The 69598-nt window shown below is 34.2% G+C and overlaps 1 long non-coding RNA gene across 1 annotated transcript; it reads right to left on the reverse strand.

Moving 5' to 3' along the window:
• Positions 1 to 45998: 45998 nt before the first annotated feature.
• LOC125613000 lies at positions 45999 to 57213 on the reverse strand. Its single transcript, XR_007343513.1, has 3 exons — positions 57102 to 57213; positions 50412 to 50449; positions 45999 to 46251 (listed from the first exon to the last, which is right to left on the reverse strand). It is a non-coding gene; the product is annotated as an uncharacterized LOC125613000 (long non-coding RNA).
• Between the last annotated feature and the right edge of the window lie 12385 nt (positions 57214 to 69598).

The raw sequence follows: 69598 nt of genomic DNA on the forward strand, positions 1-69598 counted from the left end.
CTGAAGTAATGAATCAAGCAGTAGAACTATAAATACATTGTTTTGTTTTATGATTATGATGAGGGAGGAATGTAAAAAGTGACTTTAAGGATGTGGAGCTGAGATCAGAGGAAATAGTAGTGGTAAGATCTACTCTTCACTCAATCCCATTCTGAAATGCTTGTACTGTTTTTATATGCATCTATGTATCACTTTTGTGTGTGTATGTCTATGGGGTGCTGGGGATTGAATCAGGGCCTTGTGCACGTGAGGCAAGCACTCTACCAACTGAGCTACATCCCCAGCCCAATGTATCACTTTTAATATGAAAAAAGCTGCAAATTAGTAGATAACTATAACACAAAAGGTAGGTATCGTTCCTTAGGTAAGTACCACAAGAAACTGCCCTAGTTTTCAACCCTTTCTTGTATCTGGTCTCTATAGATGGGCCTTCCACTGATCCCCTGGCAGTCTCCTCCCCATGAGTCTGACTTGGCCCTGGGCCTTAACCCTCTTACAGTCTTAACAAAAATGATGCTATATGACTTTCAAGTCTGAGTCCTAAAAAGTCTTGTAGCTTTTTTGTCTCTAGAAATCCTTTCTCTGGGAATTCAGCAGGCATGTGAAATGTCTGATTTCACTGATTGCCATGGTATAAGGAAACCCAAATCAAGCTTTGTGGAAAACTTATGAGGAAATAGAGATTCTCAACCAGCTCCCCAGCCAAGTGCTAGGCCTGTGAGTGAATCATGTTTGAATCATGTTTCTGGTCTAGAGAATGTTAGGTATCTGAAGTAACCTAATAATGCCCATGTAAATTTTTACCTTCATACATCATATGTTAATTTATACCTTATCATCAGAGTTTAAGAGCTCACTTGGTTTCTTTTTTTGGTCTCCTAATCCTCAAGGGCAAAACAAATCAAAACAAACAAAAATGCAGTAAAATATTAATAAATGTCATATCCACAAGCAGTATCATGGAATATAAATTCAGATAAATTAAACAAAGAAGTTCCAAATACAAATTTGTTAAGAAACAAATTTTATGAAGTCAAAAATAAATTCCATTAAAATTGTTGATTCTCAAAGATATTTTATGTATCCCTAGTGTGAAACAAACCATTAAAGCAAGTAGTAGAGAATCTGTGCTAAAATATTTTTATTTCAATTTTCAGGGAAATGCACTTATTTGAAACAAGGGAATTTGGATATAAAATGAGTAAAATATCACATGATATTTATAATTCAGTATCTAATAACCTTAAAATCAATTTTTGCAAAACATATGAATTATTTGGCATATAAAAACATGATTGTATATTTCTTTCTGACTTATTCATAATCACCCAAGTATATCTCTCCATAAAAATAAGTAACCATGGGCCACACACCCTCCCTATATATTGACTAGGTCCATAGTGCACCGCACAATGGCCAGTACAAGGCTGAGCCAATGCTCCATTGGGTAATGAAAGGAAGCACAGAATTCAGGGGAAGGCTGTGAATAGAGGCAGACTCTAGAGAGAATTTTCAGGGTACTGTGATAGCTTCCAGGATAGAGAGGTCGAGGCTGGGGGATCCTATCAATTATCTTCTGGAGAGTTAGGCTGAAGAGTTGTCCTTCCTCACTTCCCTCACCTCACTTCATCCTCCCTGTTTTACTGGGGAAAACCAGTAATCATCACAAAATGGTGAACTATAGAGTACCAGATTCCTGACTGTTTTGTACTTGCTTGGTTTACTTTGCTTTCCAACTATGATATTTCAGATTTGACAATTTACTATGTTGTGTTAAATCAGAGAGCTGATCCACATTCTGAACCTGGAAGATCTTCTAAGTGCTCAGGACTTAGGAAAACCCTTTCCTCTTCCATTCCAGAAAAAAATGGAACAGAGAAGGAACTCCTACAGAATTCTTTGTTCAGACAAGTCTATAAAGGACAAGTCAGAAAGTCATTCAAGTCTTTCTAAAGAGGGTTAGCCCCTCAGAACACAGCACATAGAAAAAGTCAGACATAATTTCAGGAAGGTAACTTAGCTCAAGGTATTCAGAAATTTGATTGACTGCTACATATTCCTAAGAAATCCTTGAGATCCAAAAGTTTCCCCTAGTTAGATGCTGATTTGTTCATTTATTCATGTATTATTTCAGTAAAGATTTGTCAAGTATCTACTATAAAAGTCAGGCACTGACTTACTAGATGAGGATAAAATAATGAAGCTGGGGATAAAACAGAGCATTTGCCTTTAAAGAGTAAGCAGATTACGAAGGGTTACAGGCAAGTGAGCAATCACAGCTCAGTGAGGGCTAAGGAAGCAGACAGGATGCAGTTGATGAGGGTAAAGAACAGATGCTTGGAGAGTTGCTTCAATGTTGCTAAGGAGATAAAGCTAGATATTCATATTTTATTGTATATATTTAAGGTATAAAACATGATATTTTGATACACATATACATTGTGTAATGATTACTACAGACAAATTAGCATATCCGACTCTTCACATAGTTACTTTTTTTAAAAAACATCAGAATGGATTTAGAAATTATTTGAAGAAATCCATATGAAGAAATCCATCTGGCCTCTCATATTTTTGTCCCTTGCCTGATGAAAGCTTCCCCCTGCCTAGAATACTTTTAAAATTCTATTTCTTCTCTTCTTTCCCACATACAGAGTTCAACATCTCTTGCCTTGAATATCACAATCACTTCCTATGTAATTGCCCTGCCTATATTTTCTTCTCACTCCAGGCAATTCTACATACCACTGTGAAACATATTCTGAAAATGCAAACTTGATCACATTATTTCCCTGCTTTAAAATTTTCTGATATCTCAACTAGCCAAGGAGCAATACCAAAACTAGCAGTTATATATATATATATCCTTACTTTAACCAAATGCATTCAACATCTGTCTATCTATCCATCTATCCATTTACCCATCCATCACTCATCCCCCTGTCTATTTCAAAGGCATGGAATTAAGTGTGTTGACTTCTTTACAGGCACTGTAATATTATCAAGCTTCCATCCTCAACAGAAACCTGGTTCAGTGACCTCAATCTATTTTTTAGCCTCCTCTATCACCACCAACACTTACTGATATAATAGTCATAAACATACCCACATTCTGTGCCCCATTCACACTTATTTTTTAATCTTTTCTCTAAAATTCCATACTCTTTCATTCTGTTATCATTTGTATGTGGTTATTCTCCTCCAAAATCCATATCCATTTCCACCTCTTAAGGAATACCTTAAAAGGCTAGATTATATGTAATCTCCAAAAATCCAGCTCACATATCACCTCTGTAGAGCCTCCCAGAGCAATCCCATATATTGGATATTGTACACTATTTTACAGATTGAGAACTAGCAATCCAGTGATCAAAGACTGTTGCAAGGTTATACAAATAAGCACAGCCAGAATTTGAGCACCATTCCTGATTTCATATTTGGTGCCCTGTCTTATACAATGTTTTTCAACCCAATCTTTATATTCTCATATCTGAGTCATTTGTCTAAAGTGCCCATGGATTTCTGGTTTTCTCAAGTTTCATATGTAGTTTTGAAGAATATCTCTGGATTTCTCCCACTTATTAGGGAAAATCAGCTTCACTGGGATGATCATTGGTTCACATTTAAAGATGTGTGTTCTGTTTACTCTCTGATTATGACTCTCCACAAAAGCATGAGCATGTTTCCTCTCTGCTTTTGTTCCCCATCTCCAAAATTTTCCTGATGATAACTATGTCCTAAGGCACCATACTGAAGTATATGCAGCTATGCATATGTTTCTTCTCATTTCCACTTCTTTGCTCAAATTATGACCTGTACTCATAATGCACTATCCTACCCCATGCCTCCTTCTTCCAGCTAATGTTTACCCCCAACCACCTCTGCCCTTGAGAATCCAAACAACTCAGCATAAAGTACAGTTTCTATACACATGTATCTTATGAATGATTGAACTTCCTCATAAATGTTCATGTGAAGCTTCAACTTAATCCTATGAGAAACACCTACTGCTTTGCCTTTAAATGTCATCCAGCGACAAGAGGGGAAAGGGCCCCTTCTAGGAAGAAACAGGAGTAAAAGGGATAGAGGATTATCTGTGCAACACAATTGAGCACCCTAAATGCTAAACAAGAACATAACTTTTCAGACAAATATTTGAAAAAACTTTTATTCCAATTATTAGAACTGTATTCTGCAACTTAAGGCAGTTTTTAATTTTGTTATTTGATTTACATTGTAGAAGAAAATCAGTAAATTTTCGCATGCCTATAAATAGAATTCTCTGAGGAGAAAGGGACTTCAGAAAAGGTATGACTGCATTTTATAAGCCAGCATAAACTGCTTAAGGGAAATTCATTAAAATTTCCTTTTAGCTCCCTAAGAGTTCTTGCTTTGAAAGCAATTAATTTTACCTCACAAATCCTTCATTTTTTTTTCTTTGTGGAAGCTTTCAAAAGGAATGTTGTCCAACAGCATGTTCTGGGAAGATGCAAATGTTCTGTGTCCGCACGGTTTGATATGCAGATACTAGCCATAGCTGGCTATTTATTACTTAAAATGTGGCTAATATTACTGAGAATTCACATTTCATTTAATTTTAATTGTATTAACCCATTTTTCATGACTACAGTAAATGATATACCTGAGGCAGGTACTTGATAAAGAAGTTTGTATTTACTCATGGTTCTGGAGGTCAAGGTCAAGGCCTCATCTGGCGATGGCCTTGATGGCAGAATCCTAAGGTATTGCAAAGTATCACATGGGAAGAGACATGTGTGTGGTCTCTCTCCCTCTTGATATAATACCAACAGGATTCAATTCTGGGGGCTCCACCTGATGCCCTTATCTAATCCTAATCACCTCCCAAAGGCCTAGACTCTAAACACCAGAGATGAATTAGATTTTAACCCTTTTAACACTTCACATAAGCACATGAAATTGTGGGGACACAAACCATACCCAAATAACATTAATGAACTTAATTTTAAATATAAATAACCACATTTTCTAAGGACTGCTGTATTGAACAACATTTATCTAGCTTATATTCTATTTCTCCAAATTTCTCAACCTTAGTCTCATGTTATCTTTGAATACTGTTTTGCAAACTGATAAGGAAACCAGGATTCCTGCAAATGAGAAGAAAACACTATGTTTCTCACTCTGGAACTGTTTGTTTTTAAGCTTATCATTTAAAAATGATATGTTAACCACATTTTATATATAATTTGCATGTTGATGTATAGAATATAAAGCAGACACAACTGACTTATCAACAAGTTTCTCATGAATTCAGGAGACACACAAATTTTATTATTACATGTCTTATGTAAATTCTTTTCCTCCACCCACTGGACATTTGATTTGGAATGGAATCTCATACCTAACCTGAATGTGCCTGACTCCTCCAACCCTATGTACTGGCACTATTATCAATCCAGCTTTTCTGATCATGCTAGAGTGTGGGAAATCTCTTTTACACATGATCTTATGTCTCTTAAATTCTCTTTTTACTACACATGGCCTCCAGCCAAAGAACACCAAGAACCCTGCAGTCAGATAAAGCTTGGTTTATTGACTTGTTACGACAAAGGAGATTGACATATTATGGGTTACTGGGGATAATTCAGTGAGTAGGAGTTAGAAGGGGCTTGTTTGGAGATATGGGTTTGTGTTACATAATTTTATGGAGTGATTAAGGAGTAAGGTTTTGCTCTAGTTTGAGAGCTATCAAATCTATGACTGGATATCTCACTATTTTTTTCTTGAAAAAAGAAAGAGAGAGAGAGAGAGAGAGAGAGAGAGAGAGAGAGAGAGAGAAATATAAATAACTAATACCTTACTCTATAAAGCAGAAGAAATCACACCCATAAGACTGGAAAGGGGTGGATTTTGGTTAATTTAAAAAAAAATGGTTAGTGTTCTTATTTTTGACTGTGCGTTGGCATTGTCATAAGTGACCTTGTCTGATATTGATGTTACATTCAATAATTTATGTGGATAAAGAGAACACATGGTCTAGTGGTAAGATTCAGACCAGCTTAGCTAACAGTAATCAGAGGAAGCTTTTTCTAGCTTCACAACTACCCTGCCACCCACATTCATTCATGTATACTAAAGTTCCAGATCACACAAGGGATTCCTTACAATGCTTTACTTATGTTTTCTTCTCAAGAGTTACTTCCTTTTCTGTGATGCTATGTCATTGTGTGCCTATTTACGTATATAATACTTCTATGTATTCAACACTCACTGAGTTATAAATACTGAAGATCTCTTATGTATAATCACTGTATTAATCAGTACAAAAGAGAGGGAGTACAGAGGGAAAAAAAGACATAATTCCCAGTCCCATGTACCCTGAAATCTAGTGAAATAGTAAATTAATACATATTAACTTTGCAACCATAAAAAGTATCATAACAAAAATCAACACAATAACCCAAAATAGAGAATTTTTACTGTTCAGGAGAAACGTGATGCATAAGAAAGATCTATATTCGGCAGAGAAAAACATAAGTTAAAAAATATTCTAGGCAGAGGAAATAGCATATGGAAATGTCCTGTGGTGGGCAGGATAACAATGCATACAAGGAAAGTGAGGGAGACCATGTTCCTGTAAAAGCCTAGGCAGTGAAGGATCTTGTGGACCATTTTAAGGAGACTTCTGCCCTCATCATTAAAAGTACTATAAAACCATTTAAATTGCTTTAACAATAAAAAGATCACTGTGGCTTTCATGGATTGAAATGGGATATCAGAGCTTATTTATTTTTGGGATATCAGAACTTATTATTATTTTTGGGAAAGTGACTAGGTTATTTCAGAAGCATAAGAGACATCTGAGGGGTTCTCTGAGCTTGGGTAGGGATGAAGCAAAAAGGATGTAGATTCAAGACCATTCCAGAAGTGGATGTAGGGAAAGCTATGAAGGACTGGCTAGCACCAAGGATACCTTTTTAATTATCTGGCTAAGAAAATGGATGAATAATCAACTATAAGAGAATCTTGACTTCACTTTATTTCTTTCATGAATATGGGTTAGAAATAATGAATGAATTGTTGAAGTTCCATGATGAGATTTCTGGGAAGTGGTTGAGCATGCTATCCATACACTGAGAAGAAAGCACTGAATGAGAAATAATTGTAAATCAGCTGTGTATCAGTAGAAATTAAGGCTTTGGATTGGATAAGACAAAACTCCCTGTAGAGTAGGAAATGGATTATGTCCAGTCTGGTGAAAATCGACATTTAAGGAATAAGGACTACTAGGAAGATGAGTTCACAGAAAAATCCAGAGAAGTCATGAGAAGATACAAGGAAAACTAGGAGTCTATGTCATAAGAAGCCATGGGGGGAATTGTGTGCATTTTCTACTTCTTACATAGAATCTGAGGTGCTTAAAATAAAAATAAGTTAATCCAGAAGAACATCTGGAGGGAAAAAATCTAAGAAAGAGTAATTTTTCATTTCACAGAGTACTATGTAGTTGTTAAAATGTAGGCATAAATTTGGTTCTCAGCTCCTTTAGTTTCCATAGAATTTTCTCCCATGTAAAACAGGGACAAAGTGGAATTTTTCAGTATTATTACAAGGATCCAATGAGTTAGTGCATGTCTAGCATGTTCAGCCTCAGTAGTAGGCCCAGGGTGATCACAGTTGCTGGAAATGGCTGTGTTGAAGCAGTCATGGTGCTAGAGGACACATTGTCTAAACCTTACTAAAATGTGTGGATTGTGTGTTAGCTTCCCTCTAGAAAACATAATGTGTTGTGCTTCTCCTTATATTCCCAGGGCCTGATACACTGTCTGGCACAGAATAGATGTTGAATGATGCTGTTTAATTAATGCTATTCAAATTTTCCTTTGTATTGGATTCTCAATAGTAATTTAAATTATCTGCTCAGAAATTAAGAAAGGAGTTGCTATAGATGCTTGAGCTCACTGTTTGGTTTGGAAGTATGCTCATAAATAGTGTGCTTTTCTGTTTTTGTTTGTTTGTTTTGCTTTGTTATTTGAGACAGGATCTCACTGTATTGCCCAGGCTGTCCTCAAATTTATGATCTTCCTGCCTCATCCTCCCTCATAGTCAGGATTATAGGCTCATGCTGCCACCATAAATTTGTTTTTCTAATTTATAATCCACTGATGACAGCGAAGCCTATCCTATTAGGCCAGCACTTCACAATCACTAATTAGTAATTCCTCATGGGTCCTGGCCAAGGGAGGGGGAGTCTTCCTACTGGAGAAAAATCCTGAATATTATCCTGAGTTATTTCCTAAAGGGTAGCCAATTAGATATTCTGATTAAGGCAGAATCATGATTTAGATTAGTGGTCCAAGTTTATGTCCATGTAACTGACTTTTCCAGATAATTAGAAACAGGATACTCAGTAGTTCTGTATCCTCTAGTGCATACCCATGAGTCTTAACACATTTTCTACATTTCCATTTCTTTCTGCCACTGAAGAATTGGCAGATTAATGAGAAGAAACCTGTAATTATCATTAAAACTATCTTACTTTTAACTTTCACAATCGATACGAGAACCAACCATCACAAATCCAGCCAATTGCCTTCTGTACTTTTGTTAAAATATATGAAAATAGCCAACCTAAGATTATAACCAGTCAATTAGTCAATGAGTATTGAAAATTCAGTGCATCTTAGCAGAAAATTAACCTAAAACTTGAAACTAAAAGTGTATATTAACAAGTCACTATTAATTATTTATACTATTTAAGTACTTTACAGATGTTATGAAATTTAATCTTTAATAACAAGTCGAAAGCTAGGTACTGAGGTGTAAAGAAATTGACATAACTTTATCAGGGTTAAAAGTAAGCTGTGGATTTAAGATGTACCCCTAGAATTCTAACCCTACCTGTACTCTTAACCACTGTCTCCCTCATGTCTGAGTAACTGATCACATTTTACCCTCAAAAGGCATGTTGTACCTTTTATTACCTGGTGGAGATCAGAAAATTCCCATGATACTTTTAACAGGCTTTGAAAGGGCAATTTTTCTGTCTCTTGAATATATTTAAAATTGGATCACCTTCAGTTTGTTTGCCTGCTTTTTTAAAGCTATAAATCTTCAAAGGAGGAAGTATTTCCCTCATATTTAACTCTGAAAACTCATATTCAAATTATATCAATAATGAAAAATAGCAAACTCCACCTGTGGCCTAAACTGGAGTTATATGCATGAATTTTCCAGCCTTGCGTCCACCTATTTTAAGTTGCATAATGTATTTCTTTGGGCCACACTTAATGAATGCTGTTTGGGTATAAAGATAGTAAACATCAATTATAATTTGATTTTTTTCTATTGAACATCTTTTACAGGCACCATAGCGTGACTTTACCTGTTATAGGATACTTAATGGCATTGAAAATTACACAACACACTATAAATTCTGCTTGAAATGCAACATATTTTTAGATTAAGTTAAATGTACAAAGAATGTATAACCTTTGTAGCAGTATCCTTCCTATATCTGGAAATATCATCTGATGATGCTTCATAAATACAATAGGCAGCATGACCTATAGACTATTTATGGCTGTTGTGTCATTAGGAAAATCTCTGTAGGATCAATTCAGTTTTAAATGAATGTTACCTATATTCTGATAAGACCCTATAAATAAAACAGTAAAGCTCTTTAGCATTTGTGGACATTCAACACTAAAGATAACTCAAACCTCTGGCATCAGAAAAATTGCTTGTCCACCTAGAATTTAATGTAACATAGTCTTTTCCTCTAAAATAATAAAAGTTCCAAGTAGTTTTTATTTGAATTCCACAGAGATTCTATTTCTTCAGAATAATTCCCTGGAAAAAATGTGTTGCAAAACTTAAAATGAATGAACTCAGTAAAAATTCATACTGGCAAATAAGCACATATTACTTAAAGCACTTTTTATAAGATATTAAGAGTTATTCTATAAATATGCTTTAAACATGACTTAAAAGTAACTCATAAAACAACTGAAATAGAATAATATAACATACATGTATATGTACACCTGAAAAGAAATATGGTAGTGTGCTATTATTTTCTATTTTGCTGAAATTTTCCCCTAACATTGTTCATTCTTCTTATGCTCAATGATAGCCATATATCTATGATTTTTATGACATGCTTCTAGTATTATAATTAGATTTTTTAAATATTAAACTTTAACAAAAACCCAGGCCTCGATATTCATTTCAGATATCAACAAAGGAAGAATGTGGTTTTGCTACACTTCTAGCTGAGAATGACTGATAAAAACAATTCACACTATAAATATAAAACTTTGACATTCTCCCAGATACTATTGTGTATATATATGTATCAATGCATATGAACACATGTATAAATATATACACTTTTATTCATTCAAATTCATTTATTTAAGTAAGAACTAAGTTTTTTAATTAAATATTAATACAGCTGTTCATAATTATGTCAGAGAATTGTAATGAATGGCAAGACATTCCTAAAGTTTGCAAAGAATCACTTTATATCATATCATACTGAATTCAGCTTACTTCTGTTATGAACTAGAGTGGCAAGTTTACTATGTAAAATATCTTACTTAATTTTTATTAAAAAATGTGTCTAATACTCTCTAATAATAAATAGTACAGAATTATTGAAGACACCGGCCCTTGTTTCAAGTATAATACTTACTTCTCATATATCTAATATTTCTGTGTTGTCTGTTTATTGTACTCTACTTTCTTTTTCTTTTCTTTTGCTATAATGGTCAAAAGTGCATACCTTGGGTAGAGCTTTGCTTAAAAAAGAAACAAAGAATAATATAATAATGATATAAAAATAATATATAATATTATAATCATTCTGTCACTGGCATAACATATGAATTATATGGTATATTACAAATGCAACCATTTTTCTGGGAGCTAATGACCTAATATAGATTTGTACAATCTTGAGACACTTTCATTTTCAGGCTAAGGATATAATGATCTATCAGTAGTTTAGTATTATATTGTTGAATTTTTTTTTCAGTTTCCTGAGGTCTTCTATTCATGAAAGAAAGATAATGACTGCTTTGTTTGCCTGGTGACTTTTGTAACCACAGCAATGGTTACTTTAATCCAAGGGACTATTTTCCTAACTCATATCATCTTCATATACTGACAGTGGTTCAGTTGAAGGATAAAACAACTATGATACTATTTAAGAATGAAGAATAAAGAGAATAAATAATAATATCTGACATTTAAACAATATAACAGGTCATAGTGCTAAGATCTGGAGAATTTTTAAATATTCTTTCAGGGTCTGGGTTTGTAGCTCAGTGGTGGAGTGCTGGCCCAGCAAGGGCAACCCTTCAGGTTCAATCCCAAGCACCACTTAAAAAAAAGTGACATACTAAAGGTATCTACCACCTAGTAGCTACTCTCCAAGACTGAATCAAACAGCAGTTCTGGATACACGATGAGGTAAGAAGGCTGTAGGAAAGCACTGGAACAGCACTCAGAGAGTGGGCAACCTGGCGAAACCTAGAAATACTGCATTTTCAAATGGTGAAAGAATCAACATAGAAATAACTGCACCAGTTCCAAGTGTATGGTAATTCACTGGGGGAAATGAAGATCCCTTCCAAAGAACTGAAAGTTTTCCAGAGAGCTTAGAAACAGAAGTTTCTGCAGGCTGGGGATGTAGTTCAGTGTTGGAGTGCTTGTCTGGTGTCCTCAAGGCTTGGGTTCATTTCTCCACTTCAGTTGACAGCAAGGAAAAAACTGAATCTTGTTATGATGTTGTTGCATTCACTTATTTTCACAAAGGATTTTGTTGCCTTCTCTCATTATTTTTTTTCTAGTTATATCTAGTTTGATGTATTTTTTTCAGTTAATCAGATCTTTTTCTCCATAGCTCTTTTCTTGTTTCTCATCTCTATTGCTTTTTCTTTCTTCTTTCTCTACATACTTTTTATTCTATCTCCATTTCCTCCCCCACCTTTGTTCTCTTTTCTTTTTCTCTTCTTATCATTTAATATTAAGTCATTATTGCATAACTTTCCAGTCTATTCTATATAATTTCTCACCCACTTTTCTCATTGATTTGTAGAGTTGTAGAGATCATTAATAATGAGTTTCTAAATGTCTTGATGGTTTGCTCTTCAGTTACCACTGTTCCTAGCAGTTACTTTCTCCTTTCCAAAGTAGTGCTGTTGGTTGGACCCAGCACTGTGGTTATGCTGATTGCATGTTTTAGCACGAACATTCCCCCAGCCCAGGAAATATTATAAGGAAATATTGCTTAACAAAAAGGCTCTCACATAATAGAGGAAGAAGAATCCATCACCACACATTGAACAAACATCAAAGAATCTCAGAAAACATGAGGAAACAGTCTAATAAGACACCTCCAAAAGTTTATAAGCCATCATTAACTTATCACCATGATCAAGTTGTTTTAATCAAGGCATTCATGGAAATTTCAACATATACAAATCATTAACCATAATGTACATCATAATAGAACCAAGGACCAAAGTTACATAATCTTCTCAATAGATGCAGAAAAAGCCTTTGACAAAATTCAACGGTCTTTCATGATAAAATCCTTGAAAAAAATAAGGACAAAGTAAACATACGTAAACATTGTATAGTGTATATATGAAAAACCCAAACCCATTGTCATACTGAGTGGGGCAAAGGTGGAAAGTATTCTTTTCTAAAATCAGGAATGAAATAAAGATGTCTACTCTCAATATACTTATTCAATACAGTACTTAAAATTTCAGTCAGAGCAATTAGGCAAGAGAAGGAAATAAGGAATAAATGTCAAGTAAGGAAAAAATGTCAAATTAAGCCTATTTGCAATTGATATAATCCTATACTTAGAAGATTCTAAAAGTTTAACCAGAAGACTTCTAGAAATGATAAGCAAATTCACCAAAGTAGCCGGATACAACATCAGCATACAAACATCAAGTTTTGCTAGAAACCAGTAATGAATCCACTGAGAAAGAAATCAAGAAAACAATACCATTCACATTGTTTTCAAAAGATAAATAAATAAACAGAATACTTAGGAATAAATATAATCAATGAAGTGAAAGAACTCTAAAAGGAAAATTATAGAACGCTGTAAAAGGAAATTAAAGGATACACCAGAAGATAGAAAGATTTCTCATTTTATGAATAGCTTACCTCAGCATTCCAAACATCAGAATTAAACTCTCAGATTATTTTTTTCAATTCTGGAAAATGTTTATTATTTATTTTTTTAATCAAATGAGTCATGTTGTAATTTTGTAAATTTAGCTTTTTGTTGTTTTTTTAAAGATAAATTTGTTATTTTATGAAATGATAGACAAGCCTAAACCATAATGTATATTATAAATCTGATTTGTTTGATTGTATTTCTGCTGTTTTGTTTCTAACAATTATTTTTACTTTTTAAAGACCTTGCATGTGACAGTAATCATTCCTATTGTTTTGTCTTAGTTCTGTAATTAAATGTATTTCATAGTCTCTATAAGCCCTTCTAACAAAGAAATCACACTTTTTAAGAAACCACAAACATTTTAAGTAGCTTTTAGAAATTGTTTCTTCTTGCTTGATAATATTATTTGACAAATTGACAGGAAGTTTTTGGATATACATTGTCAGTTTTCTGTCTTTAGTGGAATCAGAAGAGTGTTATAAATCTAAGAACTTCTTCCTCTCTCAACATCCCCTCATTACACTTAGTCTATAGTCTTGAATGCTTTAGACACAACATTTGTATTTGATTGAAATATTCCAAATGATTGTAATTATTTTTCCTAATAAAATGTCTTCTATATTCTATAAAATACATTTTATAATTTCTATGTCATATTTTTATTGGAAAGGAATTCCTTTACTAGTTGATAATAACTTATTGTAGAAAGCATTATGATGCCTCCTTTCTCTTATTAATATTACCATCATCTGATCTTCCATGATCTGCCCAAATTTTGTACAGAATACTTTCATGATGATCTGTGGTCATGATATTTGTAAAGTAAATTATCATTTTCTAAACATGAGTAAACATTGACATTCTTCAAAAATTCTGCTTGCAAATTTCAGCTGTTGAAATTGCTTTTCCTATTTTATCTAAAGTGTGTTTCACAGCCCACTTTTATGCTTATCATTGACATTTCTCTTCTCTAACTCATGCTCACCTTTTTGCTCTTTTCTCCTATATTCCTTAAAACACTCTTAAATTGGATTTTTAAAGTAAAAATGTCTTCATCCTTCAAAAACTTTAACTTTCATAGCTTCCACTGAGCTTATCAGTTTGTTTGACTTTCTTAATTCTCATCACATCAACTGCCAGAGCGATTTTATATTTTATTATGACCACCTGAGTTTCTTCTAGAAAAATTCAACTCCCAGATCAAATCCAAATTCCTGAGCTTCCCTTAGCTTTCTCACTAATGGATATGAATCTTGATTAATTAGTATGAGTTTTTCGGGTCATGTATTAATTAGTAACTGTATGCCACCATTAGTAACAGAGTCTTGATTAATTTTTAGTGGTTTATTTTTTAATGTGAAATAGAAACTTTTGCATTCTGGTCCTGGCATATCAGCTCTACAAAGCCATTAGGGAATCAAGTTTCTGTACCTATCTTTCCACAATCTTAAGTCTATGTCTTTTACTTTCAAGATCATATAATGGTTGCTGGATTTTAAACTATCACATCCATTGTCCAGAAAAGTAAAAGATAAGAAAAAGGGGCACAAAAATCCTTCCAGCCAAGCCACAGAGCTTTAAAGAGCTATTATGGCAACTCCACCCAATGATTTTTCATTTGTTAACTCATTAGCCAACCCTCAGGCCAACTGAGGCTAGAAAATATAATCTTTTACTAGACACATTGCTTTTCTAAATAAAATCAGAGATCTGTTATTGCATTTGGGGTAGGCAATTTGTACACAGATGGGCAGTTCTGTTTCCAAACTGTCATGTTAGGCTTGTGTCAGTTTGATCTCTGCATTTATAATAGTCCAACTGCTTATTTTCCAAACTATTTTTTACTAACCTTAATTACAGTTTGTTTTTCTTTAAATAAAATAACATATGCCATGTTTGCTTATAAACTTATTTAAAATTTGCTATTTGAGTACCCATTTGTACTGTGACTATTTGTTACATAGTAGTCTCCTTTTGGAAAGGGTAAAATACTTGTGTTTGAGCAAATGGGATATTTTAATGAACTTGAAATAATTTTGTTAAATGTGAAGACTGGAGTTTTATTTTGAAAATCAAAAGATATTAAAGTAATAATATTTTGTTGATATTGAACAAACTCTAGGTTACAATTACAATTATGTACTTATTTAAAAGGAAAAGAAACAATATCCGAGATCTACTCTTTTTTCATACAGACATTTTTTCAATACAATTATATGAGCAGATGTGTGATACATATCTTTCATATAATATTCACTTCCATAGCATAAAAAGAAGTGTTTATGGAACAAGTATTGAAGATTTCATTAATTTCCTCATAGGTGTACTGTCTCTGTCTCCCTGTCTCTCTCTCTCTCTATATATATATATATATATATATATATACATCAGAATATATATATATATATATATATATATATATATATATATCTTCTTAAAATATATATAACATTTTAAAAAATAAAAGAGTAACAATGAAGAGATTTTAAAAAGAGTCATGAATCACATTTCACACTTCACAAATATTAAGATTTTTGTTATAACTTCTTCAGATACTTCCTAAAATGAATACAGCACTATAGACAAAATCAAAATCTTCTTTGTTTTGTGGACATTTTATATGTATGGATTCATAGAATACATATTATGTCATCATTCTTTTCAAATCTTTGCATACATGTTTAATATTGTGTGTACAATTCAATAACTTTTTAACTGAACCTCATTTTGAAATTTATCCTTATTAACATATAAATTTATTTCATTTATTTTAACAATTAATGAGCAGTTTGTTAAATAAATATTCCATAATTTATTTATTGGTGTGCTGCTCATGTTGAAATTAACATTATTTATATAAGTTTCTTTAAGGCACACAATCAGATATAGGATGGCTAGTCATAAAATATTTATTTCTTTGACTTTGATACTGCCAGTTTTCCATGATGGCAGCACCTGTGTATAGTTCTACCATCAGTGTAAGATAACTCCCACCCCCTCCACCACATTCTCCAAATCTTGGTATTGCCATCTCATCACTCTTTTAAATGTTTGCCAATCTGGTTAATTTGAAATTATATCTCACTTTAATTTGCATATATCTGAGCAATTATTTTTACTTAATGTTAATATAATACCTATATTACCATTTGCAGTTGCATTGTTATATTTTGTTATTGACTTATAAAAGCATTGATTGATTAGGATACTATTAGTGACCTACAATATGAATACCTAGTATACCACAGATTGTTCTTCTATTCTTCAAGTTTACTGTTTTAAATCTCCCTTTTACATTAATATACACCTAACATTACGTTTAGCATGTATGTTGGTTTGTGTATTTCCCACTACAGCATTATCAATTCCTATGTCCTCTTCCCTTATCCCATGGCTCATCCTCCTCTCCAAAGATAACAACTCTCATTTTTGTTATTAACACTTTCTTGCTTTTAAAATACTATTTGATAACATGTAACTTGTTCCCTCTGTGTTTGATTATCTTAGACTAGGCACTGTAATTGTATTTGAAAACAGTATCTGCAGAAATAGGGGGCATTTCTGACCTTCATTTGGAAGTGCCCCTAATTCAGAGCTGCATCACTTCATTATTAATTTGAGGATCCTTGCATAGGCTCATGATGAGAAACTAGACTTCAAGCTCTTCTGAAAGCAGGTAAAGCTGCTTGTTTATCATATGAAAATGAATCCATGGGAAGTCCCAGCTCAATGTGCGTGGGTCAGGGTGGGGATGAAGGTAAAGCAAGATGCCTGTGGTGTCAAAGTCAGGAAGGAACTTATTCCCAGGGTGATGCAAGTAATTTCAGAAGACCACAAGCTACAAAAATACCAAGACCTGCAAGACACCGACATGAAGTCTGCAGGTTATAACTTATTATTTTCAAATAATTAATTTACCTTTTGTTATTTATGAAGTTTGTAAGTTTTACTGCTATATTTTAGTGCTATATTGTCATGTATTAAGTCATTAAGAATATGTCAACTTATTTTTTAATCTTATTTTCTTCCATGTGTTTCTTTTGATTACTATGGGGAAATCATGAACTTTTAAATGTATCATAATCTTGTGCTTATTTATGTCTAGCCATCCTATTATTTTACAGTGTTCCAATGAGATACCACTGTACATGCTCTAAAATGACCACACTGAGAAAACACTATATTCACTAAAATCGCATTATGACTAGACATCCTATATCTGATTGTGTGCCTTAAAGAAAGATCTTCAAAACTGCCTTCAAAAATATTTTTGGCTATAGCTTTCCATGTGTTTGTATTGTTGGGATTTTGTTGGGAACTGCTCTAAAATTCTAGATTAATATGAATGGAATTGACATAGTCTCAATTTTTAGTACTCAACCTCATAAATTTGGTACTTATTTCCATTTATTCAAACTTATTATTTTTATTCTTTTTCTTCTAGATATTGAGAGATAAATAAGGTAGAACTAACTGAATATAATTAAGGTGAATGTGTACAATATGTGTGAGTTCTGACATACACATAAACCTATGAAACCATCACCACATTCAGAATAATGAACATTTAATCACCACCCAAGTCCTCCTTCTGCCACTCTGTAAAGCATCACTCCCTCCAGCCCCTTCCACAGGCAAATGCAAATATGCTTTTTGGTTCTAAATATCAGGCTGCATTTTCTAGAATTTTATAGAAATTAAACCAGTCAGTATGTATACATTTTTGGTTTGGGGTCAAATTTCTTTCATTTGGCATACTGATTCATTGATATCGTTACATTTGTTATTTTATTGATGAATGATACTGAATTTTATAGCTATGCTACAATTTGTTATCCATTCATCTGTTGGTGACCATGTGCATTGTTTCTGGTTTGGGGATATTGACAGTAAGTTTGCTATTACATTTGTTGGATATAATTCAATTTTTCCCTTAATAAATTTTAAGGAACTATTGGACTTTTCAAAAAGAGGTTTTAATATTTTATATTCCAACAAGTAGTATGTAAAAGTTATAATCATCCCACACTTTGCCAATACTTGGTATGCTCTTTGTAATTTTACCTATTTTAGTGAATATAGTGTTTTCTCAATGTGGTCATTTTAGAGCATGTACAGTGGTACCTGTATGTCCCTAATGATGAACAATATTGAACATTTTTTTTTAGAGAGAGAGAGAGAGAATTTTAATATTTATTTTTTAGTTTTTGGCGGACACAACATCTTTGTTTGAATGTGGTGCTGAGGATAGAACCCGGGCCACACGCATGCCAGGCCAGCGCGCTACCGCTTGAGCCACATCCCCAGCCCGATATTGAACATTTTTAAGTGTGTTTCTCTGCTGTCTATATATAGGTTTTTAAATTTTTTTCTTTTAATATTCTTTTAGTTGTCAATGGACCTTTATTTATTTATTTATATGCACTGCTGAGTGCTGAAAATTGAACCCAGGTGGGGGGGAAATATATATATATTTAAGTGTTCAGTGTTTGTCAAACTATTTCATCTTTTTATTGGATTGTTTATCTTATTATTAGTTAGTTTAAAAGTTCTTTTTTATTCTAGTTACAAATCCTTTGTTGTATATGTGTTTTGCCAGTATTTTTTCCCAGTCTGTTTCTTGCATTTTCTATTTTCCAAATGTTATCTTTCGGAAAATAAATATTTTTAACTTTAATGAATTATAATATTGATTATTTTGGTTTTCTTTCTTTTCTTTTTTTTTAAGTAAAGATTTGGCCTGTCTTATAGGTTGACATGAATGGAAGCACTTTATACAAGGATAAAATTCCGGTGCATTAAGGTTTGTACAGTTTAGAGGCCACTGCTTTAACTTTGCCCCTTCCACTCCCTGAGCCTACAATTCTACAGGACCAGTGGCCACATCACCTCCTCTGAGAAACCCTTCCCCATTACCCAGTGTAATTTGTTCCCTATCTCCATAGCATCCTCTGGTCTCAACATGATCTATTTCATTTAAAATACTTATGCAGATATAAAATTATTATTTTTGGTTTTGTTGTTATGTTTCTTTCTTCCTACATAAAATCAGCTCCGTGAAGTCAGGGACGATGCACAGGTTGGAGAAGTCTTCCCACTTGCCTACTGAATGACTGGGGCTGTGCCTGCCCTTGTAGGGTTCTTGCTGGGATTGCTGGACTTCTGTTCAACAGACTTATGCTATGTGATATAGATGACAAGTTTTTCACTTTAAGAAAAAAACACGTCCTCTTTGCCCATCTTCACTGCAGAGCCATTTTCTCTCAGTTTTGCTTCCATTCATTCCTCTGGGGATAAGTTGAGTACTGCTGTCTAATAGGACTATGAGGGGCTCAGAGACAAGGAAATGCATAGTGTAGCAGTTCTGCCTTTGAGGGGTTCCCAGCGGAGTGGTGGGGAAATGGAGAAGGGAACACAGACATCAGAGGTCAATAGGCCATATGCACAGACTCAAGATGTAGTCTTAGATGATCATCTGGGCTACTGGTCTGTGGGTTATAAATAGTCTTGATTCAAGTTTTATATCTAAGAAGTGTTTGCATGTACTAGGTCACTGTGATTTTCTTCATTTTCCTTTGGGAGCTTTCTAATATTGTCCTTCTTATGTGGATCTAAGATTCACTTTCAAATTGACCCTTGTATGGTGTGAAGCAAGGGTCAAAGTGCTCATTCAAATATATGGACATTCAGTTGTTTCAGCATCATTTGTTGAAGAAACATTCTCTTCCCAGGTTGAATTTCTTTGTTGAAAAATTCAATTTACTTATATATAAAACCAATATAGGTGGTCTATTTTTGCACTCTTCATTTCCATGTATCTGCAACAAATTTATATGAACACTACACTGTCTTAATGCCTGTAGCTTTATAATAGCTGTTCAGATACTGTATCTGTCATCTTTGCATTCACTCACCTTTTTATTCAATTTTTTGCAGATATTCTTGGCCCTTCACATTACCATATGAATCTTACAGTACCCTTGTCAGCTCCTATCAAAAATATTCTGTATTTAATTGGAATAGTTGCAAATCTATAGATCACTTTAGGGGAAATTAATACTTTAATAATATTAAAATTTCAAATCCATGAGCATAGTATAACTTTTTTTCATTCATGAAGTTGTCAAGTTCTACCACCAAGTCTTACAAGTTTCAGTACGCAGGGCTAGCACATCTTTTGACAGATTTATCCCTAATGACTTCATATTTTTATGCCATTGTAAGTATAATTTAAAAATTCAATTCAACTCTTTATTGTAAAAATACAGAAACATAATTGTTTTTCTATATATTGACCTGTATCTTGAAAGCTTATTGAACTTATTACTTCTTAGAGCATTTTTGTCAATTTCTTAGAATTTTTATATAATTGATTATGTTGTCTGCGTATAATCACAGTTTGATATCTTCTTTTCAATCTCTGCCTTTTATTTACCTTTTCTACATGATTGCACCAACTAGTTCTTCAAGAACCATACTGAATAGAAATCTGAAGATTTCAGTAGGATCTTAGAATTTCACCATTAAATATGATGTTAGCAGATTTTTTTCTGTCCTTCATTTGATTGAATAAGATTTCTTTCATTCAAAGAAAGATGACATAGTTTTTTTATCATATGTATATTAAATTTTGCCAAATGCTCTTTAAAAAATTAATGAGATGTTCATAGAGCTTTTTTCCATGTAGTTTCTAACATTTGAGATGTACATTGATTGATTTTCAAATTTTAAATCAACCTTACATTCTGGTACAATATCATTTGGAAATAATGTACATTTTTTGTATATTTTGGAAACTATAATGCACTGGGTTTATATACCCCTCAGCCCCTAGAACAGTGTATACTTAATCCATTGTCTTATCAATTTATCAGGTTCCATTTTATCAGATTCTAAGATTTCATATGTAAACTGAAACTGTTCAACACACTTGAGTTTTCTTATTTAGGGGAATATTTACAGGATATGGAATATCGGCAAAATTTAAACAGGTTGACATGAGTAAAAAACTCCTTGATCTGCTCGTTTATTGCTACAGGGAGTGAAAAACATGGAAGAAAGATAAAACAGAACTGAAGCAAAGCAGGGAGGCTAACCAGAGGGAAGCAGAAACGTGGTTAAGCAGGGCAAGTAAGAAAAAAGCAGCAAATAGCAGGCCTCATCAAATTTTTATGCTTTCTTTCCCCCTATTCATTTTTTTATCCTTTTCTGCTCTGTACCTTTGGTAAATCTAATATATTAAACTCTTATCATTCAAATCACTTCATAAATTAAAACCCACCCTCCTACTTCATACCAGACACTTTAGAATTAACATATTATCTAAGAGTACTGCCATGGATGGAAAGAATAGGATAGGAGAATAAGACAAAAGAAGGAAAATAAAAAAACAGCCCTCACGACTCTAAGACAGATCCACCTTTTCATCTAATGTTTATGTTTTCCTTTTGATTGGACAGGCACAGCATATTTCTAACCAGCACCTCACAGCCTGTCAACGCACTAATACTTCATAATATATAAAACAGCTTTCTTCTCCCAAAAGCTCAATATGCTTTACAGATATATCATTGATGCTCACAATATTCCTTCAGGGAACTTAGGTGACAAGAATTATTATGTGTTTTACTAGGGGGAGAAAAGACTGAAGCAACAAAAATCCATTATCACTAGTGAGCTATAGAGAACCAGGAACTTCAAATCTCATGTTGTTACCTTCCTGACTACATAGTGTATAAAGAAGAGATGAAAATGACTGTGTCCTATTACTTAGGGTTAAAATTACACAGGGAATAAAGGTAGGTTCACCAGTAGCTACAAAATGCCTACTTATCCTCTCCACTTGGATATTGAGCTAGTAATCAATTCCAACAGAACGTAATATCCAACACAAAATCCTAAACCACTCCTAAAATGACTTGATTTTCCAGTATTTCCATCTCAGGAATAGGACTGTGATCTACCTAGTTGATCAGGTACTCAAACTCAAAGGCACTCATTACTTTTTCTGTTCCCACTCCCCCCATCTGCAAATTCTATTGGCTTTACCTCCAAGATTGCTTCTTAACAGATATACTTTCTCTCCCCCTACTTCTCGCTCTCTCCCTCCCTTTCCTCTTGAACACAAATCATTATTCTCATGATTTTCAAGAAACTTCCTGTTCATTCAAACAGCCTGGTAATCAGAGGCAATGAATAATTCTCTGACATCTACTATTATGATGCTCTTTTATTTTTAGGATTAATGGCATTATCTTTGCCCTGCTGACCATGATACATTTCCTTTTTCCAGTCTTACTATCTCTGCATCACAATCCATACTTAACAAAACTGGAACACTAAGTGTAGGAAAAAATTAATTGTAATCTTTACTGGCACAATTTTTACTGGTTATACATGTAAATGATTTAAAGATAAAGCAATTCAACCAGTTCCACCACAGAAGTCCCCTTGTTTATATTTATATCATGTCGCTCAGAAGGTAATCACTTTCATTCAAATTCATTAATGTAAATATACCAATATGTGTGTATTCATAATATATGCTATATTTACATAGCATACTACTTGATCTTTCATTTTGATGCATTATTTATTCACTTCCATCTATAACAGATGAGAATTTGGCTCTTTTACCATTGCCCTTCAGAAACCACATACATCTTATGTACTCATCTTTCCAACATAGTTTTATTGTAATTTTGTTTATGTAAGTATGTAGTATTTACACTGTTATGATTGCATAAATGCTTCTTATAAATGAGTCACACATGTTTAGTTATTCTAGATACTTATAATAAATTTAATCTCCACTCTCCCTGTCAATCTTCCTTTAATATATCCAAATGCATTACACAGTTTCTCAATTTCATCTTGTTAAAGAAATTTCTACCACAGTCTTCTAAACTATTTTTTTAAACAGGTTTAAACCTGACACACAGATTTCATTCCAGCATCTTTCTTTACCTCATCTAAAGATTCTTTCAACTTCTTTTTAGTATTTGTGCTTGTTTTACAGACTGGACCCGTCCTTTCTTCTTTCATGATTTAGTCCTCATTTTTGTGGAGTGCACCCACTAATACTTTTCTGAGAAAGAGGTACTGAAGGGCATTTGTTTTGTACATAAGTACATATCTGAAAATGTCTACCTAATCATATTCTTAATTAGTAAGTCTGTCAAGTACAATATTGTGTATTGAAAAATATTTTCACTTGAAATTTTTAGGGCACAGCTTCATTGCCTTCTAGCTTCCAATATTTCTGTTAAAAAGTTTGAAGCCATTGTGATTCTGATAATTTTCAAGAAACTTCCTGTTCATTCTGGAAGACTTTTCTGGAATGTTCTGGAAAACATAAATTTTACAACATTATGCCTTGACATGGAACATTTTCACTTATTGTGTTGGTTACTGTTTAATCTGGCAATTCATTATATTTAGTTCTAAAAAGTTTATTTCCTTGACAGTTCCATCTTACTCCTCCATTTTCTCTTTTCTCTTCAGTTATTCCTATTATTTGATGGGCAGACCTGTTAAAGTAGTCTTATTGTTTGGGGATTTTTGTTTTTTTTATTTTTGTCTTTTATCTCCTATCTTTAACCCCTTTATCTTCTCCCCTATCTTCTGGGGAATTTCCTCAAATTGATCATCCAATCCTTTTATTGGGTTTTTTCCCCTATCATTATATTTTTCTATCCTAAGATCTATGTTTTATTCATTTTATGTGTTCATATTCTTTTGTTATTAGCATAGTACTTTCTATTACCTACCTAAACATATTAATGACTTCTTAAGGTATTTTTCTTCCTTATATAATGTCAGTTTCTACCATTCCCAATCTTTAAATGCTGCAGTGATTTGTTGTTGTTGTTGTTGAGGGGAATTTGGGGTACTGGGAATTGAACTCAGGAGCACTCAAACCTTGAACCACATCCCTAGCCCTATTTTGTATTTTATTTAGAGATAGGATCTCACTGAGTTACTTAGCACCTGGATTTTGTTGAGGCTGCCTTTGAACTCATGATGCTCCTGCCTTAGCCTCCCAAGTCACTGATATTATAGGCATGGACCATGGCTCCTGGCTACAGATATTTTTAAAAGAATAAATAATGTGTTTTTTTTTTCTGGTTAAGACCTTCAAATATCATCCTAGTATATTTAAAATAAGGCCATTAACTACCTCTCTATCTTAGTCTGTTGGGCTGCTATTAAAGAAAATCACAGACTAAGTGAATTATAAATGACAAAGATTTATTTCTCACAATTGTAGAAGCTAGGAAGCCCAAGATCATGACTCCAGCAGAATGGTGCCTGGTAAGAGCCCACTTCCTCATTGATAGCCATCATCTCACTCTAGGCAAGTAGGGTGAAGGGATAGAGGGACTCTGTGAGACCCCTTTCTAAGGCACTAGTCCCATTCATGAAGGTCCCATCTTACGACCTAATTACCTACCAAAAGCCCCTTCAAATTCCTTCACATAGGAGCTTATGTTTCAACACATAAGTTTTAGGGAGACACAAACCTTCACATTATAAAACTGTCCAAATTCACCTAATCTCATTATTGTGAGATAGCTAATAAACACTCAGATATCTCTTAAATTAGTGATTCTGGCAAGGTTCAAACACAAATTTATGTAATGACTTCATGGTTTCTCTAGTCCACACACTCTTTGTACTGTAGACTTTTATCTATATCCCATTCCAAACCATATCATCTACCAAATAAGTGTTTCTGAAGCTCAGGCTAATCATGTGTTTTACTTGAAAAGCAGACTAACAGATTTTTTTAAATTTTTTATTGTTTATTTATTTATTCATTTATATTTATATATGATAGCAGAATGCATTACAATTTTTATTACACATATAGAGCACAGTTTTTCATATTTCTGGTTGTATACATAATATATTCACACCAATTCAAGTCTTCATACCTGTACTTTGGATAATAATGATCATCACATTCCACCATCATTAAATGAAGTTAGCCATTCCCACAAAACCAAATGCTGAATATTTTCTTTGATATTACAGAGGCTGATTCATAGTGGGATAGGGAGCAGGAGCATGGGAAGAATAGATGAACTCTAGATAGGGAAGAAGGGTTGGAGGGGAAGGGAAGGGGCAGACTAACAAAGTATTAAGAATGAAGTATCAGTCTGGTAACCAATACTTCTTTCAATATAACTCAACACGACTCTCTAGTCTTGCCCATAAAATTGATTCCTGGTAGAAATGAGTAGAATAGCCTCATCTGCTTATTCAATCAGTGAATAGGAACAGATTAATTGAGCTATATCTATCAGATGTTCTTTTATTTAAAATGTCATTTTTTTAGTGTTAAGAATCAGAATGTGTGATCATTCAAAAATTTTAGTCTGTAAGAAGATATACTTAAGATAATTGGAGAATCTTCTTGATTAGCAAAATGGTGATTATAAAAGTGTCTCAGGCACTGGCAATATCTGGAGGTTTAAGATCAAGTTTAGAATCAAAAATATAGGAGGAGACCATAGTGAAATTTGTTTGGAACCTAGATGCAGGTATAGCCCACTGATAAACAGAGTTGAGGATTAGTAGCTACGCTAGATTATTGTTTTAGTGGCAAGTAGGAAGAAGGAAGAACTTTTAAAAAGACTAGACACAAGATGCAATTGATCTTCCATTATTTTGCCTGGTCCTAGATGTTTCTTGAATCTGTTAGGAAGAATCTCCTTTGCTCCTGTCACCACCCTTGTTTCAGGCACCTTTATCTCTCATGGGGCTGCTGAAATAGCCTCCTACTTGATCTCTGCACATTCAGTCTTGTCTAGCTCTAATCCATTCTTTACACAGCACTCTTAGTAATCTGAAAATTCAAATCTGATCATGTCACTCTCCTGCTTAAATCCCTTAAATATCTCCCCCATTGCTCAAGTCCTTAAGTTGGGCTGGGAGGCCCTGGATCTTCCAGCTGTGGACTAAATCCATATTACCTTTGTCCCTTAGCTCTCCACTCTGTTAATTCTTGTTCACCATTCAGAAAACAGCTTAACTATTACTTCCACACCAAAAATATATTTTCTAGGAATATGGTTCAAATATTCTGGTGTGCTACCTCTAGTTTTCAATCCTTGAGATTTTATACACATCAGTTCCCAGTAGCTTGAGTGGTACCTACTTAGGAATAAAATGGAAGTACTGTTTAAAATGTACATGTTGTGACTATTGGTGTTCAGCATGTGTCTTATATACAGAGTGGAACCCTGAACCATTTTGCAGGAAATCTGAGCTCTCCTAATGAACTGAGCATTTCACAACACCTGGAGTCAATGCATTAAACAAAGCGGTACTTACCAGCTCTAAGGTGGGGGGTAATATAATTTAGTATTTTAGCATCCCATGGGCATGAGGTATTTCCTTCCTCACATATTCCTCATGTGTTAGATAGTCAGCAATTTAACAGAATTTTTAGAGGAGTATTAACCCATATTAAGTTTCTGACTTTGTTTTTTTTAGAGAAAATCTTCATATATGACTCTCTATATTAATCTGATTAGATTAAAATAACAAACAGTTAATATCATGGCTATTTACTAAGTGTAAACCATAACACACAACTATGTGGGGAGTTCCACCTTGTTTCTGCTTGTGAAAATATAATAGCAGAGTTTGGAGTACCCTGGAGTATGCCTGGACATTACACCAATTCTGAAATACTGATGAGTAGAAAACAATCCTGCCTGACTCCTGAAGAGTTTATTATCTGCTCCATTAGTGTCATGCCCACTCAACAAATAAAACTACTTCTCAGGGTCTTTTACAGCAGCTCTTCGATTTCTTTTTATCTTCAGTGTATTATTATATTTCTATTTTGAGAAGTGTCCACTTGAGACTTACAATCTACTTAGGCGAAACTTAGCAGCAATTGTTACAGGGCCAAAGTCAAGTTAGAAGTAGTTGTAGATGCCAATGCAGTAGTGGGTCTAGATTAGGGTCTTCTCATTGATTAATTTGATTGAATATAGAAGTGATTATTTCAAAGGTACCACCAGCATCAGGTCTATATACAAGTTTGCAAAGACTATCAATCTATAAAACAGGTTGGGGTCTTTATAATTAAAATGCAAATGCTTCAGGAACTTCTTCACCATTTACCCCATAGCAAGAAATGACTGCCTAAGGATTTGGGGTGTATACTACAGGTTATAAGTGATAGTATGCAATGTGAAAATGAAGTGTGAAGAATTTTTCCCCTAAATTACATCCCACATATGCCCCATGAATTTTAATATGCCTACTCTGGAACTCAAATTAAGAATCATAGCCTATTGAGCTATTATTACAGATAAAAGTATATTTTACAATATGTATGTCAAAGCAGAGAAACAAATGTTGAATCTGAATGGTTCGAGACAAACTCAGAGTGCCCTAAGAGAATCATATATCAGAAAGGTAAAAAAATTTTGCTTACCAAGAAAGAAAAATCTATGGGAAAAACATGGTGCAGAGTGAGGTAGCATGACGGTGATGGCCAGGAAGCAAGCTGCACATTCAATTCAATATGACAGCTAAATGAGCCAGGGGAAGAAGGTCAGAATACCAAGTCAAGGTACTATTCAAAATCTTGCAATCTGTCTTCCAGCTGACTCTGACAGTTAAATCTTAATAGCAAATGAGGTCCAATAAAGGGTACAAGAAAATTAACTTTCTACATTTTTAAAAAGCTGAAATTACTTTCTAGCTGGAAGCCCCATTCCATCTAAAAGTATGAAATATGGCCTTTCTCATTAAGGCTGAACTCATACCCCTTGGTGTAAACTGAGTGTGTTTAGGTGTCATGCCTCTTTCTCATTCTCTCCTCTCCCCTGTGCAGCCTATCTTAAGTGCTTCTGGAATATCATGCCTGAAGGAAGAACTCTGCTTGACAACTGTGAGAAAGGAATTCTCAGTCTTTCTGGCATCTTCTACCCAGAGATCTTGTTCTTTGTCTTACTTTTCTATTCCTTTGCAATTCTCCTGCCCCCTGAATTCAGAGGATCTTGATGCCTCCTGAAGGGAAAGGTACTTGATTGCACAGTTTCAGTCTTTCTTACACCTACACCACAGTTTTAGAACATAAAAGCCAAACATTTGATAACTTTGTTCATTCGACATACAGTGATCAGTTTCCCTAAAACCAAGTGTTGCTCATGTGTACCATCCGAAATGGAGAAAGGTCAAGGGACAAAATGGAATGGGTGAGGGGGAACCTCCAAGTAAGCCACAAAACAGTTTGCATTATTATCTAGCGACATTCTGCCACCTACCTTAAATCTTGGTATCTTGATAAAGAAATTGCATTTTTTTTTCCATAGGGATGTCCCCTTCTCCACCACAGAGTCCTTCTCACACATCTATTGTTTCAGAAAAACTATTTATACATACAAACTAATACATAGTAGTGTGACTATTTACATTTCTTTCTCAGAGGCGAGGCACTCCTGAAGCACTTAAAATGGAGGTGCAGCACTAGGGAGAAGAAAAGGATGGACCTGAAGGCTAAATACATTGAGTATATTTTGAAGGATTCCTGTTCAGTCTTAATTAGAAAGACAATATTTTACACTTTTACATGGAATGGGCTTCTAGCTACCAAGTAATTTCAGCTTTTTAAAAATGCAGAAAGTTAATTTTCTTGCACCCTTTATTGGGCTTCACTGGCTATTAAGATTTGACTTTAAAGACAAATTACAAGGTTAGTCATCAAAATTCCCCTTCCCTTGAGTAACACATAACTTCTGATCCCAAATCATGTGAATAGTCCTGGATTCCTAGTAAAGTACAGACTTCGCTCCAAACGTGTCATTCCAGGAATAGTAGAAATAGCAATTTGATTTACCCTTTACGATAGACATGCATGTGCTATAATATGCCATGTTGTCATTACATAATTCAATGATTATTATACATAGTACATAATACAAGTATGTATTATATACCTGGTACTTTTCATTTTAAAATGTGATTGTATTTTGAGTAAAATTTGACGCATTTTTGCCTACCCTTATAAAATAGCCACAGTGATGACATTTAAAAGATGGAAAAATTACGGTAGAAAAATTGAATGACTTGGCTAGAGAACAGTGCTAAAAGAATAAATTCAAAATCAGTGACTGTTAATACCCCAGGAACATTTGTATTAATCATTTGGCTATTCCTGAGGTATGAGATGTAGAAGCTCTAAAACAAACCTGCATAATGCCCATATCCAACATGAAGCAAATGAAAGATGGTAATAAAGCTTCCAACCTTTTATCTTTTTTGCTCTTTCAGTTTGTAAAATGACTATAGTATGGAAGTGTAGGTAATTTGATATGAATGAATACAAATGAATAGATTTTGGCAAAAACATTTTTAACTTCCACAATGCTCTCTTATGTTGTCGTTTTACTTATTCAAGTAGCAATAAACTAGTCTATGAAATGTTTTTTAGATACCTATCCAAAAATACCATAATGGTTTGTTCAAAAGATTCTCTTAATTTTGTAAAATTGGTAACTTTATATAATAATGTGGTGCCATTTTAAGAGATACTTTTTGAATAGAGATGACAAATAAAATAAACTCAGAATTTCAACCATTTACTAAAAGGTATTCAATTACCATCCTCACAAGCAATTTTAGTTCTTTTATGCAAGACTCTGAGCATAAAACCATCCTAACCAGAACTACAGATAACTAAAACTTGAGAGAACTCCACACAGGAAATTATACCCTGTCTCACAGAGTACTCCAGCAAAGTTTACTTTTCCATTTCCATTAACAGCTCAAAGTCCACTGAAAGTAGATAGTCATATTATTGCTTATACATATCATGTCATGTCATAGCAAGCCACTCTGTTGATCAGTATAAATGACTTTCTGATTCAGGCCACTTTACATAAATGCATTCTCTTATCTCAAAAACTCTTCAACATTCAAGACTTTCCCTTATAGATCCCAAATTAAAAATAAATGAGTAGATAACAACTGAGAATATTCTTTAGCAGACTAAAATTTTCATTGCAAATGAAGTGTATAATTTTTTTTGTTGTTTTTAGATAAAAATGAGAGTAAAGTGTATTTTGATCTATTACGCACCCATTGGGCACAACCCATTACAATTTTGGTTCCATTCTTGTGGTTAAACATGATGTGGAGTTACGCTGGTCATGTATTCATATATGAGCGTAGGAAAGTTATGTCCAGTTCATTCCATCGCCTTTCCTATTCCCATCCTCTCTCCCTTCCATTCATTCCCCTTTGTCTAATCCAATGACTTCTATACTTCTCTTCCCTACACTCCCTTGTTATGAGTTAGCATCAGTATATAGGAAAGAACATTTGGCCTTTGGTTTTATGGAACTGGCTTATTTCACTTAGCATGGTATCCTCCAGTTCCATCCATTTACCAGCAAATGCCATAATTCCATTCTTCTTTATAGCTGAGAAATATTCAATTGTGTATATGTACCACATTTTCTGTATCCATTATCTATTGAAGGGTACCTTGGTTGGTTCCATAGCTTGGTATTGTGCCATAAACATTGATGTGGCTGCCTCACTGTAGTGTACTGATTTTAAGTCCTTTAGGTATAAGCAGAGTAGTGGAATAACTGGGTCAAATAGTGGTTCCATTGCAAGTTTTTCATGGAATACCCATACTGCTTCATGAACAGAGAGCCTACACAATGGGAGAAAATCTTTACCACCTGCACCTCAGATATAGCATTAATCTCCAGGATATACAAAGAATTCAAAAACTTAACACGAAATAAACAAATAACCCAATCAATAAATGGGCAAAGAAACTAAATAGACACATCACAGAAGAAGGAATACAAATGGTCAAAAATATATGAAAAAAACTGTTTGATATCTCTAGCAACTAGAGAAATGCAAATTAAAACTACATGAGATTCCATCTCACTCCAGTCAGAATGGCAATTATTAAGAATACAAGTAACAATAAATGTTGACTTGGATGTGGGAATAAAGGTTCATTCATACCTCACTCTTGGGGCTGCAAATTGGTGCAGTATAAAGTATATAATTTAAAACCTCCTTGCACAATGCAAAGTTGCTTTTTCTGGAAATAAATGAAGACAAGGAATCAAGATTTTACATAGAAAAAGACACATGAGCAGTCACTTTTATGACTTAAGCTTAAATTTATTAAATGTATATAAAGCTTAGAATTCTACATTTTTCTAATAACTAATTTTCATGAAACCTACTAAGTGCCAGCATTAGAGTGAATATAAAACACTCAAGATATCATTGCTGCCTTCAAATGTAAAATATAGAAATACAAACACAAATAACTATATGGTAAATTGAAACATGACTTTCATACATTTAGGGCAGTAATAGGTATTATGGGAGAAAAGGAGAATGTAAAAGTAATACCACAGCATAAGTGAAATTTGAGTTGAGTCTTAAATCACAGGTAGGATTTAACCAGCATAAACAAGAGTGACCAGTGTAATTTAGTCCAAGGAAATGTTCTGAGCAAATGCATGAAGAATACAAAATGAAAGATATGCTCTGGGAATTGTAGCAACATTTATATTTCTTTTTTTCTGAATCATTGGACTGATACAGAATTTAACTGTGAATGCTTCTGCAGGTCTAACATACTTTGTTTCCAACCCAAATGTCTCAGATGAGATAGCACAGTGTTTAGATGAGAAAGCATAATTTTTGTGTTTTTAAAAATTTCGATTTAGTTATACAATGGTAAGCTGATGAGTCATATCAAAAGCCCCACACTTATTCAAGAATCATAAAATTAAGAGAGCATTAATCTCTCACATTGAGTTTCTATGTATAGAATAACAGTATGTTAAAAATCAGACTTTTACTTTCTCAATTTAACTGAGGCCCCAGTAACAGGCCAAGAACAATACAATAGATGCCAACTGCATGGGTCAATATATATGTGTGTGTGTGTGTGTGTGTGTGTGTGTGTTGTACTTGGATACAATACCTTTATTTTGTTTATTTATTTATTTATTATGGGGTGCTGAGGATCAAGCCCAGTGCCCCACATATACTAGGCATGGGCTCTATCACTAAGCCACAACCCCAGCCCCTCAGCAAACATTTTTTAAAGGAACAGATAGTAAACATTTTAGAGTTCGCAGCTCACCAGGTTTCAATGATTCAAATTTGTTATTGCATGGGGAAAGAAACCATTGACAGTAAGCGAATGATAGGCATAGCTGTGTTCAAATGGCTATTTATAGACCATGAAATAGGAATCTCATATCATTTCACATGTTGCAAAATATTATTTTTCTTTTGATTTTTCCAATCATTAAATAACAATATGACAATCATTTTTAAAACATGAGTCATTCCAAAATAAGCAGCAAGCTACATTTGGGCAGCACACCAATCCCTGTTCTATGGTGAGGTGCTAGACCACCTATATAGGACAGGCTAGGAAATTATAAAATAAGTTTTAATAGCATGTGTGTTTTTCTACTACCATAATATATAAGTTGGAGATATTTCACAGGGTAGAGAAAGTATATATTTCTTTGGGAAGAAATATGAGGAAGTTCTATGGCATTTATCTTGTTTTCCATATCATAAGGCAAGAAAATGTTTAGAAATAAAGAGGCTGAAAAAAAAATAACTTCTTATTAAGAGTTCTCAGTATGCTGTGGTATTTCCCTACTGCCCCCAACACTGGTGGGCAGGGTGGGGTATTTCCTAATACCTGGAGACAAGGTGCTTACCATGAAGTTTTGGTTTGAGATGGTAGGGTAGGTCATTTCATCTTTATCTATGGTCAAACAAGGATATCTTGAGTTTTGGCCTTTGCCAAGACAGCATGATGGCTTAAATTGATTTAAAGAGGACTCTATCCAAGAGGACTACCCAATGATGTATAGCAGCCCCCAAAAGAAAATCCAGTTTCGAAGTCATTGGATTGGGCATGAAGACCCAATAGAAGACCATAGAAGACCACTATAGAAGACCACACCAGATTTATCACTGCTCCAGGAAGCTACTGTCAGAGTTCCATAGCAGGGATAGTATGATAAATCCAGAAGTCTCCCATTAGAGTCAGTAAGAGTATACCTTCCAGGTTAAAAGAAAACCAATGACAGATTATAATTGTGACTGCCACTTAAGCCTGCACCTCTTGCCTCTAACTCATTCTCCCTACAGAGAAGCTAGAGAAAGTAACAGCAAGAAAGAAATAGACAAAATGGCACTGTCCCTCTCTCTTCCCAGGTTCCTGACCTGAAGTCCACCCAAGCCTGGAATTGTCTGATTCTTTCACTGCAGAGATATCTTAATGAGACTGTTTTTAAATCTGAAGGGAACTGGAGGACTTTTACCTAAGAAGAACCATAATTTTTTTTCACCCTGTGGCAAGGAAAAAATTATCTGGCCTAGAAAGTTTATTTGGTTAGGCTTAGGTTTTTTACAGACTGGCAGAAAAGAATAAATCTGCTTTTGCTCATAATCTATCAGTTCCATTTTGTTCAACAAAAGAGAGGAATAATGAGCAAACTTCTTACAATAAAATCATTTTTATTATACTTTCCTAATCCCTTGGAATTGGCATGATAATGACTAAATTTCTTAAAAGCAAAGAAACAATTATTAAATTATGTACACAGTCCTATACCTTAATTGCACTTTGGTTTCATATTGATATGAAATATTCCCCTTGCCTTTGGTAGTACACATTGATTACTTCAGAAGCAACCTCAATATTCTCTAAGTAAAAATGATAAAAGAATCTAATGAATTTCTCAAAAGAAATTGAGCTGATTTTTCAAAGGTGACTGTAATATCATCAAATATTTATTTTTCTGAACTTTACAAGTAGAAATGAATCATTCCTCATTTAGCATTACTTATGGAAAGAAATATGTACCATTTTCAAGATCTGCTTTTGATGTTTCCAAGTATTACATTTAAACAAAATACAAATATAGCAGTGAGTTACAAATAGCACAATTTTAGTGACATTCACATTTTTCTATATTTTGAGAGATTGCATAGATATAGGCATTCTTAACATGTCTAAGAGAGCAAGGGTTTGCATCAACTTTCCCTTAGAGGAAAATTAAATTGATGGGTTATTTAAATTCACAAGTTGGGTTTATTTTGTCACTGGCGATCCTACAACAAATATAATGGTCACTTTTGTATATCTATAATGAACATAGAATTCATCTTCTATTGAAATATGAATCTTATATTCCAAGATAGAAGGAAAGAAATGCACTATTAATCAGAGATCATGTATAACCTGAGACTGTCTGGAACAATTTGCAAATGAGCACTTTGACTGTGATTAACGGGCCGTAAGTAAGTTTCCAAATTGTCTTCTCAGCAATTCACAATCTTTCAATCATGTACTCAACAATGTTTTCAGAGCTTAGCAAAAAGAAACTCTGTTCCTGACACATGCATTTCCAAAAAATAAAATGGAAGTGCCAACGTTGGAAGTGTTTTCCTTATATTTCATTTCACCATAAGACTATTTCACTTCAACCAACTTTGTGTTTTGGGTTGGTTCTCCTTCCCAACTTTCCAACTCTGAGCTCCAGACAAATAACAAGGACCTCAAAATGTGGGATACTGCTGCTTTTTAATTTCCATAATGGCTGTCGGTAAATATCAAGGAGATGGTGGGGGTGGGGGGAATGTGCACTTTAGGCAAAGGTAGGGGAGCTGTGCTGCTTTTGCAGTCTTTTCATTTTATTAGATGACTTGGGATTTGGGAAATTAAACATTTCAAAGATTAAAAAGACTTGGGAAAATGATTTAATAATCATTACAATAATTTCCACAGCCTACTTCACAGCAAGATGTAGGTCTCATTAAATTGAGCCACAGATGACTGAGCTGGAAAGATGTGGCTGAGCACCCAGAACAAAGGTGACTTGCCGAAGTCAGAAGCAAACAGAATAAAAACACTTTTCATCAGTTCCAAGTGAGCAAAGACACTAAGACAAATTTCTTGCATTGAAATTGTATCTAATTAGTTAATGGATATGTTAGAGGGCAATGCTACCAATTTGTTGATATAAATGCTTTTCCCATTTCCTCCCTTGTTGAAGGCCTTTTATTACTTATGAACTTTTCAAATTGTACCCAGGCTGAAACATGTTTGAACTCAACAGAAAATCATCATCCCAAATGTACTGCTGGCATTGATCTATGTGTCATATGAGAGATTCAGGATTCCATAAACTGGGTGACTAGGAACTCCGACCTTTGAAGTGCATGATCTGAATATGACAGATGAGAGTTTCACTCATCAGTATTTAACACCAAAGGGCTCCTAACCTTTATTTTGTTCTCTTTATCACCTCCCTGAATTATATCCTTAAAAGAGAAACACTCTGTTCCTATTATCACTTACCATGCCTATGATCTCATTCAGCAGACACCCCTGTTTCTCACCATGGCTATTCCACTCTTCATTAATCCTCAAGCTCAACCAATCAGGAAACATTGCCTTCTATTTATAAAGAAAAAAAAAACAAATTTATGTAAAGGTAATTGAGCCCCCGACTTCCTTAAATGTCCTGCACCAACAAAGTACACCATGTCTTCACTCTCCTAAACTCTCTCCTCAGGGCCTTCTGCACTTCAAAATCAATTTCTTCATTTCTGCCCACACCTGCCAAGACGCACAAGACTTGATTATTTCTTCACTCTCCTATGACTTCATGTTTTCTCTCAGGTATGTTCCTTGTATTCCATCACCACAACCTACAAACATGTGCAAGCTTCTCCCATCTAAAAATATAACACAAAACAACATATATATGAATATTCTCTCCTCTCTCTTTCAAATCCCTGAAATTACACTTCTACCTTCATTTCTCTTCTAAAAATTTCTCTTGTTTAAATCTCTAATTACATTCATTCATTGCTCAATCCATTGACTGTTCTATTCGTCTTTTTTCTACTTCATAGTATTCTTCAATGTCAAGCACTTTCCTTGGCCTCTAGAATGGTATTCCATGGTGACACTCTTTGAATCTCACTGGCTATTGTTCAGTTGTTTTATAGATCCCCTTGCCACTTTTCAGCACTTAAAGTTCAATATTCCTTAGAATGTAACACTCTCCAGACTCACACTGGACATGGCTTCAATTTTCTGAGGACTTCTGGTATTCTACCCTATGTGTCTAACCAGCCTTTTCTAAGGTTTAAATGCATTATGCTGACTCTTGGGTGTATCTATCTGAATGGAGTCTCACACATATCTCAATCTCAACATAATATAATTTACCTGATTCTTTTCCTCCAAACCCTATGTTCACTCTTTCAGGATTATCATAACCAGCAGCCCTGTGTCTGAAACCAGAGAGCTGGAGCATCCTATATAATCAGCTTTGACTCATTATCCTCAACATATTTGACTCATTATCCTCAACATATTTAAACATAGATTACCTCCTAAATATTTCTGCTCCTTTCCCACCCATTCTGTTTCACTGATTCTTTAATTTAGGGCATAATTGTCTTTCACTTGGAATATTAAGCTAGAAGTTATCTATAACTCCAACATTATCCTTACCCCAGAAGTTTTTCTGATGGAAGAGAAGGAAAACAGAGAGTCAAATATCTGACCCTTCAGTAATAAGCATGCTGCCTGCTAGTAAATGTTGGTGAATCAGGGTTCTGAAATTATACACATCTACTCTGCTTTTTGGGTGAAGAAAGAAAGTGGCTAGCTATCACCTCCCTTTGCTGCCTGGCTAAGAGATGTGAGAGAAACACCAGGCTTTTTCTTTTTCTTTTTTAGAATCTAGGAAATCTACATTCTGTTGACCTTCATTATTCACTCGACCTGATGCTAGTTCTACCTGCCACATTCAGGCAAGCCCTAGGCATTCCAATATAACATAAAAGTATCCCCTGAGCCGAATTCCCTATCGAGAGTTTTAGAGTCCCCTGGGATTGATTTAAAATTGAGAACAAGTCTTTGTTTCATTTTTTTCATGAATTATTTAGGTAGCAAGAAATCAGGAAATGGCAGAATAAAAGGAATAAAAATGATCAAAATTATGAGATGAAGATTCAGGGAAAGGAAAAATGACTACGGGTGAGGGGATATAAGAATCCTTTTTACAGGGAAATGAAAATAATGCACTTTCTAGTATTTTTTTTAATACTTCAAAATATCTGAGCAGAGGCACTTTGGTGACATTAGTACTCTTACTTACTCACTGAATTACCACTGTGTTGAAAACTCTTGGAAGAAATCTGCTCTCACATGAAATCCCGCTGTTTTCAACTATTAAGAACAGACAAGCATTACTAAGAGGCAAAGAAAAAAACAAAAGAAATTGTTGAAAATATGAGAATCCGGTGCTGGTGGCCCCTTTAAATACTCTTGAATTCATATTTCCTAACACTTGTCAGTTCTAAAATACAGCTGGGAAACTATTTAGATAAAGTTCCTAGAAATCCCTTCTGGGGTCCAGGGGTCCTAAATCAGTGTACATCTTGCTGAAGCAAGACTGGGGGAATATAAAAATTAAAAAGCCAATATCTATATATAATGTAACACAATGAAAATTTGAGCATAACTGGAATTTGTGTTGCTAAAATTAATACCTCTTAGAAATAAGTGTTATTGTCCTTACAGTCCAAAAGAAAATATATTGAAATTCTGCAAATCATGACTTGTGTGATCATATGCCAATCAAGAAACCTGTGGATTCTTTAGCTTTTTAAAAATTTGTAATGCAAGATTCTAATCAGCAATATATTATTGCAGTAGAAAAAAAAGTGATATAAACTTAAACTTCAATTCTCACAAAGGTGACTGATTATTTTAATGAGGGTATAAAACAAAACACAAGGTGATCAGAAGCTCATAGCATCAAGGAAGCAAAATATTCTTTAGATTTATTTAAGTAAAATGATAAAAATAAAAATTTTAATGATCATTTAAATTCAAGACACTACGTGATGCCAGTAAAATATGTGTTATAGCCTGCTTAGCATTGCTGTGATCAGAATACCCAACAAGAACAACTTAGAGATGAGTGTGGTGGTGCAGACCTGTAATCCCAGGAGCTCCTGAGGCTGAGGCAGGAGGATCATGAGTTCAAAGCCAGCCTCAGCAAAGGCGAGGTGCTAAGCACACTTAGTGGTCAAGTGCCTCTGAATTAAATCCCTAGTACAAAAGAAAAAAAAAAGGAAGAAAAGAAAGGACAGCTTAGAGGAGGAAGAAACATTTATTTTGGCTCATGGTTTTGGAGGTTCAGTTCAGGGTTAGACAACTTCATTGCTCTGGGCCTAAGGTGAGGCAGGACATCATGGTGGAAGGGTGTGGTGAGGAAAGCTGTTTTCCTTATGATAACCAGAAATCAGAGAGACCAAGGGAGGCACCAGAAACAAAGTGTAAATTCTAAGGCAAGCCTCCAGTGACCTACTTCCTCTAGCCACACCTACTTCACTAGAGTTACAATCCAGTTTGTTCATTAAAATTTTTACTCTATCAAATTGATCCAATAATTAAGTTATGCCTTTCTCATAATCTAATAATTTTACTCCCTACATTGACAAGGGAGCTTTGGGAGGACATCTCATGATGTCAAACCATGATAACATACTCTATGGTATCATCCTTACCCTCCTGTGCACAAAGAATGGGTGGGAACTCAGAGAATTTAAAGAACTTGACTAGAATCACATAGCCAAGTTTTATAGCTGCTAAAAAGGTGAGCATATACCACCTTTGATGACAGTACCAACTATGCATGCTGCTTCAAGATTCTTACTGGCAGGAGAACTAAAATAAATCTTATATATAAAAACAATAGCTATTTTATGTATTCTCATTTATATATGTGAAAATATTCATCAATGTCTATACATTTGGTTTCTAGAGGAAATCCTTAAATATTCTAACTCAAACCCTATCCACAGATTTTTTTCCTAAATAAAAAAAATTAAGCTCAAACATCAATGTTATAGTTTAGATATAAGGTGTCCTCCAAAAGCTCATGTATAAGACAATTCAAAAATGTTCAGAGTTGAAATGATTAGATTATGAGAGCTTTAATCTAAGTGTCTATGGATTAACTAATATGGATTAATTGGGTGGTAACTAGAGGCAGGTAGTGTGTGGCTGGAGGAAGTACATCGCTGGGGGCATGTCTTTGGGGTTTAAATTTTGTCCCTGGCAAGCAAACCTCTTCCTTTCTCTGCTTCCTGGCTGTCATGTCCTGAGCTACTTTCCTCAGCTACACATTCTGCCATGATGTTCTGCCTCGTCTTGGCCCAGAGCTATAAAGTTAGCCAACTATGGACTGCACTCCTGAAACCATAGCCAAAATAAACTTTTCCATCTCTTAAGTTGTTCTTGTCAGACACTTTGGTCACAGTGATGAAAAGTTTACTAAAATGATCAATGTTGGGAGATTTTACACAAAATTCCAAAGCAACAGCTTCTACTTGAACAGTGGAAAATCTAGCAACTCAAACCTTCTCTTGGAATCTACTATCTCTTGGTGCTAAATGGTGGCTTTGGCATGAATGCACAATCAGGCTGCATGATTCTGGATACTTATTCAGTATCTTGCCCAGTCTCTGTATGACTGGAGTTGAGTCACTACTATTTACCATTCTTGAATGTTCTCTGTTAAGAATTTCTGGAACTCTAATGTATTTCAGCTTTATTTAGCTACAAGTGTTTTTAAGGCTAAGGCAGCAAAGTCATAAGAATGCAACAGAAATAGCCATCTATTACAAACTTCATAGACTTACTTGGGGAAGACCTGCAAAAAACAAAATGCCAGTAATATATAATGTGAAAGTATAATCTAATCACCATGTCTTATTATCATGCCTCCAAAAACAATTGTCCAGAAATCTGGAGTTAGGAGGGATATAGCAATTTTCAAGTGAAATAATTTTGAAAGCACAGTCAATGAGTTTCAACATGAGAAATAATAGAGAAAAACAACATAATTTGAGTGTTTACTTACATGCATTTTGTTTACACAAATCAAATAAGGAAATGCAAAGGGCAAACAGATTTTCTTAAATTGTAGAAAAGATATGTATTTTTTAATCATGACAAAGAAAGACATCCTGAGAAGTTGGTTTGTATTTTATAGGCAATATAGGTAGTCTTCAAAAACTATCATAGCATTTTAGGATTGAAATTTCCTGCTTAGAATCAAATTAAAGGATTATTGATGTCACCTAGCAACTTCATTTCCTTTTTTCTTGCTTAACATTTGTAATGGTGAAAAAAATTATTTTAATGATCATAGAAAAGGAAAAAATGTTAGCCTATTTACTCATTCAGGTTGTACTAATTTGGAATTAAATATATGCATTCATTTTTTAAAATGTTAACCTGATTGTTTTTATCACTACAAGATAATTTTTATTCTCATATGCATATATATGACTTTGTGTGTGTGTGTGTGTATATATATATATATATGTATAAAGATATGTGTGTACTTGTCTGTGTATGTGCATACACATAACTCACACTTACCTATTATAAATATGTAAGTAACAAAGACTCAAGCTTAAATAGGAACACATTAACAATTCATGATAAAATGAAGTGGTAACAAATTATTTGAAGTAATTGATAATTGTTAGCAGCAACAATATAAATTAAAATCCTGTTCCTCAGTTGTAGCAATTTTTGTCTGTAGGACATTATTTTAGATACCATATATCTTTATGCTAATACCTAAACACAAACACACAAGCCAGTATGGCAATGAAACTTTTAAAAGGATGTAAAAACCATTCTACCATAAGAATCCACAGAACTATACTGGCTTGATAGGGTAGGCATCTTAATCTTTAAAGGCGCAATACCCCGGAACAAGTTTAACCATAGATCTGTCTTACAAATAGAAAAAGTTTAAAATTTCATAAAACAGAGAAACTAAAAAGTGGGTCAGTTGTCAGTAATGTATTAATTTTTCAACACAAGAATTTAATTCTCTTACACTCTTTTTTCAGGTTTCCTTTGAAGTTAATAGCAACCAAAATGGAATAAGCTTGAATATAGAATCAGCATATTGCATTTGTTAATGCAGAGGATTTGGAGTACAAAGGAAATTAATGAGTCCTTTAAACTAACACAATTTTATGTTTTGCTTTGAACATGTAGTTGCATTGAAAGGCAATGTTTGCACTAAACTGGTAAAAACAAGAAAGACACAGCAAGTAGCATGGTTTCTGTAGTTCAAAGAAATTCCAGTGGGAGCCTGCTTCAAACCACAAAATCCCTACCCCTCATTACCCACATCTAGTAGCAAGCCCCATTATTTGGCCTAGGGGAGGACGGGGATGTCCATTGATACAGACGAAGAAGAAAGATAACTTCCTTACTTTTAAAAGAATATTTAAAAAAGAAAAAAAGAGAGAGAAATAAAATTTTCTAAGATGCAAAAAATAAAAGAACTTCACAATTCTAATATCCATACACATCACAAACCAATGAACTGTTTTAAATATCATAAAATCATATACTGTCATCTTCATTTCAAATACTGGTTCCCTATTGATATTCCAGTTCATTATTAAGAAATTCTATATTGTCTTTTAATTATATATCACATATACCAATTTCTGGCTATTAGTATTAAAATCATGTCTGTCCTCATAAAATTTTGTGCCTTTGAATGAATACGCTCTTTTATATTACAACCACTTTTGACTATTTGGGGCCAAGACACATGCCAAAGTCTTAATGACTTGAAGGGAGTTGTCACCCTCCTCAGGACCCTTCCTATAAAAGACTAGCAAATTATTATGGGTTGATATTTTGGGATCTTTTTAAAATATCTTTTGGGAGAATTATACTTCCTATGAAATATCTTTCCTTGGCCCTACTCACAAATGTATTACAAATTCCAATAGTATTTATTTCATATATCAGAACATTCTACTTTGTCTCCATGTTCAGGAAAGGAAAGTCACCATGGAGATTTCTTTCCAAATTTAAATGTCACAGGAAAAATGGGAAACTGAGAAATAATCCTGCTTGTTCTTCCTATATATTTACTTTGTGCATTGACCTTAATTAATGATGAGCTATTTCCAAATGATATCACAGTAAGTCAATCCCTGTTTTATAAATAGATATTTGACTTTATTTATGGTAGATCCAATAACCTAGAACAGTGAATCTTAATACTATATGTTAGAATCACCAGAAAAGTGTAATATTAGGTCTGGGGATGTAGCTCAAGCAGTAGCACGCTCGCTTGCCATGCGCGGGGCGCTGGGTTCGATCCTCAGCACCACATAAAAATAAAATAAAGATGTTGTGTCCACTGAAAACTAAAAAATAAATATTAAAAAATTCTCTCTCTCTCTCTCTCTCTCTCTCTCTCTCTCTCTCTCTCTCTTTAAAAAAAAAAGAGTAATATTAATGCCTGGGACCCTGTTTTCAGAGATTCTGATAGATGCTTTAGGGTCAGACCCAGGTATCAAAACATTTAAAAAGCACCTTAAAATGCACAGTGTTGAGATCCACTGCAATAGAGGGATTCTTGCTTACTGCCTCTGTGTCTGAGTAATAATAACAACTTTTACAGCATCAGAAACAGAAATTATTAAGTAACTACAGTAAGCCACAAGTGACCTCAATTATCATACCTAATTCTCACACCACCCCTATTTATCAATGGAGCAAATTGCTGCTGTAAACTCATTGCCCATATACCAGAGAGCACTCTTAAGTTGGTTGACCTCCTAACTTCAGCTTTACTACAGGTATGCCTTATATATAGAAATTCAAGTTGTAACTATAAAACAGTGTGAGCTAATGTCTCATATGTTCCCAGTGTTCAAAGATCTCTTACTGTTTAGTCACAATAGCATTTCTTTTCTTCCTAGTGTTATTTTGCTTAATGCTCACTTTTCTCCCAAGCCAGAGTAAAGTAGCAGAGGTACACAGATAGGTTCCCCTCAGTGCTTCCTGTAAAGAGCCAAACACCCACTTATTACTCCATGGACATGTCACCTCCATGAAAGTTTCAAAAGTTCACCAAGGTGGGGCTGGGATTATAGCTCAGTGGTAGAGCGCTTGTCTCGCACATGTGAGGTACTGGGTTCAATCCTCAGCACCACATAAAAATAAATAAATAAAGATATTGTGCTCATCTTTAAAAAAAAAAAAAAAAACTTTAAAACAAAACAAAAGTTCAGCAAGGGATAGTCAGTGATTCAGGATGCATCAGTATCATATTTCAGTGATGTAATGTATCTAGTAAAGAGTAATTCTACAAGTGCGCTACTTAAAGGTATGTATGTAGGTACAATCAGAAAGACTCTTAGGTACTAAGAGGTTTTGCATTCCATAGGACTAATTATTTCTTCATAAGTCATTCTACTAATAGTTGGAAATGGCATCATATTTTATTATTAATTCTTAATTTTATGATCTTGAGTAAGGTCTTTTCCCATAGTTTCTCAGCTACAATCTTCAGACACCTAATTATGTAGATTACTCTCCTTGGACCTAGCTCCCTCTGTCATTGTAGTGCTTTGCCTAGACTAAAACCAAAACAGGGTGTGGTGAGTGATGGGTGGGATCACATGTGACCCTGCTCTATACAAGACATCACAAAGAGCTGGCATTTCTTTTCCCAAGGAATTTTCTATGTAAGCACAGTTTCCCCAAACTTCTACCCAATTAGTGAATTCCTTTTTTCCTTCCTTACTCTCCTCCCTCTTCCTTCCTGTCCTTTTTCCCTTTCCTCCTCCTTTCCTTTTGCATTCGAGTTCAAAAATATTCAAATTTAAATTTGCTTCAAAACTTCTTAAAAGAATTGTTTGGATTTCATCATGGCCTTTACTTTTAGTTAGTTTGTATCTTTTGCCTTGGCAGAAAAAGAAGAAAACTTAAAGCTTGGAGACTTTTCCCCATAGTGACATAGTCAAATTAGTTTAAATCACCTTAAAATGGTGAAAAATGTGATGCCTATTATGGGAGACACTGTTTGTCTTCAAAATTTAATTAAAACTTTATTATCAAAATATTTCTGCAAACTGAGAATCTTAAGTTAAAATGCAGCATAGACCAATCATAACATTTTTTCTTTTAAATATTAGTAAAGATGATATAATGAAAAAATCAATTTTGTTGTTTCTAAATTCTCAGATCAATTTTTGGAATTAAAACTGCATGATTCGTGATGGGAAAGGAGACCTTTTTTTCAGTTTGATTGAATACTCTCATCAGAAATTAAATGGGCATTGGTTTTGAGGAGGAAATTCCAGAATCATACTAAACTGATCCATCTTACCCAGTGCTTAGATTGTAAAGGAGCTAAATGCATCATGGTATTAAAATGAAATGAATTATGCAGAACCTTTGACAGACAGCATGTATAATGTCTTCTTTAAAAACTCTTCAAATCATTCTGTTCTATCTTTGATTATGTGCTAGTTATGCTGAAAGTAAGTAACCCCTCAAATGTTTTAAAACACACATACATATGGATTGCATAAAATTAATATCTTTACCTTTACAAAAAACATTCCAGGAGCACATTTGCCTGTAAAATATATTTAAGACAGTTTCAGCACTCCACTAAACTCTATTTTCAGAGGTTTATAATATGGTCATAAAAATTCATTCCAGGCTAAAATTCAGTACCAAGAAAAATGTGCTTTACACTTGGTAGATAACCATTTCCTCTTCTTTCATTTCTCATGACTATTTTTAAAAAGTTTCCACAGAGTGTTTTTTCAAAAGTTGAGACATAAACTCACAGGAATTAAAATCACAATTGACATTCAAGTCATTTTTTAATTTGCTTGCAACTCTCCCCTTCTCTCACCCTTCATTTCTTTCTTGCTTCCAAAATACAAAAGGTTAGAGAATTTTTTCCATAAAACTGCAAGTGTAAAGAATCTAGATCAAAGATGGCATGGTGCCCTGCTTCAGAATGTCTATGTACACACTGCCCAGCTCTGATATGCATTGCAAAGAGAAATGGTGTGTTCACAAAGCTCTAGTCTAAATCTTGTTAACATCCAGCTACTAGTTTACACATAGAAACACATGAAGGGTCACATTTAACAAATCATAAATGTTTCTTATTTGAAAAAGGAAGGGAATCATTTCCCAAGCCACTGTAGCTACTGAATTGAAGCCATGATTAGAACCCTGAAACCCGTGAAGGAAAGAAGTGTGTCAGCTGGAGCAGGAACACCTGCTAAACTCAGAATCATTTCTGGGATAGGGAAATTTGAAGGACCAACCCTTTCTTTAAAAGTGACCCAGCTCATTTGATCTAAAACTAAAATCTAGATTCTTTTCTCCAGTTTGCTTCTTATATTTGAGCAATAAATACCTTTCCCTGCCTTTCTTCATTGTTAACCATTAAAACTGTCCCAGCCATAATTCCTAGGAGGACCCCTCCCCTTGGTATATTGGGCAATATTGTGATCTTTTTCTTTTCATTCTTGACCATGATATTGTATATAAATATGCAATTGTAAATAATTATTTCACAATAATATCCGAGTTTCCCTTATAGTTATTCAATGAGAAAGAGTTACTCAGGGTGGTCTGGAATCAGATAGGGAAAGCTTTATGAGATATGGGGAGAAGTGCCTGTCTGGTTTCCTGACTACTTGCCGCAGCCCGGATGGCTGGGCAAAATAACCGGGGGGTGAAGAACAACTTGTGTACATTGATACAGCAGGAGTAGGAGCCGTTTATTGTAGGACCTGAGGGGTATATATACATTACACACAGCTTATCTTAATTAACATAAACAAGATACAGGAGTCAACCAATAAGGAATCTCCACACTTAATGACTCCCTGGCATTACTTCACAAACCACTCCCTCCCCAAAATGCCAGGCGCCATCTTGACTTGTTTACAGACTCTAACAACTACTGAGACTGGAGAAGCTTGAGTGAGAACAAATCATCTTCCCTTTCCATTGCAGTGGAGGAGGAATGAGAAGACATCTTGCTTCCTTCAGCACCAGGCTCAAAACCTCAGGCAATGCACTTCTACTGCAGGCTCCTTGACTTCAGCTGTTCAACCCAGAAACAGCTCTGTAAGAGCAAAGTAGATGATGAAATGAGTTGAGAGATGGAGCAAGGAAACAGAAGATCACAGCTCAGTAGTATTTTGGAAAGAATGGTATACCCAGGTGAAAATGAGAAATGGACGAAACCTTGAGATCTTAACTCATCCAAAATAATGCAGTTCAGATGGTTTATTGAAAAAATATCTAGATCATATATAGTTTTCACATTACTAACAATTGATCTAAATCCATATTTGGAACAGTATGATTATATAGTCCTTCCTCTTGTGGGAATTACTCTACAAGTACAGGTGAAATTCAATAACATTGTTTTTGGTTTTATTTGTTTGTTTTTCCAGATTATCTACTTACTGTCAATTTAAAACCAAACTTTAAAAGACTGACAGTTTAGGCAAATGTCTCATTTCTAACCATTTTTGAAGCCCAGATTTTTTTTCTCTCATTTTTAATGTTTCTACATATTGTCAGTTGAAAGTTTTGTTCATGGGTAGAGATGGTGTGAAAAACATCACTTCTTTGTTGAAACTGATGGGGAGAACACATTCAAAAAGAAAAAATAAAGAACAGATGCATTTCTGTTTTTACTACAGCTTAATGTATTTTCTCCCTTAAAATGCCCATTTTTATGTTAACAACTTTGCTTTTCTGTTACCTTTTTGCTAGACAAAGATGTCATTAATTTTCAAATGTCTTTTCTTCTTTCCTTAGGCAGCAAACTCCTGGGTGCCACTTTAGCCACATACCAGAAGAGAATATTAATTTAAATAATGACAGGAAATTGGTTTTTATCATCTCTGCAGAGTGCAAAACAGGGGTAAAACCTACTGCATTGCAGAATTAAGTAAGTGCCACAGCACATGTACTGTCTTACCCAAGTCCCTTTGCTGTGCCTCTTTACTGTGGCTGGGTCACCATTGCTGTATGCTGAGGGCATAATATCTACAGAGAAGCTCCCCTTTGCCCTCACCCCAGAAATAATATGGCAAATGTGTCCAGAAATATGTCTTCCCAATTAAAAATTAAAGATCCTTGCAGTTACATTCCATTGAATGATACACACCTTACCCATATTTAATGCTTGTCTGACAAATGTTTTCTTAGAGGTCACTTCATGGTGGTGTAACATTAGAGGGCCTCCTCCAAAACTGAGGCAGCACCAAGACCCTTCACCCCAATTCTTGCTATCATACAAGAAAGATTTCAGACATGTCACTCAGAATATAATAGGCATTAATTTATTACAAGGAATAGGAAAGAGGACAAGGGGAAACTCTCAAAGGCGAGAGTGGGTCCTCACAGAGAGAAAGATGATGTGCCTCTCCTGACCTCCAGTTTCACTGAGGTTCCTAGGGAAGTTTCCAGAGAGTCCCACCCAGGTCCACCCCTTGAATTTTTTTGGGGGGAGGAATGTTTCAAGGATTGAACTCAGGGACACTCAACCACTGAGCCACATCCCCAGCCATATTTTGTATTTTTTTTAGAGACAGAGTCTCACTGAGTTGTTTAGGGCCTCACTAAGTTGCTGAGGCTGGCTTCAAACTTGTAATCCTCCTGCCTTAGCTTCCCGAGCTGCTGGGATCACAGGCATGTGCCACTGCAACAGGCTTCTTTGACATTTGACTGACAGCAGGATTACATCAGACTTTCAAGTCCATACTACATAGGACACTTTAGCCCATGCTATAGTCCCCCTTCCCTTCAGAGTAGTTTGTATTTTTTTAATGGAATTTTGGGCCTGCATTTCCCTGTAGATAACAGGTTGTTAGCTTAGAAATGTTTAACATATCCTGATGACTTAAGCCAGGTAGGGCTGTAGGTAAATTGCCTTTTAAAAGGTAAAGCATGGAGTGTCAGCCCAGTGGACACAGTTTATAGAATATTCCCTTAACCTTGTATTCCCATCACTGTTATCTGTCTCCTATCCTTGGTACCTTAGGTCAAAGGCTAATTTCCCAATGTATTTTTTTTTCTTTTCATACTAATAATTGTTCCCTGTAAATCTTACGACCTGTGGAAAGATTTTGTTCAATGTACCAACCAAATGCGCAGTAAATGTTTGTTGAACATATTGACAACTCTACTGTTCAGAATTTGTTAGATAACTTGATAGCCATTTTCTACAGCTAAACTGTTGAAATATAAAGGCACATAAAAAGGACCAAACTCCTCACATGCTGACCTGTTCTGCTTCTTTTCCCACTGATGTTCCAGTTAAAGGCTAAGCTCTACCCAATCAAAACCAAACTGCTTAATTTGTATTTGACCTTGATGTATTTCTGTCTTTCTCCTGCTTATTTTAACTGGAATGTTGTCCTTTGCTCTGTGTCTGCTCCACAGCCCTTCCTGCACCTTGTCCCCACCTCATTTACAAATGACACTAGGATGTGGTAATGCCCTTGTGTAAGTGTCTGTCCTCTCCAGGGCTTGTGTGTCTTCTGGGTATCCCTTGGGCCTTCCACAATGGAGCTGGTAATAAGGACATCTAAGTGAAAGATTAAACAAGGCAAGATGTAAGTGGAGTCTTCATTAGCTACAATTTTTTGACTAATACTAACATGTTACTATGGAAGGGATGGTGGTTAACTTTGAATTGACTAAGTGATTATAGAAATGCTTGTTCTGAATATTATTTTGGTTGCAACATAATGACTTAAAAGATAAAATACAGATCATGGATTACACCATCATGTGGTCAATGTAATAGGCACCAATCTAAGCATGAAGAGATGAGTTCTGGTTCTGTATCTGCAACTGACCAAGTGAATAATTCTGAGCAAGATCTTGATTTCCCTGTTTCATTTTCACCACCAATTAAATGTAAGAGTCAGTCACTAGATACAAACTCTAAAGCCCTGTTCCTCTCTAACATTTGACCCACCTGTCATAGAAAATCTTCTAAGTCTTTAAGCTCTAAGCTCTGGGAATCTTTCTTTTTTTCTGTCAGTTCACACTTAACTGAGTGCTAACAGCATGCCAGTGTACTAAATAGACAAGACAGAGGGAGTAACAGCACCAGTTCTGGTTGGCTTTTAACTCACAATCATTCTTTAAAGTAGATACAACTATTCCAAGTTTCCAGATTAAAATATGGAAGCCCAAAGCAGGTAGATAACTTTCTTAATCTCATATCTGGGGTAAGTGACAGAGCTAAGACTAGAATTCAGTTCTTTTGAAAGCTATGTTCTCCCAACTTGGCTAGATTGCTTCCATTCCTGTATAAACTATTTTTGAAAAGATACTAAGAAACAATGCTGTTGTACACTAGCAATATATTCAAACATTTTCATTATCATAAAACATGGAAGAATGAAATTGTTGAACAGGAAATTAAATAAAATTTTCCCTTTTTTATTATGAATCTATTTCATAGTGAGCTCTAAGTTTGTTCTTCCAGTCATATAAAAGTGGATTTTATTTTGCTGCAAAAATATTTTAAAAATGAATAAAGGGTGTAATCCATGTTTTTTCTGTATTGTAAATATTTCTACACTTATAATCATTTTTAGAAATCAGAGCTTGATGTTCTGACATGATTTTACAGCACATACATTAAATGAGAAATTAATAGTTTATGAAATCAAACATGAGGAACATGTATGTTTGGGTAAAGAAAATACACATTGGGCTTATGTGATTTAATCTAAAATGTTCTCTCAAACTTTCATCTAATATTCTATGTATAAATGTAGTTTATGTGTTTAAGCTTCCAATATACTCTGGCTATATACTCAAGATGATGTAAGTAAAAATATTAATAACAAGATTTTGGAGAAATATGTTCTTCCCTCTTGTATTGTCAGGAGTAATACATGGAAAGAATTGGAAAGAAACTGCACAATTCAAACTGCAAGAAGATAAATGACCAGCACGGATTTTTTGTTTTATTTTATAAAGCATTCAAACTCTGCCCCCTGCAAAAAAAAAAAAAAAAAAGGCAACTAGGTTTTTGCAAGCTTTTGTTATGCCAGGGAGAAGCTAATACATCACTCTAACTATGAGCAGAGAACAGGGGAAAGAGAAGGGGTCACAGCTATCTATCAGCCTTTAAACAAACACCATCTAAGTTGTTACAGGTAGCACAGTACATAACATCGAATCAAGGCCTTGCTGAAGTGCTACCGTTCACTGCCTAAAATAAAAACTGAAGATTTATATTATACCTACCGCTTATCCTGCCTCCCACCTGTCTTCAGTTTTTCAAGCTGGGGAAAAGAAAATAAATGTTTAAAAAGCTATGAACAAAGATAGTTCTTAGTTTCCATTTTCCACAGACTAAAAGATTCTAATGGGATGGTAAAAACTCTGGGTTCTTTTATTTGTTCACAGTTTTATGACACTAAAATGATAAATTAATCTATAGCTATAGGTAAAACCATAACAAATTCTGTGGGACAATTCTGTGTATAGTTATGGAGTTATTTTCAGACTTATTTATTTAACAGTGCTCAATATTAGCTAGTATAGATTTTATTAGATAACCTCTATTAGTAACAACAATTATTAGATATTAACCAGCTAAATAAAGAATAGGACTTCAAATTAATTGGTAGAAATTCTAATGATATTTATGGCTTTAATTACTTGAGAAATAAAACTATGTATACCCATAAAGTTTTCCATAGCTTTGCTATTATTTTTAAGAAACATTAGTCCCAGGAAGGTGAAATTTTACATAGCTTTCTTTCAAAAATTTCTGAAAACCTATTTATCTAAGTAACTGACTACTCAGCTAAGTCTCATCAGGATAATAGCTCCTTTGCAGAACCACCTGTCGATCAGTTGAGCTTATCAAGCTACTAATTAATCTTCAATGCATTTTAACTCTCTCCTGCCTATGTCTTCATATCCTAAACTGTTATATTTCAAAATGTGCAAAATATCCATCAGGCTCTGCCCATCTTCCTCCCATAAGGAAAACCTGTATTAAGCCACAAAACATACAATACATGTCCTCCAGGAATTAATGCTTTGGAGACGTTGCTAAAACTTTTCATGACATAAGTCTCTCCTTTGAACAAATAGGCTACTTTCACAGCTTGTTTGAAAACTTAACAGAACTCTATCTGTTTGCTCTATGGGGAAGATCTATATTCTAATTTACTATAGGTTCAATAGTAAAATAAATCAGAAGAATCATGGCTTTATACTTATATCCTTTGGGTACAAATCCATTCTATTCTGGTTCCCATCAAAGTTAAATTCCAGTGGACAGTAGGCCTTAGAGAAAACTACTTTTCTAATTATATGGTTGCCTTTCTCAACATGTTCTGATTCATTAACTTAAATAACTAATCTATGCCTAATTAAAAACTAGTAAGTTTTAATTATGGACAAGTTAGTTGATATCTAAAGAAACAACCACTAAAATTTCCAAATTAAAATTAATTCTCACTTATCATTAGAGAATAAATACATCTAAAGAAAATTTACTGAAGTGAATATTGTAACATTCAGTATAGATAAGTATTTATTTTAGCTGTGATCTTTTCCCTGTTGGTAGAATTTGAAAAATTATAAAACATATTTTAAGTGCTTAACTTTAAAAATTCATCATTGTGTGTGCCCTTTTAAAATTATGTGTGATACTAAATTATGATCCTAAGGATTATTCCCCCACATTTATCCAGAATTAAAAAGCAAAACACTTAGTGAATTTTGTAGCTCTCATTCCCAGATGCTTTATTCAAAACTAAGCTTTGATGTAATGAAAGAGTATCAGTGAGCCTTGTATGTTTCACACTTCCAAATGAATTTCTAGTAGTTGTTTATTTCTACTAAAGAAAATTCCCAGAAAGGAGCTGAAAAATGGACATTAGAATTCAATGTATTTTAAAAGTGACGTATTACAAAGATAAAATAATTAAATATTCAAAGAACAGTCAAATTGATCACATACTGTTGTTTTAAAATATCACCTTCCACAGTGCTATATTCTCATCTTTGCCATTTTTCTAGATTCCTAAAAATTATACTATTTTATTGTCTTACAAGACAGGTCCAAGTAGCCAAAAGACATAAAAGGAAGGCAAATCATATTCAATGCATATTTTAGCATTGAATTTAGCAAATCATATTCAATGCATAATTGCACACAGTAAAATAACAAAATTTAGCCATTGATGTTAAAAAAAAAAAAAAACAGTATGTATTAGGCATTTTAGGCAGTTTCCTTCATGTTTCTAAGTCTTGAAACAATAGATCTCCACTGGACAAGTAGGTGAGGATCTTTCTTACCTTTCTATCCTTCACATAACCTGGCACATAATAAGCAATGAATGAATATTTTGGTAATTACCATGAACTTGAATACACTCTAATCTCTTAGATTTTTATATTTCAAAAAAAATCATGATTTTTACCAAAGTTTCAAAGTTGTAAAAAAAAAAAATCAGACCTAACTCAATTGATGTAGTCCTCAGCTGTGTAATACTACAAAAGAACTACACTGGAAGATGGGAATATGGGTCATAGTCTATATTAATCAGTCACAAAATCAAGTAAGTCACTTGTCCTCACCATGATTTATTCTAAGATTCACTTTTCTTACTTATCAAATAAGATCAAGTGAGAAGTTATCTTTCATCTCATACTTTCTGCAAAACTATTAGCTCCTAAGAACCCTAGTAAAAATTTAGTTTTTTCACAACAAAACAGTGTCAAAAGTGACAGTTTGCTATTGCTATTATTATTAGCAATTTTAACTCAAGTAATTTTAAGTACTTTAAATTCAGTGTAGTTCCCAAGACTCACTGTAACCAAACACTCTCATGACATAGTTTCTATGAGAAAAAAAAATCTGTTCAAAATTACAACCCCAAAATCTATAACACAACACTTTATTCTTTTGGAATTATATATAGATATTCCCATGTGTTCTTTGTTAGCAAAATTTATGGCAGAAGAAGTCAAAAACCATAAAATCATTTCCTAAACATTATTCACCCTATCAACTAAAATTTTATCCTACCTGCTGGACTCCATCTACCTAATAGATTTTCTTTTCTCAATTGAATAATTATTTGATATTGCAAAGGTGTAACCCAGGGTAAACATAAAAACTCAATACATATTTAATTAAATATTTTAACTATGTGTTAAGGAAAAGTGGAAAAAAGAATAGAAACTGTTCTGGGCTTTTAGTTTGACTTAGCTAAGAGGAGACATTCACTCTTGACTCCAAAATGTTCACCATCAATAAGTAAAATGTGTTTCTCTTCTAGATCTTTATTCCTAAAGTCTTTTCCATATAGGATAGAAAGTATATTTTTAGAAACTATGCTGTTCTGAATTTATTGATGTCTGTATTTCAAATAAGGCACTAATCTGTGGTCCAATCTATTATTTGAGTTTAAAATAAAAAAAATAAAACATGCATTCAAAATGGAACTCTGCTACTATGAGCTTTATGATTCCATGCACAGATTTATTTAAAAGATACTGAAAACTATATAAGTTAGGTGTTCATGTGGTTACATCAGAAGAATGAATTTTTCCTGATTTAAAATATCTTAGTAACTTTTCTGCAGACATTACAGTAAGCCTTTGGCCATCATGTTGATTGAGAATATATAAGGAAAGAGCTAGAAATATGCTAAGCTGATTTTAAACTTAGAACAAACTTTAGCTGCTTGGATTATGGGTATATACAGTCTTAAATTTAAAAAAAATAAAGAAAAAAATAAACCTCAAATATACTCTGAAAGGTCTTCAACTGATTGCTTCCTTATTTTGACATTCGTTATTTTTGTCTCTGAATATTCTTAAAACAGAATATGACTTAAAAGCAAACAGAATGGCATGATCAAAAGGGTGTATTTTTGAACAATATAAGTGGATATTGAGTTCAGGTTTGCAAGATCTTTCCATTTAATTCATTTCAGCATTTGTGCAAATCTGTCTCTGCCCATAAAACTCATGTTTCATTTCTAAATCAATTTATAGTGAATAAAGAAAGGAAGAGAGAAAGAAAGGAAGAAAGAAAGAAAAAAAGAAAGAAAGAAAGAGAGAGAGAAAGAAATTAACTTAAGGGAGTTATCTTTCATTATGTTTGTATTTCAATTAAAGTTGGCCCCTTCTCTTTAGGGGTATAGGTGATCTGGTACCGGAGGAGAATCGCAACATAAGTGAACAACCATGAGCCCAGTGAGGGCTGAAACAATAGTAGCAGAATCTTCAGCCTTGCCAAAACACATTTCTTGGATGTATTAATTGGAAAAGACATGCATGATGCAAGTGAATGAGAGGAATATGATCCAACCATCAGGGTTTCTTGGCAGTGGTCAACTTTGCCAATATTCACCTGTTCTGTGCACAGACATTGGCAATGGCAGCTATAATGTATTAGGGATCAAAATCATTGAAAACAACTGGGTCACATATTGAACGCCTCAGCACCGCCACTGCTGTGGCTCAGCAGGTCTTTCCAGAATCCTTAGAGTCTCAGTTCTTTTATTTTTCTGTCTTCTCAAAACAAGTCTCTCAAAATTTATATTCTCTTTTAATCACTTACTCAGCATGGCCAGCTGACAAGTTTTCTAAGAGTCCTGATGATTTTTGTAAACTTCTGTAAAATGCAAGTCCCAAGAGAATTTCTATTTCTCCCCTCTTCCCAAAGCTGTTTTGTGAATTTTGTGGCAGAATGATTGCCAAGAAATTGGCTGTCCTGTTATTTTATTGACAACTACAGGTTGGTATTTGAAATCCTGGTACTAGTCCTGCATTCCTAAGAATGTACCCTTTTGAAGTTCGTTCTAAATCTAAAGTAAAAGTTTTCAAGTTAGAGGGAATTTCCCTTTAAGATACTGTTTTCTTCTTGCCATCCATTACTTTTCTGTTGCAGGATCTAGAAAAGTTTGAAATCTATCCCTACTTCCCCATGTTGAGTAGAAATTGATGCTACTATGTCAACTAAGGGTTTGAAGAAGACTGCTTTGACTATCTGCAGGCACAGCTGCTTGGATGCATGGGGTAAAACAATATTTGACACTTCTAAAATACTTTAAAATGTTTAAGAATAAAGAAATCTATGGGTTGCCACATTCGTATTATTCCGTTTAATTTTATTGGCTTCCTGTTTAATATTTAGTTGCATCTGTGTTTAGGAGCAAGAGGTGGCAGTATACTGAAAGGCAGTTAAACTGATAGTAAAGGAATATCTTATTCCCCAGAAAAAATATATGGATAGGTAAAGTGATCAATCTCCACCAGCTGAGTGGTCCTCAGATCCAGCCATTTCATAACATTTCATTGTCATTAACTCCAGCCTATATGAGAGCATTTACCTGGCATATTTTTATGCCTATTGGTATGTCTTCAGGGAAAGTTTTATTTATACTCAGAAAAGGTTTACTTTTTTTTTTTTGGTAAAAGGCAATTGAGTATTTCTCAAGCTAAATCATATGGATAAGGTTATCTATTGCTGAAGCTGGCTGATTCTGGGGATTATTATGGATGACAAAGATCATGATCCAACAGGGTCTGTAGCTTATCTATGTCAGATAAATATAACTGAGATGACTATTATAGGGTAGAATTTTGCTTCAAAGCAGAAATTCAATACCAAAGAACCAAAAGTGTCAGAATTAGATGGTAGATGGAAGAAGAATAAAAAGATAACCCCAAGATCAATTCACATTAATCAATATATCATTAGTTCCTCTTAACAGAGCTGTCTTCACACTAGAAACCTCTTTTGCAAAAAGGATCCTCATTTTTGAAACTTCCAATATTTCTCTTGGAATGTGTTCATAAATAAAGTATACAAGGTACACTTTTTTCTCTGTGAAACTAAGGGAGCAGGTTAATTATTGGATAGCCCCCCCACTAAAGTCCTTACAAAATCTTCATGAATCCAAGTATATATATAAAGTACTGAGAAAAATTCTAGAAACAAAATTCATAGTAGATGATTTGCAGAAGTCCTGGATGGAGATAGAGTGGCCATCTACACTAGTCTAAGTCTATACCTTCCAGCACCCAAATAGAAAAGAGCCCAGGACATTCTATCCGGCCATCCTGTTATGAAACACTGAGATTAGATTTCTTGTAGAGTGCATAAGAAATACTAGGATTGGGCTGGGTTTGTGACTCGGTGGTAGAGCGCTGGCCTAGGTGTGAGGCCCTGGTTTCTATCCTCAGCACCACATAAAAATAAATAAATAAAATTAAGGTATTGTGTCAACTATAACTAAAAAAAAATATAAAAAGAAATACTAGGATAAACAGAAAACAGGACATCACCCCAAATCCACAAGGAAAATCCTATATCTGCAGATAATTAATAAGAAAGATTTCAGGAGTCCACCAAAAGAGGGAGTAACACAAGAAATTTTTTTTTTTTTAATCAAGAACAGCAGCACAAACACACACACACACACACACACACACACACACAAGTTAAAAAAATCATGACAAAAGCAAAATTTTAACAATTTTACTTAATAGTAAAAGAATAAATTCTTTGATAGATTTATAATCCAGTAAAGTCACTAAAAAGAAAGGACATGGAAAAAATCATATAAGTTATATTAAGGATAAACATGATTCTAGAGGAAATAGCAAAGATATAGAAATGCAGGAGGAGGAAAGATGAAAGAGACATGAAATGCAAATCCTGTATAGGGTTCCAGATTTTCCAGAGGAAACAATAAAAACAGAAACTAAATGATCCCAACAGCTCACTTTCAAGAAAATTTCAAAACATGTAGTCAATGAATATTGAATTAACAAGTAAATGATTGGTAACAGAAAGACAATTCTATCAGTTACTTGGTTTAATCAAGTTAGAGCAGCTATTTAGATACCCTGTAGAAACTATCTGTATTGAATTAAAAGTAAAGGATGTAAGTAACGTACCAGTAATATACTTGATGCACACTCTGTTCCCTCTCCACAGGCTAGGAAGGAGTAGGGAGGTAGCCTAAAGAAAAGAAATATGTAAACAGAGTGATATGTATGTATGTGTCACCCAAAACTCATGTACTGGAAACTTAATACCCAATGCAACAGTGCTGAGAGGTAGAACCTATAAGAGGTGATTAGGTTACTAGGGCTCTGCCCTCGTGAATGGATTAATGTTTCTATCATAGCAGTGGCTTAGTTATCACAATAGTGGGTTTGTTAAAAAAAGTTTGGTTCCATATTGCCATCTCTCTCATGCCATTTTGCCTTCCACCATAGATGACACAGAAAGATCATTATAAGATTTTAGTGTCATATTCTTGGATTTCCCAATCTCCAGAACTGTGAGCCAAATAAATCTCTATTCTTTATAAATTATCCAGTCAGAGCTATTCTGTTATAGCAACACAAAACCAACAAAGACACATATACAAACTCAATAAAATGACTCTCATGTGATTTGAGTACACAATGTAAATGGATATGTGCCATATTGGTTTGCTTTCCTTTTTGTTACTTTTAGTGACTGTGTCCACTGCATGGTTAACTGGAAAAAAAAAAAAAAAAAAAAACCTCCAGAATTTCTTCAAAGAACATCTTATTAGCAGCAATATGAGCATTTTTAGATTAGCTTGTAGTAATTATTGGAGGAAGGACCAGATTGGGGGTTGAGTTAATTCCTGGAATATCAGAAAAGATAGAAATGCATTCTAACACATCACTCCAATTTTTATGATTCTCCTTTATTATTACACATTGTTTATTACATAGTATCTTATCATTATACATTGATAGGAACACACTCCCATCAATTTAGGCTTAACAAGTATATTTCCAATGGTATATAGTGTGGAACATTATTCTAACTACTTTTTTTAATAAAAAGCAGGTATCACAGGTTTAAAATAAATATTAAACAAAGAAAAAGCAAGGGATGCTTAAAGAAGATCGTTACAAGGTTTTATTGCGGGGGGGAACTGTGTGTGTACAAGCACACACACACATATATGCTGGGAACATAGGCAGTAAAATACCCACAAAGCATGGTTCTGCTTTTCATGGGATCAAGAGTAGGTATATCTGAAAAAGTAGAAATAAGAGATTTAACCTGTATTTGCTTTTCCTTCATGAAGGTAACTGGCATATGACTTTTATCAGATCTGTTCTTAAGGCCTATGAGTCTTGAATTACAAATATGTCCAAAGAGAGAGAAGATAATGGAGGGCCTAGTGAGAAAAACAAATTTGTTGGAGATAGCATTATTAAAGGCACAAAATTAGAACAATCAGGAAAAATAAGTAGCCCAATTATTAGATTACTGAGAGGTCAAACAAAGCAAACAATACAAAATTTTAGGGGAGAGGTACATATAGTAGAGTTCATATTGAATGTCAGAACAAGAACTTTGACAGAGAGCCATCAAATGCTTCTGAGTTTGAGAATCACTAGACCCAAGTGAAGTTAACTGAAGTAATTCTTACAAATGTATTACCCTTTCTGTAACTGCAGATGAATGCTTGTGCTAAGAAAAAAAAAAAAGATTAAGTAAATGAAAGATTTTTTTTTTTTTAAAAGTGTTAAATAATGTTGAAATAAGATCTCTTAAAAAGAAAGAAGTTTGAGCTAGTCATAATAACAGGGAAGGAGGGGAAAAGTTAAAAGGAGGGGAAGAAAGAGCCCAAGTTTTAGCATATCTGACACCATCCTTCTTATAAAGTTCTAAGAATGACATCTTTGAGGAAAAGTCTGAATAATTGTAGTCCTTCAGTTCTACAATGTTCAATGTGACCAAAGGACAAACTTAGAGTCTGAGTATCATAGGAATTTCAGAAGTCTGAATGAGAAATGAAGTCTAGATCAAACCACTCTTTCAAAGTGAATGTTTAAAAATATACTACACCAATCAAATGTAAAGATTAATAGTAGCAGAAAAAATGAGGTAAAATAAATATGTAAATAAATGGAGAAGCTAAAAATGAGCTGAGTGAGCTCATGCAAATGAAAGAATTTGCCCTCTTGATGAGCAATGCTGAGAGAAGACAGAATCTTTCTTTTAAAAAACCATAAAAATAATGTCTTTTGTGTTGGTTAGATAACCGCAATTAATTAAATTATGTTAGTATGAGAAATAATATATTCACAATGTCTACATTGTGCTCGCTTGTAATTAGATAAAAAGAAAATTAACATTTTAAGTAAAAAATTACTTATAAATTTGTTTTCTGAAATGAGATTGTGTAAAACACAAGTGGTAAAGTGAAATTCATTCATGCTTGTAGTCAAAGTTGGCTTTAGAGAGCTTTCAGATGTCCCTCCAACTACAAGAACCAATCATTCTATTTAACCATATTGTATATAAAGTCATTTTCCTCTAATGGATATGTAAGCAGGCATCTTAGACTTTGCCTTAAAAGGAGAAATTGACTCATGGGGATGACAGGAACATATTCCAAAGAAAGGAATCCAGTAAAAGCAGCAAATCCTTTATAAGTTAAATTTGATAAGGAAAGAAAGTGCCTATATCCATTATCAGCTCAACTATTTTATGGTAAAGTCATTTTGTCTTGCCATTTCCAATGCCAAAACATTTTAAATACACAACAGAGCCCAATCAATTAACCTATCAAAGTGACTGGAAACACAATATTTGGCCAATAAAATTGAATATGGCCATTTGTTTGTGATCCAACCAACCATTTTATGGTCATCTGGATTGTAAAACATCAATCTAAATAATAATGTTTAAGGTTCATTCATTGAATAAGAAAAACAATTTGATATTATATTGAGTAAAAGTATTAAAAAAACCCATTTGCCTTCAGCTTGGAACAATAAAATATTTGCATATGCACCAAGTTTTAAAAAAAGAAGAAAAGATTAAAATGTCAGAAATTTAATATAGTTAAGCCTAAAATTTAATAGTACCTGAAAGATAGTAAGATAAATGAAGGAAAAGACAGAGAGGGGAAGACATTAAAGATCATAAACTCTAAAATAAAGAGGGGATTTTAAATGGAAAGATTTATTTGAATATCTGTCTTTTCCCTATTGAATCTTCTCAGCTTTGACCTCTAGTTCTCACACTAGGAGGGATAAGTGACTCTATGATGAAGCCAGCAGTTAAGACTGTTATCTGTTTGGTTGTAAATACTTTTGATGACAGCAAACAATCCAGAGCGAGATTCAGTTACAGCAATCAAACTCAAGCAATTCTGAAAAGTAGTACAGTCCATTGAAAATCATTCTGTGGCTTGGGAAGCCTAGCAAAAGAAAGCTTGGTTCACAGAAAAGCAGAAGAAAAATGATATCAATGACAGTAGGCAAGCCAGGTGCAACTGTAATCCCAGAGAATCCAGAGGATGAGGCAGGAGGATCACAAGTTCCAGGCCAGACTCAGCAACTTAGTGAGAAGCTGTCTCAAAAATAAGATTAAAAAATGGGCTGGGGGATATTAATATTACTCAGTGATAGAATGCCCCTAGGTTCAATCCCACTGCAAAAAAAAAAAAAAAAAAAGGAGAAAAATGAATATAATGAACACAGAATATTCACATTTGTACTGATAGAGAACAAAGAAATACAAAAGAAAACTAAATATAGTATTGAACTTTATAACCATCAAGAAAATCAGATATAATTAAACACTTACAGATAATTAAATTTTCCAAGCATTTCCACATGAAGACCTAGTCTTAAGAAAGTTCATAAATTGAAAAGTCAAACTAATAGATAATGATAATGTCCTATATATTTCAAAAAAGTAAAAGAAAATGTTTTTAATGTTTTCACCAAAAAGAAATGATAAATAATGAAATAGTTATGTTAAATTTGATTTAAACTTTATACAATATATACATGTATGAAAACATAATGTTGTCCCATAATATGTACAACTTTTATGTTGTTATGTATCTGTAAAAATAAATTTCAACTGGTCACAGTGGCACAGGTCTGTAATCCCAGCAGTTTAGGAGACTGAGGAAGAGGATCGAAATTTAAGAGCCAGCCTCAGCAACTTAGCGAGGCCCTAAATACAACTCAGTGAGACTCTGTCTCTAAATAAATACAAAATAGGGCAGGTGATGTGGCTCAGAGATCAAGTGCCCCTGAGTTTAATCCCTGATACATTAATTAATTAATTAGTTATACATTAATTAATTAATTAATTTTAAAAATAAAAGATGAAGAAAGGTCAAACTAAATGCATACAATATATTTGAGAAGAAAACAACAGACTTACCTGATGTTAGATCTAATATCCATGTATCAAATCTTCCATAGTTTACTGATATTAAAATATGAATTACAAACCCTTGGAGAAAAATAACATACTATTTTACTTTTTAAATAAGTAGACTTCATATTGCCTAGAGAAGACATATTTATAAAAAAGCCATAGTTATCTAAGTAATATTTTATAACAAAAATAAAATAAAATTATTTAGTGAATTTAGATTCTGTAGAATATAAATGTGAAAAATTCAAAAGCATTCATGCTCTGAGCCATACTTCATATAGTGGCAGGTTTAGTCATTTGTTTTTTCTAAATACCAAGAGAAATGTCACACTTTTATTTTCTACATAAGCATCAAGTATTTGTAGTCCATTTGTAGGACTACAAATATTTCTTTAACTTGCTTAAATTAATGAATACTTATTGGTTCATCTCATGATTTAAATTTTGCTAAGTTCTTCAGCAAAAGAGTATATAAAAGACTTGAAATGAGAAATCATCCACAATATAAACTAACAAGCAAAAGTAAACTGAGTAGGAGGTAATGCAATCAATATTAATCAGAATTCATTCAAGAATAAAAGTGTTTAAATCCCAGAAAAAAAATTCATAAATCTTTTTCTAACCTTATCTGTTTTGAGTTTTACTTCCATAGAGCCACAGAATGTAACATTTTGATAAACATTTTTGAGACTCATCTCCCTGGCAAAGAGCTATTTCTAGTAAAGTCATTTTGGGCTTTCCTTCTGAGTAGCTAAGGGTAAATTGTCGGGGTTTTTAGCCCGGTCTCCTCCTGACCGGCGGGAGAAGCAGGGAAAGCACACCCCGACCAGGATGAGCCAAGAAAGGTAAAGGTCGACTGGCGGCCTGCACCTAGCCCTCCCTCAAGGAAGACAATCAGACACGCCAGGGAGAGGAGTCAAAGCAGGATCTCATTTATTGAGGAAGTACACACAACTTATATACTGCACAGGAGCCAATCAGAATAAAGGTCAGAGAGGTGGAGTGAGTTCACTTGTACACCCATCCCATGGTCTGTAAGGGAAGGCACGAGCTGTCCACAAGGGCGGAAGAGTCCTGGACCTATCCTGGAGGTGATCCTCCTCAGGAAGCCGGCAGCCATGCCCTACAGTAAATAAATAGAATGATCATTTAATCCAGGGTCTAGGACACAGAAGTCAAACCAATTGAAAAAGAAAGCTACAAGAATCTAAAGACAGACTAATAAAATAATGAGATTAGGATATACAAATAAAGGAAAGAAAGAATTTAAAAACTTGGATTAGGGAGAGAGTCCAAAGGTACAATGGTAAATAAGTAACCAGCTCAGAGCAGACACCTGGCTACTTTAATTTCTTTGCATTTCGCCTATTCCTTGTATATTCCCCTGTGATCTTTTTAACAATTTAGCAATTTAATGTTAACATTTTAACAATTCAGACAGCTTGCTCCCCCAGTCAACTTCAGCATTAAGTATAATACATATTCCCTTAAGACCATTTCCTTATTGTGACAGCAATTCATAAGTAGTCATTCCTCACTTTTAAGAAATTTTAAACTTATATTCAGTATTAGTATGAAACTATCACACCAACATGTAGGCCAGGACAAACTTGATTCTGTCATCTCTGAGAAGGCAATGAGATCTGCCAGGGAAAACTCAGCCTACCAAGAACTGAGTTCTAATAAACTCGAGCAATGGAAACAGCTCAACTGAGAACCCAGATGAATATCTGAAGATGTCAAGAAACATGGCAATTGCAGAGTGATTTTTTTGACTTTGTTAACAATCTCATTTGGATGAGATACTTAATTCAGAATTCATATATATAAATGTATTAATTGTAGTTGGACACGATATCTTTATTTTTTATGTGGTGCTGAGGATCGAACCCAGTGCCTCACATGTGCACGGCGGGCGCTCTATCACTGAGCCCCAGCCCCAGCCCCTTAATTCAGAATTAATAATTTCTGCTGTCTATCTTGAAATGCCCAATACATCTATTATATCTTAAGAAGTACTTCTAAAATCTTCATCCATTACTAAGTCAAACTGGTTTTCTAATTATCTAGTTCAGATGATTTAATAACATTCAATAATTAGGAAATTTTGAGTCCAAAGGAAAAGACTCCCAAGTACTAGTATTTCTCATCCACAAATCAAAAATATTTTTCCATGTAAGCTATTCCTACTAGAAAAAAAATCTTCCCTGCAATTGCACAGATTTGGAAAACTGATTGCTATTGTTCAAGGGTGTATATGGAAAATTTTAACCTCTAAGCCATATTGGAATATAGGTATTTGAAGTTCTTAGTATTTGAAGTTCTATGATAATTGGAAAAATAGAATGGAATTCACTGTTATGATTAAGATATTAGGTGTCCCCTAAATGCTCATGTGTGAAATAATGCAATAAAATGGAGAGATGAAATGATTGGGTTATGAGAGTCTTAATCTAATAAACACAATAATCCCATGATAGGAATTAACTGGGTGGTAACTGTATGCAGGCAGGGTGTGGCTGGAAGAGGTGGGTCATTGGGGGCATGCCTTTTGGGTACACATTTTGTCCCTGGAGAGTGGAGCTCTCTCTCTCTCTGCTTCACGGTAGCTATGTCGGAGCTGCTTTCCTCTACCAAATTCTTCCACCATGATGTTCTGCCACATCTTGAGCCCAGAGCAAAGGAGCTGCCCATCCATGCACTGAGACCTCTTAAACTATCAACCTTCCAAGCAAATATTTCCTTCTCTGAAATTGTTCTTGTTAGATCTTTTGGTCATAGAAGCGAAAAAGCTGTCTAAAACACATTACCAAGATCCCCTCTCTATATTTGTAGCATTTAATTTCAGTGCCTGGACCACAGAGATAGTGTGCTATATAAAATGGTAGTCTCTTTCATATAGCTTCCTATATTTATATGTCAGAAAATGATGGTTTAAAAGTAAATGTATGTGATATTACAATGTCAAAGTATTATATATTATTCATATAAAATAAATTTTATCACTTCATTTTAACCACAAACATCAGAAAGAAAATAATCCTTAAATTTAACATACGAGGGCAGCTATACCATGTAAGTTTTGTTGTTGTTCATAGAAATCATGAAATAATTTGAATTTATTAAGTATTACCTATATTTTTTATATATCATTTATTCTGTATTTTTTGCAAATTATAAAACGCATACCCTTAAGTACATGAAAATTTTAAAATGCATAGAATCTGCAAAGAAAAGAAAACCCCTAGTGATCTCACTAACTAGAGGTAACTATATTACCAGTTTAATGAGTAATTTAATGTTCTCATTCTATATTTATGTTATATTTAGAATATTATAATTAATGAAAAGTAATACTTTCAGTTTTCTTCTTTATCACTCAGTCTTCCATAATGATGCAAGACAGATACAGAGTTTGGAGGTGTGAGATTAATGAATAATTCAATACACTAGGGTAATTTTCTAGATCAGCTATTTATAAGAAGTGTGATCTGATGAGTTAGTTAAGTCTCACCGTGCTCCTCTATAAAATAAAGATAACATTGCCTTATAAGAGAGTTGTGAGGATTATGTGAGATAGTATGTAAAAGCAACACAAGCTGTGCCAGCCACATAGTAGGTGTTAAAAATCCATCACTTGGCCAATCTTGACTCTCTCCTCTCCATCCTAGAACAGGACAGCCAAAGAGCAGGTAGTGATTCAGCACTGGGAAAAGACCCTTTTCTCTTAAATATTTTGGACTAATGTACATGCCTTGGGGGCTAGGAACAGAAGGGCTGGATGTGGGAAGGTTTAACCTGTATAAGCATGGCTAACTCCTTAGCACAATTGGGGAGCCTACTGTTTGTGAATTGCTCAAAAAACACAAAAATACCAAGTCATATAGAATGGAATTCTACTCAAAGAATGATGAACTCTTACATATCACCCTCTAGTAGCCCATCTGTGCTCACTCTACTCAGTATTCAGTGCATGCCATTGCTTAAATCCCACCCCTGAAAAAGCTAACTTAAAAAAAAAAAATTAAATTAAATGTTGTGTCTGTGCATACAGTGAAATAAATTCCTCTCGTGCTCTGCTGCTTTACAAAGCTCATCTGGGACACAGCTCTAACTAAATTCCAACTTCACACTTGGCTTAGGCCTTCAGCCTGAAAGGACAAGGTGAGAGCGTGGCCCATTAAACATTATGGAGTAAGTCAAGTAGCCAAGAATTGTGTGAAGCTCCAAGCATCTCCAGAATGTTTTCAGCTTTTTACATCAAAGACGTTGGAGATTTGTTTCCAAACCAGGGCTCTGAGCTGTGTAAGTTCACACTGTCACATTAGGAGAATGGCAGGCTCAACCCCTGCAGGCAAGAGGCATCACTGCTTTCCATTAGGGCCCAGTGGCGCCTGTTCTCACATTACTATGGTTAACCTCAGGTTAAAGTACATTTGGATAATAAGGGCATAAACTTTTCACAGTTCACTTAAAACTTTACAAGGATTGGTTCTTTGTAGCAGAGAGTGCATTAATATATAAAACAAGCATGTTTTTTAGTTTAACTATTTGGCCATGTGTATTTTCAGGGTCACTATTCCAGCAGAATGTAGGCAATTTCAATGTTTTTTAATAAAGTGAGAGAATGCAAACCTTTACAGTTCACTTGAATAACACTGTATGACCTACATACCACGTATTAAAAACAATGATTATGCTGTTGCCAGACTGTATGGGGTATATTACCAGAGCTACCATCATTAGGCATGCCTCAGCATAGCACTTAAAGAATCCAGATGGTGGTTTTCGACTTTATCTCCATGGTGTCCCCTAGGAAGTATGTGTTATAATCACAGTCTCCTTCTTACTTCAAAGTTTTGTAACACAAAGCCAACAGGAGAGGGGACTTCCTGCTGTTATTGGTGGTCTGTAACTGCATTAGCCATTACCCTCAACAGAAATTAAAATGCCATTTGCCATCAAACATGCGCCCCAATCCACAATAGCAAATCTGTGGCCTAAGGCAAATATTGGTGCAGAGAGGAACTTCTCAGAATAAGGATAACTTTTTAAAATTACATATTTCTTTCAAATTCATTTTATAATTCCAGCAGAAATTGAGAAGGGGGAAATTAATATATTATTTTCATTTTCATAAAAATGATTTCCATTCAGATTTTATTATAATAAACAAAGAAATTATTAAGCAGAGTAAGAAAGATAAGATGAACTAAACCAATTGTGGATAAAACTCTATTATCTTTAGGAATATTGTTAATCTGGAAACAACACCTTAATCTATGAAAGGGTTTCATACTTAAGCACAACTTTCTTAAGTGTAATTGCAATAGTATCAAGGGTTTAGCTTGCTGAAAATCATGGTGGAAGCTCTTTATGATACCATGATGTTTTGTTATAACTGTTGACATATTTAGTTGTGCATTGAGAATATGTATGAGTTCTAGATGTGTACAGTTTTAAGGTTAAATATTGGTTTCTCTGTTGAATTGAATTTATTAATCATTGGTTTCTTTCAACTAAACTCATAGAATATTTTATAAAATTCTAAAATTTTGACATTGTTGCATGAAAATATCTGTAAAAATTTAAAATGCAAACATACTTAGATGCTAAAATTTAATTCAAATAATTCATCCTATATATTCTTTCAGTTATATATGAAGATATATTCAAGCTAACTGAAATGTTTTTATTTGCAAAAAGGAAATAAAATAATCTAAACTACCATGAACAAGAAACTTGTAAAATTATTTGAAAGCCTATGAATAAATAAGGTATACATGTACCAATATGGTAAAATCTCCAAGATGCATTTTCTTCTTCTAAATTCCTTTTTGGTAGTTATAGATGGACAAAATGCCTTTATTTGTTTATTTTTATGTGGTGCTAAGGATGGAACCCAGTACCTCACACATGTGAGGCAAGCACTCTACATTGAGCTATAGCCCCAGCACTCCCAGATACATTAAAAAAAAAAAAACAAGGTGTACTATGATGTGTATACTAAAAGCCTACTGATATTTTCTAGCTATTTGTTTTTTTAAGACATATTTATTTTGAGTTACAAATTGTGTGTATGTGTGTGTGTGTGTGTGTGTGTGTGTGTGTGTTTATGGCTTTATTTCCATGATCCTTAGAGGGTTGAAAAGTGAATACATGTAGTCAAGTCTGCCATCTTTAGTTGTATTCAGTTAATCCTAGCTGTGTTTTTATAATAACATTTAAAAAATTATCTTATTATTCTCACCTTAAATATGTAAAAAATGAAGATATTTTTCTGTAGGGTATGGCATGTGAGTAGGAATTACATCATGATTCAAAATTAAGGCATGAGGAATTATCAGTACTGTGACTTATAGGCTGTAGTACTCTTTCCTCTATTCCTGGACAGGAAAATTTAAAACATTTCTTTTTTAAAATTTTTTATTATTTTTTTTAACATAGTGAAATAATAATGTTTCTCTTTGGTACAACCACAAGACACAAGTATGAGTAGATTTTAGCACATCCCAGAGGTTTTTGTTAATAATATAAGAGGAGGAATTTAAAACAAATTTAAAGGGGATACGGTATCACAATAGTGGTGTATGCTTAATTTGAATAATTTTTGTTTTTAAGTAACATATTTTCATGGAAGTTAGAATTGCCCACTCACACTCTCTTCTCCTGACACCTGTTTCTCCTACTGTCAACATTTGCAATCGTGGTGTGTATTTGTAACCACTGATGGGGCAATATTGATGCATTATTATTAACTAAAGTCTGCAGTTTATATTTTGCTTTACTCTACATATGTTACATTTTGTGGGTTTGACAAATGTATCCACCCTTACCAATTCTACCATTGCTTTTCACCAAGTTTAGAAAGCTAGAATGAGAAAAAGTAACCCAATAATATTATTGGAAAAGTTTTGTTCCTAAAAGGGAATCTGGATTGGCATTTTAAAATACAAATAAATAAATGAAAATAAAATTTAGACCTGAATTTCAATCAGTCACCAAACAGGCAAAATACTTTAAATGGTAGCCTATAGAGTTCAGCCCTGAATAAAAGATAAAATCTTGACTTATACCCTCTAATTTAATTAAGTGACTTTTTAAATGTATTCAAAGAAACTTTAATTTGTTATTAAGATGTGCTACCTTTGACAAAACAAAAAGTTGGTTCTTTGAAAAAATAAATAAAATAGATAAACCCCTGGACATGCTAACAAAAAGAAAAAGAGAGAAAACTCAAATTACTAAAATACAAGATGAAGAAGGAAATATCACAACCGACATGTCTGAATTACAGAAGATAATTAGAAACTATTTTGAAAATTTATACACTAATAAAATAGAAAATATTGAAGACATTAACAAATTTCTAGAGACATATGACCTACCCAAACTGAATGAGATCATTCATGATTTAAACAGATAAATTCCAAGTAATAAAAAAGAAAATGCCATCAAAAGCCTACCAACAAGAAAAGCCCAGGACCAGATGGATTCTCAGCCAAGTTCTATAAGACTTTCAAAGAAGAATTAACATCAGTACTCCTCAAAATATTCCATGAAATAGAAAAGGAGGGAATCCTTTCAAACTCATTCTATGAGGAAAATATCACCCTGATACTGAAATCAGAAAAAGATTCAACAAGGAAAGAAAACTTCATATCAATATTCCTGATGAACATAGATATAAAAGTTCTCAATAAAATTCTTGCAAATCACATACAAAAACATAATAAGAAGATAGTGCACCACAATCAAGTGGGGTTCATCCCAGAGATGCAGGGTTAGTTCTACATACAGAAATTAATAAATGTAATTCATCATATTAATAGATTTGAAAACAAGAATCATATGATCATCTCAATAGATGCAGAAAAAGCATTCAACAAAAAATAGCACAGGTGCTGGCAAGGTAGAGGGAACTGTGACCATCCACAGAGCAGGCCCAGCGGCCTGCTGAGAGGCAGAGCCGCCCCCCACCCCCAGCGCCTGCCAGGTAGGCGGAACGGTGACCACCGGCAGAAAAGGCCCAGTGGCCCACGGCTGAACAGAGCTTCCAATCACTCCTGCAAGGTAGGCGGGCCTGCGACCCACCAGCAGAAGAGGAGCAGCGGCCTGCTGAGAGGCAGAGCTGCCCCCTCCCCCTGCGCTGGCAAGGTAGAGGGAACTGTGACCATCCACAGAGCAGGCCCAGCGGCCTGCTGAGGGGCAGAGC

The sequence above is a fragment of the Marmota marmota genome, unplaced genomic scaffold (assembly GCF_001458135.2).
Source record: "Marmota marmota marmota unplaced genomic scaffold, marMar, whole genome shotgun sequence".
Taxonomy (NCBI): Eukaryota; Metazoa; Chordata; class Mammalia; order Rodentia; family Sciuridae; genus Marmota; species Marmota marmota.